At 37.0% G+C, this 72,089-nt stretch overlaps 4 protein-coding genes across 6 annotated transcripts; 1 reads left to right on the top strand and 3 right to left on the bottom strand.

Annotated features, from left to right (window-relative positions):
- Positions 1 to 34,217: 34,217 nt before the first annotated feature.
- LOC110787547 (uncharacterized) lies at positions 34,218 to 39,071 on the bottom strand. Of its 3 annotated transcripts, none has more exons than XM_021992182.2 (8): positions 38,876 to 39,071; positions 37,313 to 37,426; positions 37,035 to 37,235; positions 36,761 to 36,886; positions 36,566 to 36,685; positions 36,295 to 36,397; positions 36,154 to 36,211; positions 34,218 to 36,063 (listed from the first exon to the last, which is right to left on the bottom strand). In XM_021992182.2, the coding sequence occupies exons 3-8, from the start codon at positions 37,192 to 37,194 to the stop codon at positions 34,435 to 34,437; spliced, it is 2,196 nt and encodes a 731-aa protein (XP_021847874.1). In that variant the 5' UTR covers positions 37,195 to 37,235; positions 37,313 to 37,426; positions 38,876 to 39,071; the 3' UTR covers positions 34,218 to 34,434. The 3 variants fall into 3 exon arrangements, with proteins under 3 accessions (XP_021847874.1, XP_021847872.1, XP_056687550.1); XM_021992180.2 differs by having other exon boundaries at positions 37,035 to 37,183; XM_056831572.1 differs by lacking the exon at positions 38,876 to 39,071 and having other exon boundaries at positions 37,035 to 37,178.
- Positions 39,072 to 41,543: 2,472 nt separating this feature from the next.
- Positions 41,544 to 43,195, top strand: LOC110787548 (photosystem I reaction center subunit IV, chloroplastic-like). Its single transcript, NM_001426374.1, has 3 exons — positions 41,544 to 41,880; positions 42,648 to 42,713; positions 42,800 to 43,195. Exons 1-3 carry the CDS (start codon positions 41,674 to 41,676, stop codon positions 42,902 to 42,904), a joined length of 378 nt encoding a protein of 125 aa, NP_001413303.1. The 5' UTR covers positions 41,544 to 41,673; the 3' UTR covers positions 42,905 to 43,195.
- Positions 43,196 to 44,817: 1,622 nt separating this feature from the next.
- Positions 44,818 to 50,636, bottom strand: LOC110787549 (protein LOW PSII ACCUMULATION 1, chloroplastic). Its single transcript, NM_001426373.1, has 4 exons — positions 50,198 to 50,636; positions 47,866 to 48,438; positions 47,721 to 47,771; positions 44,818 to 45,119 (listed from the first exon to the last, which is right to left on the bottom strand). The coding sequence occupies exons 1-4, from the start codon at positions 50,431 to 50,433 to the stop codon at positions 44,981 to 44,983; spliced, it is 999 nt and encodes a 332-aa protein (NP_001413302.1). The 5' UTR covers positions 50,434 to 50,636; the 3' UTR covers positions 44,818 to 44,980.
- A 6,686-nt stretch (positions 50,637 to 57,322) lies between these two features.
- Positions 57,323 to 59,428, bottom strand: LOC130463603 (glycine-rich cell wall structural protein 1-like). Its single transcript, XM_056832784.1, has one exon. It carries the CDS (start codon positions 59,426 to 59,428, stop codon positions 57,323 to 57,325), a length of 2,106 nt encoding a protein of 701 aa, XP_056688762.1.
- Positions 59,429 to 72,089: the final 12,661 nt, after the last annotated feature.

Genomic DNA, 72,089 nt, shown 5'->3' with positions numbered 1-72,089 from the left:
GTGTTATTGGATTGGTATAAGCATGGTGAACCGAACAGACGCCCTAGACCTTTAATTCATTGATAAATTACGCATTTTTATTATTGTTTTAGCTTTAGTAGTTAATACTCAAACTCAACTTTCGTTATTGAAATAGTTCGTATAATTGGGCAAAAACTAATAGAACTTGTCTCCCTGTGGGATCGACCCGTATTTGCTAAGTATCTGCTAACAACAGACACCGTGCACTTGCGGTATCACTTTTTAACTCATCAAGTTTTTGGCGCCGTTGCCGGGGAGACGGCTAGATTCTATTAGTTTTAGTTTGATTATTTGAACTGTTTCCATCGTCTCATTGGAACTTTTAGTTCCAATTGAGGCAAATTTCACTGCGTTTTCTTGTCTGTTGTTTATGCCCAGGTCTGCTAGAACGGGTACCTTAGTTCCACCCGATCCCGATCTTGGTAAGACTCTTCGACAACTCAAAAAGAAACAACAAAACAAGAAGCAGTCAGGGGTTCAAGACTCACAAACTCCACCGAGTCACACGATGTCTAAATCCTTGAAATCATATGGGGTTCCTTCCTCGAGCAGTGTTCCGACTGGGCTCACAATGCCAACTATTGAGGCAATCAACTTTGAGATCAAGCCCGCTCTAATCTCTATGGTCTCACAAAATCAATATGGTGGCCATCCATCTGAGGAACCCACCAACCATCTGCAGAGGTTCAACCAACTATGTGGCACTATCAAGCATCAAGGGGTCACTCAAGACCAATTGAAAGTAATGTTGTTTGGTTTTAGCCTTCGTGACAAGGCACAAATATGGTTGAACGATGTCAAGGAGACAGAGTGGAGTGCTATTTCACAAGCCTTTCTAGAAGAATTCTTTCCACCCACCAAGACTGCTGAAATAAGGCATAAGCTGACTACATTCACTCAAGAACCCGGTGAATCACTTCGAGAAGCCTGGGATAGATTCAAGGCTTTGCAGCGGTCGTGTCCGCATCACAACATTGAAAAATGGTTCTTGGTTCAGATTTTCTACCATGGTTTGCAAGATGAAACAAAGAACACGGTCGATTCTGCTGCTGGGGGTGTTTTTCTTGACAAAGAAGTGGATGCAGGTTATGATTTTCTTGCCAATTTAGCTGCCAACCATTACAGCACCACCAGATCCACATCTAAGAAGGGAAAATTGGATGTCGATGCTTATGCTCTATTGTCCTCACAAGTGGCAGCCTTGAACCTGAAGATCGATTCTTTGAAGGCTCCTCAGTCTAGTACACCCCCAATGAGTATCAATGCTATGTCTAGTGTAGCTCCAGTGACAACTTCTTACTGCGAAGTATGTGGCATCCAAGGTCACTTTGGTCATGAGTGCTCTTATAGTTTACAGGATACTACGCAATTGGAGCAAGTGAATGCTTTTCAACAGAGACAACCCAATGACCCATACTCCAATTCATTTAATCCGGGTTGGAGGAATCATCCAAATTTCTCATATCGGAGCAACAATGTTCAGAATCCTCAACCCCAGCAACAATGGTCGCAACCACAGTTCCATCCACCTCAACCACATGTTTCTAGGCCTCCATTTCAACAAGGAGCCTCACATAATGCTCCCCCGGGGTTTAATAGACCCCCGCACCAAGGCTATCAGCAACAACCTCCGCAGAGCAATGCCACTCCAGAGCCTAACATGAGTGATCTGTATAAACTCATAGCGAATATGCAGAAGACCTCAGAGATTGCTCAAAAGAACCACGATGAGAGCATAAAGGAGTTGAAGAATCAAAATAGAATGTTGGAAAACCAAGTTGCTCAACTCGCTGATACTTTGTCAAAAAGGCAACCGGGAAAACTTCCAGGGCAATCTACTTCATCTCAAGATCACACTAGAGAGAGTGCTTGTGCCATAGTTCTTCGCAGTGGTACTACATATGATGCCCCCTTGGTACCTACTGATTTTATAGATATTGAAAAGGGGAGAGATGAGGCTAGAAGGACTAAGGAAAGAGTCAAGGAGAAGGTTATTGATGATTCTCGCCCTTTTGTTCCTCGATTGCCATTTCCACATCGACAATATAAGTCAAAGGGTGATCATCAGTCTGGTGAAGAGGCATATGTCAAAATTAAGACTGTGGATGTAGGGATTGAAACCCCGGGTGCTGAGAATGAAATAGAAAAGAAGGAAAGCGGCAAGGAGAAGGTTACTGATTCTCCCCCTTTTGCACCTACACTACCATTTCCTCACCGAATGCAGAAAACAAAGGTTGATCAACAGTTCGGTAAGTTCTTGGCTATGGTCAAGAATCTCGAGGTAACGATTCCTTTCACTGATTTAATATCTCAGATTCCTATGTATGCAAAGTATTTAAAGGAATTAATCACTAAGAAAAGGGATTTTGGTGGTGTAGAGAGAGTGGCTTTAACTGAGGAGTGTAGTGCTATGTTACAAAACAAGTCTCCTCCTAAGCTAAAGGACCCCGGTAGTTTCTCCATCCCTTGTCATATAGGTGCTCTATTCATTGATAAGGCCCTATGTGATTTAGGTGCCAGTGTGTCCGTCATTCCCCTCTCTATTTACAAAAAGTTAAATATGGGAGAATTAAAATGTACCACCATTACTCTTCAAATGGCCGACCATTCTATTAAATACCCCTTAGGTGTTTTAGAAGACGTCCCCGTGAGAGTAGGTAAATTCTATATTCCCGTAGACTTTGTTGTGCTTGACATAGCAGAGGACAATCAGATTCCAATAATCTTAGGTAGGCCATTCCTTCATACTGCAGGGGCAGTTATTGATGTTAAGAAAGGGAAGCTAACCTTGACTGTAGGGGATGACAAGGTGACCTTTAGCTTGTCTCATGTGATGAAAAGTCCAATGCAAGAAGTGTCTTGTTCAGTGATTGTCTCTAATTCCAAGTTGCCTCATTCTTATTCTAGAAATTTTTCAAATAATGCACTTGGTTTGAAAAGGTTTGCAGGTGATGATGATCCTGGAGATGCAGTTGATGCTAGTCCAACAGTTGGAGCAAGATGTTCGGTGCCCGATGGCACCAAGTTCAAAGCGAACGACCAACATTTGAAGTTATACACTGAAGGAGCGTTTATCGGAAAATTGGAGACGATCTATCTCTCCGATCCACCCATCAACGCTTGATTTATGAGGTTTGGAGTCAAGCTAATGACTTAAAACGAGCGCTTATCGGGAGGCAACCCGATTTCTAACTCTTTTTCTTTTCAATTTTTTCATTCATTTCTATTTTTAATCTAATTTATTTTATCTATTTGCTTAATTTATTGAAAATATAAAAAAAAGATAAAAAAACAACAAAAGCACAAAAATATTTTCCTTTGAGTTCACTTGAATTCATAATTTTATTTTATTTTTAGATTAGTTTTTCGTTCATCGTATTTATTTTATTTATTTTTGTGCGTTTAGTTTCACTAACGATTCTAACTTTTGAATTTAGTGGTGCTTGAATTATTATTTTTTCAGAATTATAGGGTCAAGATCAAGTTAATTCCGAAAATCCGATGCATCGACAAATTTTTGCAAGCCACAATAATGCAGCGACGAGCTGCACTCGCGCATTCCAGCGCTCACCCAACGAGCTAGCTCGTCGCACTTCGTTGTGCGCACAACCAGCGACTACCCAGCGGCCTCGCTGAACGTTTTTGGCCCAATATCACAACTCTCTGCCTTTCCCGCTGGATTGCCAGCGACCACGCTGGATTTCCGCCCTCCCCTTATTCAAAAAACAAGAAAAACAACTGACATCCCTCACCCACAACACCGCCTACCACCCAGCCCATCCTCCAACCTCTCCCTCGTTACTCGCCGGCATCAACTCCCACCTCACCGGAGTTCGGCGCCCAGCCCACCACCTTCCATCACCCACGAACAGAAGAGGTCCAGCCCTCCTTCGTACCTCCCTCTCCCTCCTTCGAATTCCTCCCTTCGCCATCCACCACCATCGCACCACCTGCACCACCGGCAGCCAATCACCGCCGTTGCACTACCCTTCGACGACGACCACCACCAACCCGCCACCTTCCCCTCTCACCCACGCAACAAACATCACCCCCCCGCGCAACCAATTCGCGAACCACCAGTCGCCCCTCCTCTCACGCAAAACACCCCTACCCTCGCCATCTTTCTCAGCGAACCGCCGCCGTTGCACTACCTTCGACGACGGCCACCACCCACGCGCCATCCCCTCCAACCTCTCTTACCCGCGCAACGACGACCTCAGACCAGCCACCATCCGCCACCATCCGCCACCTTCCCACCCCCTTCTTTACCTCTCAATTCTCCCTCCTTCACCATTATATTGGTTCATGAATTAAAACCCTAACTTCTGAAATCAATTTGGGGGTTTTTATTCTTTGTGGGCATTAACAAATTGTGTAGTATCGTGGCTTGTTTGTGAAATTCACGGGAGTTCGTAACCAAATTCTAGTCTTTGTGGTGCAAAATGGTATTAAAATTTAAATTTTCCTAAACTTTATTCACTTGAATCATATTTTGAAACGAAAAATTGGAATTTGATATTGATATTGGTTGTTGAATTCGAATTGTTTCGTTGTTGGTGAATATTATATGAATTATTTGTTGAGATTGGTTAACGCTCGTTGGTTGTTGAGTTTGAATTATTAGCATTGAGCGAATATTATTATTGATTGGATTGCTCGTTGGGATTGCTCGTTGAATCTTGAAGTATGCACCGTTTTGGTTGATTGGAGTATTTTAAATCGTGGTTGTTGTATCATGAAAGCAACTAAACCAACAAGTTATCACCCAAATCCACCACATTTATGGAGATTGGCTCTTTGCGTCGTCAGTTTGAAGCTTCTGGCCACACCGCTTCTACTGTCGGCAGTCCTACCGAGTCTTACTCGGTCGACGAGGCTCATCACGAGTGAGCACTTTCCATCTCTCTCCCTTGTTTGAGTTATGTTGTTGCTATTTTCACAGTGAGGGCACTGTGTTTTGTTTAGCTTGGGGGAGGGATATCTATCTTTATTGCTTTCTAGTATAGTTTTATTGCTTTTTTAGGTGTTGTACGCTTTGTATCATCCATTAGGGGTGGGAGTTTACGTGCAACGAAAAAAAATGTACTGCTTTCCTAGTGTTATTGTTCAATTTAGTTGCATTTTTTGCATTCATATGTCTTTATACCCTGCATTGTGCAATTGACTTTCAAACTATGTTCGGGCTTTATTTGACTCTCTTGAGCTTCTTTTGAACTTAGTTATGATTCTGAAATTCAGTCGGTCATGCTATACATTGATAACTGCTTGGCATTGTGTGAACCAATTGAATGGTATGCGGTAAGATGTTGGTCTCGTGTCAAGAATAGCTAGCCAATTATCTTGTAGGTCACCTTACTATGTGTTTGTGTGATTGATGTGACTTGTTATCGTATGATTTTGGCTTGAGATTCATTAGTAGTTTAGTTGCAACTCACGCATGCCGCGTATGACAGAGGCCATTCTCTTAGGAAGCCTTCAGACGAACTTAGAAACATCAGTTCCTACCTTTCATACCCATGTTGTAGCCTTGTCCGTTTATTGTTTTAACTCCACAAAATTGAGCCCTATTAGCCCCGTTGGTTACTTGTCCCGAGTCTAGCTTGGGGGAGCTTCGGTGTTCGTAATGGTTTCATTGATGTTGATTGATTGGCACACTAAGCCAATAGTTCGTGGTTCGAGGCTATGTTTGGATTTGTGGTTCGGAAATGGTGTATATTATTGTTGGCACCCAAGCTTGTAACAGTTAGCATTAGATTTATTTATGTACTTTCGATTTCATTATCTAGTTTCATTTTCATTCAATAAAAAAAAAAAAAAAAAAAAAGAAAAAAAAAAAGAAAAAAGAAAAAAAAAATAGAGAAAAATCAAAGAAAAAAAAAAAAAAAATATGTTTTTCGTTCTTGTATGTAATTTGAAAGCAAGGAAAGGGGAATGAAGAAAGATCATTGACATTATATTATGTTTTCCCTTGGTTGTAACTTGGTTGATTGTTAGGGTTTCATGGTTCGATGGAGTTGGATTTGCGGCATTATCACGCCGACGCATATAGTTCACATTTGCTCCCCAAGTTGGACCTTACTCTCACTTTTTCCCAAATTATACCCTACCCTTCCTTTTCACCTAGCCCCATTACAAGCTTATTATAAAGACCTCTTGATCGGCATGTTTGTTTTGTGATTGAATGAAAATCGTTTCTTGCTATTGTCATCTTACCCTATGTTGCATCATATATTTATATTCTACAAGGTATGCGGCGACGACTAGCTTGATTGAGAATAGTTTGTGGCTAAGCTTGGTTGTTTCGATTGTGGATCACGATGCTTTGTGGTTCTATTTGTATCTGAGCTAGATTTCCGTCTCAATAACTCTGTTTGATTGTTTGCTCGAGAGTTAGGTTGGTCTTACCATGGTTTTATGAAAGTCAAGTGCGTCTTGCTTCTCTATCTTTGGTTTAGTGTTGCTTGGGGACAAGCAACAGTCTAGCTTGGGGGAATTTGATGAGTCATATTTGTATAGGGTATTTTAGGCGCATTTAGGTTGCATTATTAGGCATTTATATCATTTTAGTTGCATTTAGGATCACATTTGCATAAGTTATCGTTGTCGTACTCTATTACGCCCCGTTTGTGTTTTCTTAATGTTTCAGGTGATTTTACGGTCATTTGGATGCTTTCGGAGTGTTATGAGTTGATTTGGATGATGAACGGATGGAATGTTGACTCGAGGATCATTGCATATCTCTAGGGATAATTTTGAGTCAATAACGAAGCTAAACGCTATTTTTCTAAGCATCAAAACGGACAAGCGTTCACTCTTTTGATGATATCTCAAGTTCTACATGTCGGAATGAGGCGATTTTTATTGGCCTAGAAAGTAGACTTCAAGAGCTTTCCAACGACAGGTCACACGTCCTTATAGGCATTGTAGAACAAGAGTTATGACATAAACAAGATGGCTCGACTATCCGATTCGCCCGAAGCCCAAAACGATGGCCCAATCTTCCCCTTGGGCGCGAAAACCAGCGACCCACCAGCGGGCCCGCTGGTTTCTCCGCCCAGCTACTTCCATGCGGGTTGGTTGCGTCGTTTCTCGTGATTGTTCAATTAAATGATAACTTATGTAATTATTATTATATTCCTATTTTGTTTAGAATTTAAGAAAGACTAAAATACCTCAAGGGAATTAATGTATTCCCTTATGCTTTTATTTTCTTTTACGTTTGACAATTCCGGTGAACGCTTTTCACGTTATTTTCTATTCTCTCATTTTCCATTGTTGAACCCTAGTTTTTCCATAATTCAATTCATAAATCTAAGGTACTTTTCATAATTTCTTTTGCTTTAATTCTTTCTTATTATTTTCGTTTCTTAGATTAATTCGTCCTTTGATTATGAATCTCGTTTTTATTATTTATTTCATGCTTGTTAATTCAATTATGAGCGAGTAGTTTTATTCTAGGGCTAAGTAAGGGAAGCCATGTTTATACCATGATTGTTATGCATTAAAGTTTGTTAATTTCTAGATTATGCTTGAGTAATTCCAATTGATTTGTTTTAATTATTGATTCATGTTATTGGCCATTTTCATGGATTGAATATCTAGCTAATAGGAATTAGAATCGAAAGATCGTATTTTTAGAGGCCTAGTACAATTGGCAATTCTGATTACGTTAGCGACCGTACTGCATATGTTGGATTGAAAGTGTTAAGACCCGACTGTAGGATTAACATGTACTTTAATTACTCGGCCTAGTTTATTCGTTGTCGAATTGAATTGTGTTATTGGATTGGTATAAGCATGGTGAACCGAACAGACGCCCTAGACCTTTAATTCATTGATAAATTACGCATTTTTATTATTGTTTTAGCTTTAGTAGTTAATACTCAAACTCAACTTTCGTTATTGAAATAGTTCGTATAATTGGGCAAAAACTAATAGAACTTGTCTCCCTGTGGGATCGACCCGTATTTGCTAAGTATCTGCTAACAACAGACACCGTGCACTTGCGGTATCACTTTTTAACTCATCACTAATGAAGTCATCAGTGAAAGTGATAAAGTAGCTGAAACCACCTCTAGCATTTGTACTCATTGGTCCACATACATCTGTATGGATTAAACCCAATAGTTCAGTTGCTCTTTCTCCAACTTTAGAGAAAGGTTGCTTCGTCATTTTGCCAAGTAAACATGATTCGCACTTACCATAATCCTCTAAGTCAAATGGTTCTAGAATTCCTTCCTTTTGAAGTCTTTCCATGCGTTTCAAGTTAATATGGCCTAATCGATAATGCCACGGATAGGTGAGATTTGAATCATCCTTTTTGGCCTTTTTGGTATTTATGTTATAAACTTGTTTGTCGTGATCTAATAAATAAAGTCCATTGACTAATCTAGCAGATCCATAAAACATCTCTTTAAAATAAAACGAACAACTATTATCTTTTATTAAAAAGGAAAATCCCTTAGCATCTAAGAAAGAAACAGAAATGATGTTTTTAGTAAGACTTGGAACATGGAAACACTCTTCCAGTTCCAAAACTAGCCCAGAGGGCAACGACAAATAATAAGTTCCTACAGCTAATGCAGCAATCCGTGCTCCATTTCCCACTCGTAGGTCGACTTCACCCTTGCTTAACTTTTTACTTCTTCTTAGTCCCTGTGGATTGGAACATAAGTGTGAGCCACAACCTGTATCTAATACACAAGAAGTTGAATTAGCAAGTATACATTCTATAACGAAAATACCTGAAGATGGAACGACTGTTCCGTTCTTCTGATCTTCCTTTAGCTTTGGACATTCTCTTTTGTAATGGCCTATTCCATCACAATAAAGACAGCTTGATGTGGACTTGTCCTGCTTTGATTTAGCATTGCCCTTGGACTTTCCACTTTTCTTGAACGGTCTCCCTTTAGCCTTGAGTACATCTGTGGCTTTACAATCCAGTATTATCTCAGCCTTTCTGACAAGGTGAACAAATTCTGCAACTTTTTCTTCTCTTGGTTTACTTAGGTATAGTTTCTTGAAGCGACCAAACCCATTGTGCAGTGAATTGAGCAAGATAGAGACTACCATCCTTTCGCTTATTGGTGTTCCTAGCAGACTTAGGCGATCAAAATATGAAAGCATAAGATCTACATGGAACCTTAGTGGGACGCCTACCCTTTGTTTAGTGCGAAGGAGCTGGACATGTGTTTCTTGGACTTCCATCCTATAACACCTGTTGGGAGAACTAACCTTTAGACCAGACATTGATTCAATAAACTCATGGACGTCCAGGTCCCTGTCCTTCGTGCTTCCACGACAGATATCCCTCAGATTCTTGATGAGCGTAAAAGGTTCATAAGCTACAAACCTTCTAGCCCATTCATCAGGGATATTGTTCAGCATGAGACTCATAACCTTTTTGAGATCCGCATCCCAGGCAGAAAATATTTCAGGGGTCATGTCTCTGGCATAGTAGCTTGGCATGGGATGTAACAGTACATACTCAAGTCCATTGAGTCTGACTATTTCAACTAGCTTAGCTTCCCATTCAAGAAAATTTGTTAGGTTCAGCTTGACCATAAGCTCAGAACCCATGATGATGTTTTGATTGTTGTTTTCCATAGTTAAAACTACAATTGAAAAGAATAAACAAATAAATAACCATTCACAGTTTCTCTTAATAAACTTAAATTCTAGCATACATGCATAATTCAATGTTCATTAAGCATTTTATTCAAGTTATGTGTTCCGGCAGGTGTGAATAAAATGATTCCAAGACCCTAAAACCCATTGAAGAATTAAGCACATTATGTATTTAGACTCAATTCTAAAATCTTTTAGGTAAGCAAAAGCCTTTTGCTAATAGTCTAGAAACTACTCTTGGTTGATAGGTACGTCTAAGAACTTATTAGGTAAACCTATCGATTTTGCCACGACATAAAAGGACTCCTTACTTATATCGTTGAGTTTCACCAAAACTAACATGTACTCACAATTATTTGTGTACCTTACCCCTTTAGGACCAATAAGTAACACCTCGCTGAGCGAAAACTATTACTAGATTGATGTAAAGGATATCCAAGCAAGTGTTTATTTTGGCATGGCACCTTTTAACTCAATTTTTAAGTTTGGAACTTAAGGCTCTTACTATGTTGGTTAGATTTTAAGTGAACTAAAATCCTTAATCATGCAACATAATCAAGCTTTGATCTCATGCATATTTAAGACATATTTAAAAGCAATAAATAACTTAAAACATGCATAAGATAAATGTGATCTAGTATGGCCCGACTTCATCTTGAAGCTTCAACTTCAAAGTCCGTCTCGAAAATGGTAACTTCGTCTTGAATTTCACCGTGGTAGGCGCCATTTTCTTCAAATAGGATAAGCTATAATTAAACTAATTACAACTATTTGATGGTACGTAGACCATATTTGAATTGAAAAACAATTTTGGTACTTTAGACCAATTACATTCAAATTAATGGTGCGCAGACCATATTTTCTATCCTATTTGGGCCATAATAGTCACTTCATAACCTGCAAAACAGTACATATACAATATATACCATTCACCCATTCATTATCATGAATGGCCCACAAAGCTGGTTAGTAAAACACGTTATGCATCACATAAATATTTGCAGCAATTAATTAAGGGCACCAATAATCTACCAATTATTCAGTCCTTATTAATTCGAATCAAGTTGTTTAACCTTAAAGGATTTGTAGACCTAATCAAGAGTTTATGACTAAAAATGCTCCCACTTAAACCAATAAATTCATATGCTTTACTAATTTTAAACATAAAAATGTATTTCTAGTCTAACCGGAAACATACAAATTTAATTAAAATTTAAAGCTCATATAAATTTATAATCGAATCCATTAATTAAACGAATTTATTTCAGTTGAATTAAACGAATTTAAATTAATTCAAGATTTAATTTTAGTAAAATAATTAGTATAAATAAAATTTATAATAATTATAATATTCAAAATTAAAATCCAAGAAAACAATTTAAATTACGAATTTTTAAAATTAATTAAAATCGTTTCCGAACTGAAAATTAAAAATTAAATTCAAAGCGCATCAATCGGGTCAAGACGAGGCCATGGGCTTGCGCCTATGCCCCGTCGTGTCCACGAGGCAGCATCGCCCCTCACGAGTGGTCACACAGCAAGGCACGAGCAGCTGCCACGCGCAAACGCAGCAAGCCGAGCCACGCTTGCGCGCAGCATCGCTCGCTGCTTCGTAGCGCAGCAGTTGCTTGGCGAGGCTGGGCGAGGCAAAGCTCGGGCAGCGAGGGGTGCCATGCTCGCTCGCCTTGCTTCTTCGCCCATCCGCCCATGCATCATCGCAGCACTCGACGCAAGGCAGGGCTGCTGCCTTGTGCTCGCGTGCTACTCGCCTTGCTCGCTGCATTCGTACCGCACGGGCGACGAGCTCCCTTGCTCGTCGTCGCATGCCCGCACTATACAACACCCCTTAAGGGTAACACGTAGCGTCCATTGCTTTGTGCGTGCAAGTTTTATGAGCGAATTTCATAAAATTTAAAACTTTTATTTCCAAAATTAATGACAAATTAATAAATCATATTAATTTCATAATTTTAGGGCGAAAAATCGAAAATTTATTAAATAATTGATTTCCGATTAACATGGATTCAAATCTAGGTCATAAAAATTTAAAATTTAACATAAATTAACAATTTTTATGGTGGTTTTTAATCATTGGTACCTAATTAAATTATTAATTAATTATGAAAATCAAATTAATTCTAAATTATTCGAATTTCAACAAATTAATCATAATTACAAATTAGGTTGTATAATTAACAAGGCTAGGCATTCAAACTTGTTAAACATATACTGTAGGTCAATCAAAAATTCAAGATTTATCAACAAGAATCGCAAATATTTAATTTAACATCTTAAATTTACAAGCTTTTGCGTTCGAAAACCTAAAACCTCCGAAAAGTCATAGTTAGGCTTCAAAATTTTAGAATGCCTTTTACATTCGGAATTGACACAAAAATCACTCGATTTGGATGAGTAACGAAGAAACTGCCAAAAACTGCGTACATATAATTAAATAAACGCAATTTGCAATTAATTAACAATTACGAAAATTAATCACCCCTTTTAATTCCTTGCAAATTTGTAAAATTTAACCATGTTCATGCAATTTAGATTATGAAAATAATAAGAGGCTCGTGATACCACTGTTAGGTTATGATTCATATGACAAAACATAAATCATGCGGAAAAACCATAAAGCCAGGAAAGCATATTATTTACACATAATCATTTAGCATAGTTTAGATGCATACACTTTGTTGCGTGCCCTCCCTAGCTGCGCCCGAACCGAACAAGAACAAGTCTTTAGGACTCCAAGTGTCGTCCCTCCGTAGATAGTCCACAGCACATCCGGATCCGCCTTAAGCTTGACCAACTAGAATCGCCCTTAAGGTTGCTTAGGAATTTCGGCTATTAGGTGCAAGTGTATGGCTGATTTTTCTTCAAAATCTTACCTTTAGAATACTTCAATTGTGTCTATAAATTATGACCCTAGGCACCTATTTATAGAGGTATGGAAAAGGAACTGGAATCCTACTAGGATACGAATTAATTAAACTAGAAAATAGGCTTATAGCAACGGCAATAAACAGTTACCATAGAACAATTAACCGTTGCCATAGGCCTATAGCAACGGTTTAAAAATCGTTACCAATAGGGGGCGTTGCTATAAGTTTATGGCAACAGTTTCCCGAATTTTGGCAACAGTTATAATAAACTGTTGCCATTATTAACTATGACAACGCTTTTTATAGGCAACACTTTTAACCTAAGGCAACAGTTATTCAACAACTTAAGTCAACATTTACACGTTTAAGGCAACATTTTTTGCCAACTTAAGGCAACACTTATTAGTTGGTTGTTGGTTGATGTTTAAAACTAATACAACACTTTCTTACACTTATGGTAACACATCTAATTGTATATATAGCAACATTTTCTATTGCGTTATAGCAACACTTTTAGTTTTAGTTATAGCAACGCTTTCAATCGAATTTATGGTAACGCTTTCAATTGAGCTTATGGAAACACTTTCAATTGAGCTTACGGCAACAGTTTCAATTGATCTTATGGCAACGGTTTCAATTGAGTTTATGACAACGCTTTAAATTGAGTTTATATACGGCAACGCTTTAAATTGAGCTTATGACAATGCTTTCAATTGATCTATAGCTACATTCTCAAATGGATTTAGTTATCCATACACTTGTAATACAAAGCTTTCAATTGATCTATACTCTATAACAAAGCTTTCAATTGATCTATACTCTATAGCTACATTCTCAAATGGATATAGTTATCCATATACTTGTAATACAAAGCTTTCAATTTATCTATACCTATATTCTCAAATGGATTTAGTTATCCATATACCTGTAATAATTATGAACTATAATAAGATTTGTAAATTTGTAAATTCAAAAGAATAATATATATCTATTACAATTGTCTGAAAAGTTCAAAAAAATATTGCTTCTAAAACTACCTCCATTATTAAAAAATCCTGCAATAATCACTATACGATAGCTTTATTTCTTAAAACCTGTCTAATATTTATGTGCCCTATAAATCTCCACATATTTAAAGTAGCTCGTACTTCTTGACTATATGCACCATCCTGCACAACAAACAAATCAAGTATAACATTTTAATAAGAATTCAATATCAATGAATAAAATCCAAATATTTAAGAAAAAAGAAGCTCAACATGAATGACAAAAGATAAACCTTAAAAAAAAGGAAAGAACTTGTTAACCAAATAAGTTTACAATAGCCCTATGATATACAACAAACTAAAATTTTTGCAAAATAAAAGAACAAAGAAGTCAACTTCATGCAGTCCTTAAAACTGGTTCTATATGCCATTTCACAAACACAATAGGCGCCCATATTAAATCACATACAAAAATTGACTTGTCCCGTCTCACACGGAAACATTATCAGTAATCAAATCATGCTCACATTAAAACATTACCAATCAGTCAGGGAATTTCAACAAAGTAAGGTGTTGTATGAACAATGACAAGGGATCGCAAGACACAAAATAAGGTGTTGTCAATCAATTTCAACAAAGTTCCATGAATCATTGATTTGTTAGAATAGAGGAGAAGGTAGAGTTTGAAAACAATAACCTTGTTGTGAGAAATCACTTTCTCCTTGGTTTTCCCTTGGAACAATGGCAGAAAGCGGGCGCCTAGCTGTTTGTCTGGCAGCTTACTAAACCATGGTTACCAGGAGAAAAATTAAAAACAATTGTTTAAAGCACATACAAAGGTATTTACAATCGCCACTTGCATAAACTTGGACAACTCCATCCTCCATTTAGAAAAAATGTTGTAAACAATTGTTATATGTTAACAGAGTAATTGAAGAAAGACAAACCCAATAATATCCTCAACTGATATCATATTCACAATCAAGTTATAGGAATGTGAATGTGAATGTGAATGTGAGTGAGAACTCACTTTGCTTTTTCTCTCAGTGGAAATACAGAATGGATTTGGATTCGTCTTAGGCATACTAGGATCAGATATGATTTCTTTTTTCCATGTAGCAACTGCTTCCCTGAACACATAGCTCTCTCGTAGTTCAAGGCATCCCTGGAGAACCAAATACAATTACACTTTATCAGGTGATAGTGTCTCTGACAGAGATATTAGAGGAAGAGAACAAGTTTAGGAGAAAGTCAACACATGAGTACTGGAGCTTAGATGAAGAACTTGCTTTGCCACTGAACATACAAATCGGACAAGAAGATACGAGTCCTAAGCAGCTAAAACGCTGCATAAGATGATCGTTATATTAATAATCCTATTCTTGTTACACGACATATTGTTTTCTTTTGCACAATGTTTGCTTTTTCCTCTACTGATATTCTTTTGGAGGTGAAGATACTTTGCAAATTCATACTACATGAATTATGAAACGGGAAATGAGAACATGAATATTATCCCTGAATCCCAACAAGCTTTGACAGTCAGTCACGACAATTTGGAGTTTTTTGTATGCTGTAATTGATAGTGGAATGTTGGTGTTTCTCACTCAGAATCTGAGGTAGCTACCTATGGAAGATTTTGTACAAGCCTGGAGTGAACTGGAATGTGATGGTGCTGGCAGTGGAAAATTCTGCTTCGGTTCTAATCTTAAAACATTATAGTGATTAGCTTTGAGCCTTTGACCATTGAAATTTGGTTAATGGTTAGTAGTTTAGTACTATTAAATCAGATCCCTCAAAGCTTCTCTTATGTCCCAGCCAAAAGCCCAAGATAAAAAAAAGGAAAACAATTTAAATATGAAAATGAGAAATAGGAACAAGAAAAAAAGTATACAAGGTCTATTGAATATTAAGATTGTGTAGAAATGTACCACTTGGAGTTATTTTTAGCCGGAAAAATGTTTCTTCCTCTAGCTCCTTCCCCAGAATATCGACAGCTATCGGCTCAGGCTAAACGCCATTCAAGTCACCAGTATGCTGTGAGAGAGAATCATGATCGGAGAAGTTATAGGAACTTGATCTCCATTGTTAGTGTTCCCTGGTAAATTTTTATATTGGCTCGCTAGTTCTGGACCCTGCTTAAGAAGAACAAATTTAGATAAACAGCCGTCCTTGTCTGCACGACCTTCTTTCTCTTCTTTTTCCTTTAATTTCTTATTTAGGCTTTAAAGGAAACAAAGGATGAAAGAAAAAGAGATAAAAGCCAAGTAAGAAAGCATAACTAGATGAACTAATTCATGCTCAAGACAAAAATACACTACCCTCTCCCGTCTCCAAGCACAAATAATTGCCATGTAATAGACCAAGAAGAAACTATTAATAAATATTACAACACATGGAAACAACTTACAAAATTTCCATTAAAGTGAATATATGTGTGATCCAGTTTAGAATTATATGTGAAGGTATCTTCATCATCAGACACTTCTACACTCTCAAACTAAAACCAGGGGAATTTGGAGACATAGGTAATGCAACGTAACATTGCATAAGTAGAGATGATCAAGCCGACAAGTCTTATGTATCAGGTAAAGAATCTAGAAAAGAAAACACCGAGAACTATGGAAAAAAAGAGACAATAATGGGATAATGATATATCTATTGTCAACAAAATAAGAGAAACAACATTTGAATCTTATTGAAAAAAGGAAAAGAAGATAGAAACAACTACCTGGTAGATCCAATCAAGGCCACAGAACTTTTTACGTGACAGTATTAATCGACCGAGGACTAAGTCTATTTTTGCAATACTTCTAAAAACAACATGTTCTACGTAAAATGAAAAATTAAAGATGGGGAACGAGCAACAAGGAAACATACCAAAAGTTACAGGGACTCGTGTATGAAGTATCAGTATCATACACGGGTATCAGGTTTACCAACTCATAAAAATTCAAAATTTAAGAAAGTAGGACTCATGTAAAATAATACGTGACTTTTAAATTTCTCTGGTGCATGCATGTCAATAGTCATAGCTGATTGAACCAATAAACATGCAAGCCAGTCAAGCCACAACTGCTAGCTCAGCTACCATGATCTGCCATGTATAAGATACCAATAAATAAATCATGTAACATAATTAAGAAACCTTAACAGTGCATACACGTAATTTTACCACCCTGACTTGAAGTATCAAATTTAGTGTTTTTCTCATGAACAATTGGTTTTGGATAACTTTATAAATGTTAAGTTCATCAGGCTTACCAACTTTAGCGCATAATATATCTACACATTGTTAAATTCCGTCTAAGTAGAATTTCTACAGCTTCAATTAGCAAAGCTCCTACATTAATAGATAGAATATTTCAAAACAGACCAGCCATATCATTTATGTCTTTTCCTGTTCATGTCTAAGAAAGAAAGACTAAAACAATTGAGGTATTTTACTGTAAGATCTTAAAACATGGTAAAAGGTTGATAGACATAAGCTACAATTGGGGATCTTTGAATGCAACCTCACTGACCCAATGCCACAATTTTTTTTTACTCACAGTAACTTTTAGTTATCAGAATAAAGCCAATTATCCCAATTTCGTAATCACGAAATTGATTACAATTTAAAAAATAGAATCAATCACATATAGAAATTTAATGGCTCAACATCATACATAACTCACATTACTTTGCATGCCCTTGCGAAATGGTATTTCGGGTGTAGCTTGGGCAACCAACATCATGAACTGGTAAATAAAATGTCTACTCAAAAAGCCTAATAGAGAAAATTTAAAGATATATACTTATCATAGAAAAAAAACGACTAACAAGCTAAAATTAAGTTTAAAAATCCTGAATCAAGCAATCAAAAGTAAGTCCTTGTGAAAGTTCATCTTTGTAATCTACCATCACTCCCATGAATCTTTCTAAGCAACCTGAGGACCAAGCTATAAAATAAGCAGGCTTAAGTTGTGTTCTCCATCACAATGATATTGATACATTTCACATCCACGGTAGGTTATATTATCCTATGGGACAAATCCTGACCTAGGAAAAATCATAATGCAACTGAAACTAAATTTATGTTTTGAGTAAGAAATTCCCTTGATAAACAAAACAGTATAAAGGAACAAGCACATGAGATAGCCTAAATCAAAAACTTTTAGGCTACAACCCAATTTCACAAAGAACACAAGAACATGAACATCTTGCCTACAATCCAACTCAAGAATAAAATAAAGGGGATCCGAGACTCGAGAACAGAAAGAAATTGTCATGGAGGTATAAAATTCAGAACTAAGATCACTCAAAATTATCCCATCAGACACTTGATTAATATTGTAGACTCGATACAAAGTAGTTCTCTAATTAAGTCATGCGAAATGAATCACTTAAAGCACTTGATTGACATTGTGGACTAAACATAAAATTCCCTAATTAAATCATACAAAGAAATCATTAGAATCATTCATCAGAATATAGTGTAATTCACATCAACAGGGTAGCAGAATAGCACAGAGTAGAACGAGAAAAAAACCAACAGTATAGCATCATCACCGAGCAACCAACTGATCCAAACTTAATAAATAAGCCAAAATAACCATTGAAATCAACAAATACACCATGAATAAAATCAACCAAATTCCTCAATCATCCAAATTCCCCAATTAACCGAATTCCCTAATTAAGAACCCTAATTTAGAACTCAAAACAACACAAAAAAATTCCATTATAATCGGTTGAAAACTTAAACAACAAAATTATGAAATTTAAGAGCAAATTCGATCAAATTTAATAGCAAATTTAAGAGCAAAATTATGAAAACTAACGTGGTTCTTCGCGCAAATTCAGAACTGGATTCCGTCACTTTCTATATGTTGCTTCAAAGGAACGATGATGGAAGATAAAATCTGTTGCTTCAAGGAACGCAGAGGAGGAAGGCGAAAGAGAACGAGGAAGGCGAAAGAGAACGAGGAAGGCGAAAGAGAACAAGGAACGCAGAGGCCTCTAGTGAAGAAGAACGCAAAGCCCTAAACCGTGAAAAGCAGTGAGAGGAAACCCAAAATAAACGCAATCTGTTGGAAAAAATAACGTACCCTTATGAAATATTTTTAATAAACCTATTTCTTATTTGATTTTATTTTTAATTTTTAACATGTTTTAGATGTTTGACAAAACAACCGTTGCAATATCTCATTAAAATATTAAAAAACTAAAAACTGTTGCAATAAAATAGTCATAATATATAAGTGTTGCAATAGCTTTTCTATAGCAACGTTTTTTCAAAGTCAAAGTCTACTAAAATTAATAATTATTTAACTGTTGCAATAGCTATGATATAGCAACGCCAGGAAAACTGTTATCTAAAAAGGCGTTGCTATAGCCCTATTTTGTAGTAGTGAATCCTAGTAGAACTCTTATTTAATTAATTTATCCTTTTAGGATTATGAATTTAATCATATATCGAATCCTGATAGCTTTAGGATTCGTATATGAACACACACACACACGCACGCACAACATGAAGGAAATAATGCCCTTGGTCCAAGTATGCATTCTATGTTAAGTCTAATAAATGCGGTTCAGTATTAATTAACAAGTTAATAATTCAGTGAGATCAAGTGAGTTGAATGCCTAGCTAGAGGCCGCTTCAGTTCAAGTGGAATTAATGATATTAATCCACAGCTTACTCTTGACTGAACCCGTAGGGTCACACAAATAGTACGTAAACGGATCAAGTATTTAATGGCATTAAATACTCTATCTATGAATATTCGGAACCGACGGATCTTGGTTTCAGTGGGAGCTAAGATCGTCACAGGCAAGAAATGAATACTCCGGAAACGATGATATTGCCGGAAACGGAAATATGGATCGTATCGGAAATATAAATATTATCCAAGTCGTAGATGTTGCCGGAAACGGAAACATGGTACGTATCGGAAAATATTATCGGAAATGGAAATATTGCCAGAATCGGAAATATTGCCGAAAACGGAAATATTGTCAGAATCGGAAATATTACCGGAATCGGAAAATAATTCCGGAAACGAAAATATTAAATATTTGTTCGAAACGGAAATTAATTCCGGAATCGGAAATATTAAATATTGTTCGTATCGGAAATGAATTCCGGAATCGGAAAATTTAATCGGAAGCGCATCGTACGAATAAGCATCGGACGAGGCCTGCCGGACGAGGCCCAGCACGAAGCCAGGCCATCGCCCAGCAAGCCAAGCGCGCCGCACAAACAGCCACGCCAGGCCCAGCGCAAGGCCAGGCCCAGCAGGCTGCGCAGCGCGCACAGCGCGCACAGCACGCGCAGCACGCGCAGCGCGCAGCGCGCGAGGGCGCTGCGTGGGCTGCTGCTCGCGCGCACGCATGGGGGCCCATCGTGGCTGCCGTGCGTGTGTGTGCAAGTGTTTGTGTTCGTGCACGTTTCCTAAAACATGCAGAGTTCGGTTAATGATTAAATTCCTAATTCTATTTGATAAATTAATTAAATTAGAGTTCTTGTAGGATTCTAGGTTTAATTAATTTGTATCTGAATAGGATTTCGATTCCCTTTCCATACCCCTATAAATATGAGGCTAGGGCTCACAATTTATAACGAGTTTCAAAGTATTCAAAAAGTGAGTTTTTGAGAGAAAATTAAAACACACATCTTGCTCATAAAAGTGCCGAAATTTTCTAGTACCTTAAGGGCGATTCTAGTTGGTCAATCTTAAGGCGGATCCGGACGTGCTGTGGACTATCTACGGAGGGACGACACTTGGAGTCCTAAAGACTTGTTCTTGTTCGGTTCGGGCGCAGCTAGGGAGGGCACGCAACAAAGAGTATGCATCTAAATTATGCTATATGATTATGTGTAAATAATATGTTGTCCTGGGTTAATGGTTGTTTCCGCATGATCTATGTAATGTCATATGTATCATAACCTAATAGTGGTATCACGAGCCCCTTATTATTTTCATAATCTAAATTGCATGAACATGGTTAAATATTACAAATTTGCAAGAATTAAAAGGGGTGATTAATTTTCGTAATTGTTAATTAATTGCAAATTGCGTTTATTTAATTATACGTACGCAGTTTTTCGGCAGTTTCTTCGTTACTCATCCGAATTGAGTGATTTTTGTGTCAATTCCGCATGTAAAAGGCATTCTAAAATTTTGACAAAAATAGTACTTTTCTGCCGAACCCAGAATTCTCAAATTCGAAGCCTAACTATGACTTTTCGAAGGTTTTAGTTTTTCGAATGCAAAATTTCGTAAATTTAAGATGTTAAATTAAATATTTGCGATTCTTGTTGATAAATCTTGAATTTTTGATTGACCTACTGCATATGTTTAACAAGTTTGAATGCCTAGTCTTGTTAATTATGCAATCTAATTTGTAATTATGATTAATTTGTTGAAAATTAGAATAATTTAGAATTAATTTGATTTTCATAATTAATTGTAATTTAATTAGAAACCTATGATTAAAAACCACCATAAAAATTGTAAATTTATGATAAATTTTAAATTTTTATGACCTAGACTTGAATCCATAACAATCGGAAATCAATTGGATAATAAATTTTCGATTTTTCGCCCTAAAATTATGAAATTAATATTATTTATTAATTTGTCATTAATTTTAAATATAAATTTTAATTTTTTATGCGATTCGTTCATAAAACTTGCACGCACGAAGCAATGGATGCTTCGTGTTACCCTTAAGGGGTGTTGTATGATGCGGGCATGCGACGACGAGCAAGGGAGCTCGTCGCCCGTGCGGCACGAATGCAATGAGCAAGGGCGTAGTGCACAAGCACAAGGCAGCAGCACTGCCTTGTGTCGTGTGCCACGAGCAATGGATGAATGGGCATGGGCGAAGGGCGAGCCAAGGCAGTCGCGTGTGGGCAGCAAGCGAGCTGCGCCACAACGCGCGCTGCCTCGCACAAGAGCGCGCAGCCTCGCGCGCAGCGAGCGCAAGCTCGCGTGCCACGAGCGCTGCGCCCAGCATTGCTCGCGCGCACAACGAGCGAGGACTCGCGCGCACAGCCAGCATTGCTCGCGCGCACAGCGAGCGATGTCGCCTGCCCAGCGAGCGATGTCGCGCGCCCAGCGAGCGATGGCTCGCGCGCCCAGCGAGCGATGTCGCGCCCGCACTGCGAGCGATAGCTCGCGTGCGATGAGCGCTGGCGCGCGCAGCGAGCACCAATGCGTGCGGAGGCTTGCGATGGGGATGCAGCAGCTATGCGACGAGCGCATGGGCTGCGCGCACATGGCCAGCAATGGCTGTGTGCGTGCGGCCCATGGGCGTGCAACGTGTAGGGTGTTTGCGTTACGATTAAAGATCGTTTTGAATGTTTAATTTGAAAATTTCAGTTCACGTAATTTTAATTAATTTTAAAATTAATAATTTAAATTATTTTCTTGGATTTTAATTTTGAATATTGTAATTATAATAAATTTTATTTATTCTAATTATTTTACTAAAATTAAAATCATGAATTAATTTAAATACGACTGAAATTAAATTAAACTTTTTGGATTCAATTATAAATTTATATGAGCTTTAAATTTTAATTAAATTTGTATGTTTCCGGTTAGACTAGAAATACATTTTTATGTTTAAAATTAGTAAAGCATATAAATTTATTGGTTTAAGTGGGAGCGCTTTTTAGTCATAAACTCTTGATTAGGTCTACAAATCCTTAAGGTTAAAACAACTTGATTAGAATTAATAAGGACTGCATAATTGGTAGATTATTGGTGCCCTTGATTAATTGCTGCAAATGTTTACGTGATGCATAATGTGTTTTACTAACCAGCTATGTGGGCCATTCATGATAATGAATGGGTGAATGGTATATATTGTATATGTACTGTTTTGCAGGTTATGAAGTGACTAGTATGGCCCAAATAGGATAGAAAATATGGTCTGCGTACCATTAATTTGAATGTAATTGGTCTAAAGTACCAAAGTTATTTTTCAATTCAAATATGGTCTGCGAACCATCAAATAGTTGTAATTAGTTATAGCTTATCCTATTTGAAGAAAATGGTGCCTCCCACGGAGATTTTCAAGACGGACTTTGAAGTCAAAGCTTCAAGATGAAGTCGGGCCATACTAGATCACATTTATCTTATGCATGCTTTAAGTTATTTATTGTTTTAAATATGTCTTAAAATGCATGAGATCAAAAGCTTGATTATGTTGCATGATTAAGGATTTTAGTTCACTTAAAATCTAACCAACATAGTAAGAGCCTTAAGTTCCAAACTTAAAAATTGAGTTAAAAGGTGCCATGCCAAAATATACACTTGCTTGGATATCCTTTACATCAATCTAGTAATAGTTTTCGCTCAGCGAGGTGTTACTTATTGGTCCTAAAGGGGCAAGGTACACAAATAATTGTGAGTACATGTTAGTTTTGGTGAAACTCAACGATATAAGTAAGGAGTCCTTTTATGTCGTGGCAAATTCGATAGGTTTACCTAATAAGTTCTTAGACGTACCTATCAACCAAGAATAGTTTCTAGACTATTAGCAAAAGGCTTTTGCTTACCTAAGATGTTCTAGGATTAAGTCGACAAACTGTGCTTAGTTCTTCAATGATTTTAGGATCTTGGAATCATTTTATTCACACCTGCCGGAACACATAATTTGAATAAAATGCTTAATAAACATTGAATTATGCATGTATGCTAGAATTTAAGTTTATTAAGAGAAACTGTGAATGGTTATTTATTTGTTTATTCTTTTCAATTGTAGTTTTTAATATGGCAAACAACAATTCATTCAACATTCGATCAATTCTCGAAAAGGAGAAGTTGAACGGGAAAAACTTCCTTGACTGGCAAAGGAACTTGCAAATAGTTCTTATGCAGGAAGAAAAGGAGTATGTCCTGGATGAGGCGATGCCCGAATCTGCAGGCGACGGGGTCACTCAGGCAGCCCTCAATCGTTGGATTGATGCCAACAAGGATGTGAAATGTCTAATGCTCGCCACCATGAGTGCGGATCTGCAGAAAACGTTCATCAACTCAGATGCTTTCACAATCATCAGTGAGTTGAAGAACATGTTCCAAGATCTGGCTCGAGTCGAAAGATTCGAGACTCATAGGCAAATTCTTGAGACCAAGCTTAAGAAAGGCGAGCCCGTAAGTCCACATGTTCTCAAAATGATTGGACTCATTGAGAATATGAGTCGGCTGGATCAGCAATTTTCTCAGGAAATGGCTATAGACACCATCCTCCATTCTCTTCATAGCGGGTATGATCAGTTCAAACTGAACTACAGTATGAATAGTCTGGACAAAACGCTCACTGAGCTTCACGGTATGCTGAAGACCGCTGAAAAGACGCTCAAAAGTGATAAGCAGGATGTGCTTATGGTGCGTGGGGGCAAGTTCAAGAAATCTGGAAAGAAGAGGAATGCTAAGAAAGGTGGCAACAAGGCCAGCCCAACTAAGAAAACTGGCGCCAAATCTGCAAAGAGGAAGGTCAGTCAACCCACTTCTGAATCCGAATGCTTCTACTGCAAGAAGAAGGGGCATTGGAAGAGAGATTGCTTGAAGCTAAAGGAAGATCAGAAGAACGGAACAGTCGTTCCATCTTCAGGTATTTTCGTTATAGACTGTATACTTGCTAATTCAACTTCTTGGGTATTAGATACAGGTTGTGGCTCACACTTATGTTCCAATCCACAGGGACTAAGAAGAAGTAGAAAGTTAAGCAAGGGTGAAGTCGACCTACGAGTGGGAAATGGAGCACGGATTGCTGCATTAGCCGTAGGAAATTACTATTTGTCGTTGCCCTCCGGGCTAGTTTTGGAACTGGAAGAATGTTTCCATGTTCCAAGTCTTACTAAAAACATCATTTCAGTTTCTTGCTTAGATGCTAAGGGATTTTCCTTTTTAATAAAAGACAATAGTTGTTCGTTTTATTTTAAAGAGATGTTTTATGGATCTGCTAGATTAGTCAATGGACTTTATTTATTAGATCACGACAAACAAGTATATAACATAAATACCAAAAAGGCCAAAAAGGATGATTCAGATCTCACCTATCTGTGGCATTGTCGATTAGGCCATATAAACTTGAAACGCTTAGAAAGACTTCAAAAGGAAGGAATTCTAGAACCATTTGACTTAGAGGATTATGGTAAATGCGAATCATGTTTACTTGGCAAAATGACAAAGCAACCTTTCTCTAAAGTTGGAGAAAGAGCAAATGAACTATTGGGTTTAATCCATACAGATGTATGTGGACCAATGAGTACAAATGCTAGAGGTGGTTTCAGCTACTTTATCACTTTCACTAATGACTTCAGTAGGTATGGTTATGTCTACCTAATGAAGCATAAGTCTGAATCCTTTGACAAATTCAAGGAATTTCAGAGTGAAGTAGAGAATCAATTAGGCAAGAAGATTAAGGCACTGCGGTCTGATAGAGGCGGTGAATATCTGAGCTATGAATTTGATGACCATCTGAAAGAATGTGGAATTCTATCAGAATTGACTCCTCCTGGAACACCACAATGGAACGGTGTGTCAGAACGGAGGAACAGAACCTTGCTAGACATGGTCAGGTCAATGATGGGTCAGGCCGAACTTCCATTAGAATTTTGGGGACATGCACTAAATACAGCTGCACTCACTATAAATAGAGCTCCGTCTAAAGCTGTCGAAAAGACTCCATACGAATTATGGTTTGGAAAGCCTCCAAATGTGTCTTTTCTTAAGATTTGGGGATGTGAAGTATACGTCAAACGATTAATTTCAGACAAACTTCATCCAAAATCTGACAAATGTATCCTTGTGGGCTATCCAAAGGAAACAAAGGGGTATTACTTCTACAATACATTTGAGAACAAAGTGTTTGTTGCTCGAGATGGTGTCTTTTTGGAGAAGGATCACATTTCCAAAATGACAAGTGGGAGAAAAGTAGACCTCGAAGAAATTCGAGTCGAACAACAAACTCTAGAGAATGCTCAAGATGACATTCAGGATGAAACTCAGAGATATTTAGAAGAATCTGGTGAGAATCATGGTCAATCTAGAAATGTTACCCCGCGTAGATCGCAAAGATATAGATCTCAACCGGAAAGGTACTTAGGTATTTTGACGAACGAGAGCTATGACGTTCTATTACTTGAAAGTGATGAACCTGCGACTTACAAGCAAGCTATGACGAGCCCTAGCTCCAAGCAGTGGCAAGAAGCCATGCAATCTGAATTAGACTCCATGTCTGAAAACCAAGTATGGGATTTGGTCGATTTTCCAGATGGCTACCAAGCCATTGGAAGCAAATGGGTTTTCAAACTGAAAAAGGACAAGGATGGGAAACTTGAAGTTTTCAAAGCTAGATTGGTCGCAAAAGGTTACAGGCAAGTCCACGGTGTGGATTACGATGAAACCTTTTCACCAGTTGCAATGCTAAAGTCTATTCGGATAATGTTAGCAATCGCTGCATATTACCATTATGAAATATGGCAGATGGATGTCAAAACTGCTTTCTTAAATGGCGTTTTAACAGAAACTGTGTTTATGACACAGCCTGAAGGTTTTGAGGATCCAAAGAATGCTAAAAAGGTATGCAAGCTAAAGAAGTCAATCTACGGATTGAAGCAGGCATCCAGGAGCTGGAATATACGTTTTGATGAAGCAGTCAGTGACTTTGGTTTCATCAAGAACGCAGACGAATCTTGTGTATACAAGAAGGTCAGTGGGAGCAAAATTGCTTTCCTAGTATTATATGTCGACGACATATTGCTTATCGGAAATGACATTCCTATGTTGAACTCTGTCAAGATTTGGCTTGGGAAATGTTTTTCGATGAAGGATCTAGGAGAAGCACAGTACATATTGGGCATCAAGATTTACAGAGATAGATCTAAAAAGATGATTGGACTTAGTCAAAGCACTTATATCAATAAGGTGCTTGATAGGTTCAAGATGGCGGACTCCAAGCGAGGCTACCTACCCATGTCTCATGGAATGACTCTAAGCAAGACTCAGTGCCCAAAACACTTGATGAGCGTAGACGAATGAATGGGATTCCATATGCATCATTGATTGGTTCAATAATGTATGCTATGATATGTACACGCCCGGATGTTGCGTACGCACTCAGTGCTACGAGCAGATACCAGTCAGACCCAGGAGAGGCACATTGGACTGCTGCCAAGAATATTCTAAAGTACCTGAAAAGGCACAAAGATGACTTCCTGGTCTATGGTGGAGATGATGAATTAATTGTTAAAGGCTATACGGACGCAAGTTTCCAAACCGACAAAGATGATTTTAGATCACAGTCTGGGTTTGTCTTCTGCCTCAACGGAGGAGCAGTAAGCTGGAAAAGTGCTAAGCAAAGCACCATTGCGGATTCTACAACTGAAGCGGAGTACATTGCTGCACATGAAGCAGCAAAGGAAGCTATATGGCTAAGGAAGTTCATAGGAGAACTTGGTGTAGTCCCCTCCATGAAAGGACCAATAGCCCTGTATTGTGATAATAACGGAGCTATTGCACAGGCAAAAGAGCCTAGACACCACCAGAGAGTCAAGCATGTACTTCGTAGATTTCACCTTCTACGAGAGTTCGTTGAAAGAAAAGAAGTCGAGATAAGCAAAATTGGAACTGATGACAACATATCAGATCCATTAACTAAACCTCTGCCGCAGGCGAAGCGCAACTCGCACACTGCAGCTATGGGAATCAAGCATATTGGAGAATGGCTTTGATGTCTCTGTTTAATGTTTTAAAGTTTTAGAGTTTAAATCTTTGTAAAACATTATTGGTTAATCATTCACAATAAATGAAAAGAATTCATTTTTCCATTTAATTTGTGGTTTATTAAATGATGAGTCCCTTCAATTTGACGATATATTCAAGATAGACTGTCAGGACCAGTCCTGTGACTAAGAAATGTCTATCAAGTGAACTTGAATGTCAAAGGTTGAAAATGGTCCCTAATCGAAGTTTTTTATAAAATTGGACGCATAGAAAACGTTAAACGATTAGAATGCAAGATGACTAGTAGTTCTGTTTCTTGAACTATGTGGACATGGCAATGTCATAATCATTTGCATAGATACTTACTTTGGGAAGACTAGTATCGGACAAGACCTATGAAACTTTACTGTAAGAGATGAAAATCTGTCATGAGTAAATTTCATTAAATTATTAGACACTAAATCCTCAATACCTGAGTGATTTGAGATTACTTGTTTGAGAACTGGTTGCTTTGACGTTGACCAACCGTCGCACCGTAAAAGGAGGCTATAAAGGCAACGCTCAGGTAATCACCTATCAAACGAAGTCTAATCTCAAGATCGCAAGATTGGGATTGTCCTCCCATAAATCGGGATGAGATGCTTAAAAGTTGTACAAGGCCACTCGGAGAGCTAGAAACTGTGAAATGCATGGCCGTGCTCGGATGAATCATAGGCTATGATTATCTGTTTATTTGATCAGTTGAACTCTGAAACCGAGGAACACCTCTGGACGTAATAAGGATGACAACTCTTACCTTATGTTCAAGAGCAAGCATCGAGCGACAAAGGAATTAGGAAATGCACACTTGTCCCTAAGGACAAGTGGGAGACTGAAGGAAATAATGCCCTTGGTCCAAGTATGCATTCTATGTTAAGTCTAATAAATGCGGTTCAGTATTAATTAACAAGTTAATAATTCAGTGAGATCAAGTGAGTTGAATGCCTAGCTAGAGGCCGCTTCAGTTCAAGTGGAATTAATGATATTAATCCACAGCTTACTCTTGACTGAACCCGTAGGGTCACACAAATAGTACGTAAACGGATCAAGTATTTAATGGCATTAAATACTCTATCTATGAATATTCGGAACCGACGGATCTTGGTTTCAGTGGGAGCTAAGATCGTCACAGGCAAGAAATGAATACTCTGGAAACGATGATATTGTCGGAAACGGAAATATGGATCGTATCGGAAATATAAATATTATCCAAGTCGTAGATGTTGCCGGAAACGGAAACATGGTACGTATCGGAAAATATTATCGGAAATGGAAATATTGCCAGAATCGGAAATATTGCCGGAAACGGAAATATTGTCAGAATCGGAAATATTACCGGAATCGGAAAATAATTCCGGAAACGGAAATATTAAATATTTGTTCGAAACGGAAATTAATTCCGGAATCGGAAATATTAAATATTGTTCGTATCGGAAATGAATTCCGGAATCGGAAAATTTAATCGGAAGCGCATCGTACGAATAAGCATCGGAGGAGGCCTGCCGGACGAGGCCCAGCACGAAGCCAGGCCATCGCCCAGCAAGCCAAGCGCGCCGCACAAACAGCCACGCCAGGCCCAGCGCAAGGCCAGGCCCAGCAGGCTGCGCAGCGCGCAGCGCGCGCGGGCGCTGCGTGGGCTGCTGCTCACGCGCACGCGTGGGGGCCCATCGTGGCTGTCGTGCGTGTGTGTGCAAGTGTTTGTGTTCGTGCACGTTTCCTAAAACATGCAGAGTTCGGTTAATGATTAAATTCCTAATTCTATTTGATAAATTAATTAAATTAGAGTTCTTGTAGGATTCTAGGTTTAATTAATTTGTATCTGAATAGGATTTCGATTCCCTTTCCATACCCCTATAAATATGAGGCTAGGGCTCACAATTTATAACGAGTTTCAAAGTATTCAAAAAGTGAGTTTTTGAGAGAAAATTAAAACACACATCTTGCTCATAAAAGTGCCGAAATTTTCTAGTACCTTAAGGGCGATTCTAGTTGGTCAATCTTAAGGCGGATCCGGACGTGCTGTGGACTATCTACGGAGGGACGACACTTGGAGTCCTAAAGACTTGTTCTTGTTCGGTTCGGGCGCAGCTAGGGAGGGCACGCAACAAAGAGTATGCATCTAAATTATGCTATATGATTATGTGTAAATAATATGTTGTCCTGGGTTAATGGTTGTTTCCGCATGATCTATGTAATGTCATATGTATCATAACCTAATACAACAGCCCACGAGGGGCGCCATGCGTGCGCACGCAGCCCGCGAGCACTCGCAGCCCATTGCCACGAGGCCCACACGCTGCCGCAGCCTTAGCGCGCGCTGGGCCTGCCTTGCGGTGGGCCTGGTCGCAGCCTTGGCTGGTGCGTTGTGGCGCGCTGGCTTGCTGGGCGATGGCCCGGCTTCGTGCTGGGCCTTCGTCTGGCAGGCCTCGTCCGATGCTAATTCGTACGATACGCTTCCGATTAATTTCCCGATTCCGGAATTCATTTCCGATACGAACAATATTTAATATTTCCGATTTCGAAATTAATTTCCGTTTCGAACAAATATTTAATATTTCCGTTTTCGGAATTATTTTCCGATTCCGATAATATTTTCGATTCAGACAATATTTCCGTTTCCGGCAATATTTCCATTTCCATTAATATTTTCCGATACGTACCATGTTTCCGTTTCCGGCAACATCTACGACTTGGATAATATTTATATTTCCGATACGATCCATATTTCCGTTTCCGGTAATATCATCGTTTCCGGAGTATTCATTTCTTGCTTGTGACGATCTCAGCTCCCACTGAAACCAAGATCCGTCGATTCCGAATATCCATAGATGGAGTATTTAATGCCATTAAATACTTGATCCGTTTACGTACTATTTGTGTGACCCTACGGGTTCAGTCAAGAGTAAGCTGTGGATTAATATCATTAATTCCACTTGAACTGAAGCGGCCTCTAGCTAGGCATTCAGCTCACTTGATCTCACTGAATTATTAACTTGTTAATTAATACTGAACCCCATTTATTAGAATTAATATTATATGCATACTTGGACCAAGTGCATTATTTCCTTCAAACGGCCCTCTATCTCTTTGAGCGAGCGACATTAACTCTCCCTACGATTTCTTTCTCTTCTGTTTGCTCACAAATCGTGACAAAAACGCCGCCTGTAGCTGTCTAAAGCTGTAAATGGAATGAACCTCTATGCCCTTATACCAGCTTGCTGCAACTCCTAAGAGTGTGGATGGGAACACCTTGCACCACATGGCGTCAGAATCTGTGTACAGCATCATGTGTTGTTCGAATGTGGGGCAGTGATCCTCCGGATCCGTTGTCCCATCGTATCTTCCTGTCGGGATTTTTATCTTTTCCATCCTTTCCTCTAGGATTTCTCGGCACAGGGGAGAGTCTTTTGGCTGGATTGTCTGCCGTCTAGCTACCTGTAGAACCGACGCTCTTCGCTGATATTCTATGGTGTGATGTTGCTCTGTTTCATGCCACTCTATTTCCGGTGGATCTGAGCGCTTTCTTTTTGCCGTGGTGTTTTCTTGATTCAGGGCTGTTAAGAGATCCTTAACGGGCACCCCATTCGCCGACTTGTTCTTTCTTAAACTGCCGACTGAACCGGGCTGTTGGGCGGCCGGTAACTCTGATAAAGCGGTCATGACCGCCGACAGTGTTTTCAAATGCTCTCCAGTGAATACTTCCGATAGGGGAGACAGGCGCTCCTGCAGCGTCTGTTCTAAGGGTGTTTTTGGTTGTTCTCTGACAGGGCTTTCCATTTCTAACTCATCATCATCTTCTACTGTGAACTCTTTTTGTGCCGGTATCGGGGTGCTTTTTGTCACTGGGCTTAGAATTGGTTGCGCTTGTAATGGATGGGCTGGGTTTACAAGCGAGGGTTGGAATTTGGAGGTTCCCGTTGATTGCGGAGTTGCTATTTTTTCCTGGCTTTTCTTTGATTTTTTACCGTCTTTCAGTGAGAGATCCATACTGACTGTTCTACCGTTACAAGGGATGAGGTCCCCTCCTTCTAGCGCAAATTGTTCCGGGTGTGGAATGAGAACAGCTGACTGTGGGATACTTGATTCCTGTTGAGAGTGCTGGTTGATATCTGCACAACAGAATGGATTAACTAGCCTCGGGGGTGGTTCGAGGATCCCCCCTCCGATGCTTAAGTAAGATTACTGAGGGATTAAGAGGTGATTAAGAGATAATCAGAGAGTAACAAAGAAGTGTGTTTAAGTGTTTGTGTACCTCATAGCAATAAATGAGGTGCTCCTTATATAGACCAATCCAAGGGTACGATCAGGTGGGTCCCTTGTAGTTGGATAGCGACCTGTTGATAGTGACCCTTGGTTGGTTGTCCTCTGTGATAACGCCGGTAAGGATCCTCAAATATTGCCGGTAGGTGCTGTTTATCTAAGATGACCAGATTACCTGCAGGTTGAAGTTTACCTACGGGGAGTTCTGTCGGTACCCAGTGGTGCCGGTAAGACACCCCGTACAATTTCACCTCGTTCACAGCCTCACATGTCCCGACATTCCTCACAACCGCAACGTCCCATTATCTCCCAATTATCTCAATAATCATCTCCACAACCAAGCTACGCAGTCCCATAGATGTGTTCGGTACTTTGGTATGTGTATCATAAACATCATAAGCATTTTGCCAATTATAACTTGGTATAAAAAAAATGTCAATTATATCCTAGTGGCAAAAATTGCAACTTTGCTCCGGATGTCTTTGCTAATTATAACCTAGTATTTTCTCAGTCGCAATTTATTCTTTACGCTTTCCGTTTCTAGTGTCCCATTTTAATCTTTACGCTTAGAATCTTTCCTTTTATATTTTGTCAAAAATCTTGTCAAACGATTATTTCAACCAATCAAATTCTCTTATATTATGTCAAATATCGTGTCAAATGATTATTACAACCAATCTAATTTATTGGGCCATTTTAACCATTAAATCTCTCATACTTTCTCATTGGAACATTAAGTATTTCTCATTTTTTCAGTGTCAATTTTTTTTTGATAAAAGTAAAAATATTACTAATAAATGTAATTTGAATTGTTTAAGTTAAACAAAAAGAGAATATTTATACACATTAATTATTTGTTAAACTACGTGAATGATACCAAACGTAAAAAAAATTAAAAAAGGCGTTCTTATGTGAAAATGGCATTTGTTTTTTATACGGAGTAATGGCGTTTGTTTTTGAAAAAATGGCGTTTGTTTTTAATGCTTGTCTTTTCCCTATTTTGTCGTTTCGTTGGCTGATATGTATTTTGTAACACATATCTGATATTAAAATTTACTTCCTCGGATCAGGCTGACCCGACCTGGAACGAAAAAAAAGCACGGTCCGACACGAGCACGAAGTCGTGGGCTGTTGGCCGCATTTTTTGGGAAAACACGACAAGGCACATAACTCGACAAAGCACACTAAATTTAGTAAAATTAGGTTTAGGCGCGATAACCCGTGGGCCTGACCTCTATTCTGAACTTCTCAACCCAACCCAACCCGACATGACATGATGTAGGGTGAGTCTGGCTTGGGCTCGGCCCACGGCCATTTTAAAGTGAAAATAAGATACTAAAGTTTCATGTCCAAAACTAAAATAAAACACAATGTAAAGAACGTTACGAAACGAACTAAAATGAAAAGCGAAAGATCATTTTGGTACAGAGATAATATTCGTTTATGTGAGGTCACATAAATAGAGTAGATGTGTAGGTTTTTCGCACACTTTCTACTGCATGGGCTGACCAATTCACCCCACCCCAAACAGAAAATAGGTCGGAAAAGAAGAAACAAACTGGGGATGTTATCGCAAAAGTCAACTACTTTATTTATAAGCCGGAAGTTAGCTGAATTCAAGTAATATAAATACTTCGTATATAATCTCAAGGAGTCAAGGTTGAGAACTCAATGCCAGGAAAATATTATAAAAATAAAATTTGACTTCAATGAAAAATACGGAGTACATTTTAGTAGAAATCAGCTTTGAAGCTTCAATTTTTATGAAAAGAAAGATCGAAAGAAAAAGGTAAGGCAAGTACTAGCTAGCGTAAAATGTGGCATTTGTTTACGGCAAAACCGTCAAAAAGTAAATTTTTTTTTACCTCATTTTGTGAACTAGTACATTATTTGTTCAATTTTGTCAAATAGTATCTTGAATTAAAAAGTTGTATTAAAAATAGCACCTTAGGGAAGCAATCCGGCCAAATTGTCAACTTTTCGGCCATTTACTCCGTTTGTTGGCACAATTTGAGTAGAAAAAATACGCGTGTGAACACTCTCTCAACATTCAACTTCCTTAGCGATTCCTTTATTGATCCCACAATCTGCATGAATATTGCCATAGCTTCTTCCATGAGGACATTTTCCGTGGCAGTTCAATTCAGCACCATAAACATTTAATTTTTCATCGATTTGCTTGACAATGTTAGGCAAAGTCTTGGAGATGATGTTAGCTTGTATCTGAACCAACTTCTGGGCCAACATTGGTACTCCCACAATTGACTTATCAATCCTTGACAGTAAAGGGATCTTGAAACCAGATGATTTCCCATCAAAAAACCAGTTTATTTCCCCCAAATAACTTGAGTTGGATCTGAGATTGTTGGTTGGTAGTGTTGTTCTTATAAGAGTTAGAGAGGCGCGTGATTTTTTTGTTTGTTTGTTTCACACGCACAATGTTTTGGAGGGAAGCATGAGTCAATGGCCGGAAATTTGACAATTTGGCCGGATTGTTGATCTAAGGTGTCATTTCTAATACAACTTTTTAATTCAGGTACTACTTGACAAAACTGAACAAATAAGGTACTAGTTCACAAAGTGGGGTAAAAAGAAGATACTTTTTGACAATTTTGCCCTTGTTTACGGATAAAAGTCAATAGTTTTCCACCCTTGAGAAACCAAACAACGAAAAATGTAAGAAACAAAATTCTTGCACTAACCCAACGAAGCATGATAATACAAGTATACAACGGTAATGAAGTGGGAATTTGAATTGATAAACCGGAATTTACAAGAATTTAAGATGAAAACGAGCATTTGAGAGGCTTGTTCTCTTTCAACTAAAACGGATGACTACGCATTTTAATTTCAGAAACGAAACCTAAAGAGATTAGTTGAGGAGTAGAGAAATCACCAGGAGAATTCATCACAAGGAGTTACCCTGACCACATGATCAGTCTCAACTTCTGTATCCTTCCATCCTATTGTATGAAGCTGCAAAGGAAATGAATCCTCCTGTTCAATAGGATTTTCCATACTAGTCAAGGACCAATGTTCTGTCTGTGATGTCCCCAGACTGTTCTCATCAGAAATGAGAAACTGTGAGCTTAGATTTCCCCGTCCAAAAAGCTCAACAACATTATCAGTACACTCATATTCTGAGTTAAATTCCAACCCAGAATTAGATTCAAAGTCTTTGGAGTTAACAAAAGCTTCTACTGCATGATAGTTCCTTTCAGGCATCATGGTGCGATCACCCTTTTGGGGGATAAAGAAGAAACTGCTACCATTGGAGAGACTCTTAAGAAGAACCGAATCTTCTGTACCCCATTGTTCTTGACCATATGATAGCCTAAATGGAACATTTGGTGATCTTGGAACTAAATCTTTTTGCGGAAAATGGTGTCCTTGAAAATCATGATCATGGCCAGTGTAGGGGGACAAATGCAACATTGCACTCTTTTTTAGTATATCCCAATGATCTATACTCCATGAAGGTGGGGGACAATATATTTCAAGCTCCGAGCTATCCTCATGAGCTTCACTGCATGTAGATGGCGGAGGACGATATATATCAAGCTCCAGATGACTACTGTGGGTTGAATCCTGCATATCCGATTCATTAGAATTCCAACCAAGTAAAAGAGGGCGGGTTTCTCTTCTATTCTCAAAGTCATTCAGATAGTCAGGTTCCGTGCAACTGAGATTACTTGATGCACAAGGTCTGGATCTTTCAAATGCTACACGAGAACAAGAATCATACCAGCTAATTGGACTGCTTAACTGTGCTCCTCTATCCATATTAAAGTCATGTATCTCATTTTTGTATATAAGACCACCATCCTTAGCAGCTGCAAAGGAGACGTAGCTTCCATTAACAACCTTATATGAACAATTCTGGTCTATAAATCTGCATGACTGACTATTGTCATATGCATCATATGAGAATGGCTCATAGGCTTCATTCTTGAGGATTTTGTGGTTAGTGTTGTCTGATGTAGAATAATCACCAATCTTAGCAGTTGCAAAGAAGTTGTCACTTCCACTAAGAACCTCATATGAAAAATTCTGGTCCCTAAATCTGCATGACTGACTATTGTCATATGCATCACATGAGAATTGATCGTATGCTTCATTCTTGAGGATTCTGTGGCTAGTGTTGTCTGATGTAGAGTAATCATATAGATCATTATCCCATGTCAAAAGGTTTCTATCTTCAACTCTGTTCGACCAACACCCAGAAGCAATACCATTTAGAGAGCTTCGCTGCTCATTTCCTTCTTCGTGCCCAAGAAGCATCCTGAAAGAATTTCTAGCTGCAGAAGCATCTAGATCTTCAACTGCTTGACCAGAAGGAAGTGTTCCCCGGAATATGTGGGACTGAGAAGCAGAGATAGGGCTATCTAAGAACTGATACTTGCTGGCCTTCAGAAGCTTCCTTGAAGTATTTGAAGCCTCACCGAGTTGAATATTTGAGTCAAGATGCAACTGAGATATCTCTTCTGTTCTTGGTTGCCTGAATTGTGGATTTTGTGACAGCTGCTAGGTAAAGATTAGCCTTAGCATAATAAACAAGATAGGGTCTATGGTATGATTTAGAGACGAATGAGTAGAGGTCAGGGAAGGTACAGTTTCTCGAGAACTCTCGGGGAGCAGCCGGCTTAGAAGCAGAGAAACCAAATCACACCTAAGACCCGACAAAGTATCTGGGTGAACGTCCGTAAAAGAAAAGGGCGAAAATATATTAAGAATACTGAACATACACTTAACTCCTTTGGGACTTCATCAGTCTCAGGAAACAAGGTCTTGGCAATTTGCTGCTGCAACTTCAGCCTCTTGGATAAAAAGATATCGCCATCATCCTGTTGGCTATCTGGGCATAAGAAATTAGCAACCAATATATGATTGAGATCTATTTATACTATCTCAATATTCAAAATTAACGTGAACCACCAACCCCCAATATTTTAGTACAACACTACTTTTCTGAACAGATCCTCCAATATTTTCAATTCCAAAGAGTTGAATACCAATCTCTTACCTGGTTTCACAGATGCATTTGCAGTTGCGGAGAGGAAGGAATCCATACTAATACTAGCAGGTGTTTTGATAAAAGACGAGCACTTGAATTTCTCATTATCTTGTTCCTTCCTGGGCGTAGCTGTCAAAATCATACCACTAAGTAGCTAAGAGCACAAAATGTGGTACAAAAATCATACAATTCAATGCCACACACCTGAACTCTCTAAAGAATTATCCAAAGCCGTGTCTCTATGAGTGAGGAAAGAACCGATTTCACCACTTGTAGGCTTCTTAATGTACCGTGAAGACTGTACATCCTTAAGGTTCAATTTACCAGATTCTGCACAGGCAGCACAGCGTATCAAGTTTTAAATCAAACTTAGAGATATCAAAACTATAAATGCTAATTAAGATTCCACTGCATGGTCACTCTTTTGACCTTCTTAGTTACTTTTAAGAAGACATTAGTGAGCTACAATGCTACATACCTCTAGCATGGTTGCTTGATCGAGAATTCCTCATGGGGATACTCTCTCTTATCTGGGGATTTCGACAGGAAGTGTTGGCAACATTTTGCTTTAATCTCTTAAAAAACGCGAACTCCGAGGTTTTTGGTTCATTTGAAGCTGTAACTGGTCTAATCATCATATGAAGAGCAAGTTAAAGGTGCAACACATACCTCAATACATCTACAAAAGCAAGAGAATACAACTTTAAACACTCAGAAATTAAGAGCAATGAAGCAACTTCTTTCTGGAGACCATACCCTGGCAGATGTTCTGTGGCTTCATATGGCGCAGAACTAGCATCAAATTTACAGCTTGCAGAATGATTTGGTTCAGCTTCCAAGTCCTTGAACCTCACTCTTTTCCCCCTCATTCTATAGAAAAAATTATATTAGCAAATAGTCATCTAATCTCAATATGCAGAATGACACATTTGTGATAGTCCTCGGTGATATTAGCAGATACTCCGTAATGTGCTGAAGTTCTTAAATCAGGGAGCATTTTCCGCAGAATCCTATGATCCTATCAATGTATTAGCATGTGGCTTTGAAAAATGAATGAAGAAAACTGTTAAGTAATAGTGATAAATTATATGAGAAACTTCTACTAAATTACATGCATAGTACTTTCTCCTTTTTTTAAAAAAATTGCACCATTTGGTGTTTCACCTTTGTCAATGCAGAACTTTGTCCATTAATATATTTTAAATACATTTGATATTTGTAAAGGAGGATACTATAAATGAGACAAATCTAATAGTCTCACATGACTATATTTTCGTACTTATAAAATGCAAATATGGTCAAAGAATAATGTGTGAATAGTGAAAAAGTCCAGAAGAGGCAATTAAAAATTAATGGAGGAAGTATTTCATACAATCAGGTATTTCATGCAAAACTTACACACAGACTTCAAAACCATTCTCTTGATTTTTTTATCAACTATCAAATTGGTTACTAAAGTTTTCCTTCTGCTCGTTCTAAATTGATTTACCACCTCATAGAACTTATCATCAACTCATATAAATAAAATCTTTGCCATCCCATCCTTCAATACCATTATTCTTTTCAATACATTATATTTTCTTTCAGGGAGAACGTGAAACAATTTGTTAAAAAATGTAATATTGAAACAGATTCCACAGCAAAATATGGAAACCTTTCAAATAAATCCTGCAAGGGGGATCAAAACTCTTAAAAATGAGGGTTATGGTAAAGAACTAAACATAACACATACATATAACATTGTTTAGGCAAAGACAAAGTTCTATTCAATAACAAAGTTGTCTTGGATTGGGTTGCTTTGCCTTCAAATTGAATTCCTGCGAGTTAGGTGCATCATTCATCAATTTCCAAATAAATTGATGATCAATGCATCAAATATTCTCAAAATTACACAAGTTTGTTTACTTTCATACAATCGGAAAAATCTACAAGAACACAATCCTAATAAAACTACCACAAAACCAATTCCACAAGACTGCAATGGCCTCGCCACACGAACAATCATAACTCCAATTCCACAAGACTGCAATTATAATAACAAATCCACAACTTTCCACAGTAATGACATTACCAAGCTACTATGAAAAACAACACAAAATCCACCAATTGAGTGATAATCAGCCTACTAAATCAATCAATTATTCATCCGAGCAAACTTATACTACTAAATCAATAACAAAATTATACGAATAAACTGACAAAGTTCTCAAAACCTAAAACAAGGTGAAAGATTAAACGCATTGTAATGTTTATAAAGAATTGCAGAGGCATTTAAGGAAATATGGGGGAGAAAATCACAAGCGAAAGGTGAATACTAACAGGAAAATGGCGGAAGTGGAGGTGTTTTCCGGTGGGTTAGATCGCCGATGTCAGCCGGAGAATTGGCATGTTGCGAGGTGGCACCCTTGCTCTGAGTTCAGTTTGCTGCCTATGCCTTCTCTTGATACGGTGGCCTTTTTGAAGTTTGAAGGGAATGAGTGTGACACCGCCGTTTAGTTCTCTTGGAAAGTTTCTACTGTATTTATATTTTATAGGTATGACCGTATGTCCGTATAAGGGACGAAGCCAGAAATTTAGTTCTACAGGGGCTGGATTTCGCAATTTAGAAGGTCGACTATGGTGCACATAAAACATGGTGCACCTTAAGAACACTAGTATATAATTGAAAGAACATCCGGTTACGAGAAAAGAACATGAGTATTTTTTTATTTAAATTTTTAATAAATAGTAAAATAATATATTATTTTTATAATAAAAAAGTGAAATATTATATCGCATGTTCTTTTGTCGTAGTGTCATGTTCTTTTGCTTATGCACATATGTTTTTTTGGTGCACCTAGACCACGGTCCATAGTCCATGGATTGGCCGGATTTTACTAAGTCGTGTTTTACGTAATGTTTTTAAGTATTATTAAAATTTAAAATTATTTTCCATAATGTCAATATTAAAAAGAGTTCTGTGGGAAAAAATACCAAAGATCTCTAACCTTGAACCCCTGGGTACTCTTTTATATATTAACTAGATTAGATCTCGTGTACGCACGGATATTTGAAAATTATTATTTAACCATTTTTTTATGAAATATTTATTCCTTAAATCTATTGCGTAATTAATAAATCTCGAAACTACTCATTTTATCATTTTATCATTTTATCATATAATATACAATGCCTGTCCTACTAAATATTATATATTTTAAACGGATTTTTCATGAAATGACCCCGAGGTTTGCGTTAATGCACCAAATACCCCTAATGTATCCCGAATGCACCAAATACCCCCGACCTTTTAAAAAATAACACAAATGTGAAAAAATGATATAAAATATGCATTGTCAAACGTGAAAAATAAAAACTGGAACATTAGTATGGAACAGAGGGAGTATTAGTTATTATTTATTACTAGCTTCCTCTGTTTTTTTACTTACACCATTTGGTTTAGGCACAAAGATTAAGGCTCTGTTCTGTTCGACTTATTTTGACTTATTTTAGATAAAATAAGTTCAGATAAGTTCAGATAAGTCCAGTTAAGTCCAGTTAAGTTTGGACAAGTTCATAGAAGTTTAGATAAGTTCAGGTAAAATAAGTTCAGAAAAAATAAGTTTTTTTCAAACATTTTCACACACAAATAAGTATTTTTCAGATAAAATAAATTCAGTCAAAATAAGTACGTTCAGTTAAGTTCAGATAAGTTCAGTTAAGTTCAGATAATATAAGTTCAGTCAAAATAAGTCGAATAGAACGGAGCCTAAGATAAAAAAAACGTAAATAGCATCAAAATTGCCCATATGATACCAAACAAAAGAGAGAGAAATATTAGGTGACAATGGTAAATGTGAAATATATGCCAGTAAAGGTAAAATGTGTATTTAGTGCATACACAAAAAATCATGTGAAAACATACCATAAAAAGAAATGGTGCAACTAATATGCAACTTCTATAAAAGGAAAATGGTGCAAGTTAAAGAAAATGGAGGGAAAATGGTGCAAGTTAAAGAAAATGGAGGAAGTGTTTATTACTATTTGTTAAGTTCAGTTCAACCCAGTTTAGTTCAACCAAACAATGCTCAGAAGAATAGGGCCTAAGTTTTAGTTAAGTACATTAAGATTATTTTCTCTAATTAAATTTCTTTAATCAGACCACTAAGTTACAATCAGGTCTATTTTAGTCCAACAAGTTCAAATATGTTCAGTTGAACGTGTGAGGTATAACACTAAGGTTGTATTCTTTAGAGTTACATTTCTGTTCCATTCAATACAGTTCAAAAGAACGTGGTTGTGTTTATCTTTGTTTTAAATAATCTTATTTTACTACTCCGTATTTTGTTTATTATTATTATTATGTTAATATTAATCACTATGTAGTAGTTTATTATCACAACTATAGTAATAAATAATAATAATAATAATAATAATAATAATAATAATATTATTATTATTATTCTAATATCACTATTCTTCATATTATTACGAGTATTATTATCATTATTAATATATATTCTTATTATTTATTACTTCATCCGTTATTTCTAACTGCATCACTCGTCTTTTATGGCTCTTTTTTTTTTCCAAAATTCATCATTTCTACATTTGGTAAGTTTATACTCCATCTGTTCCAATATAATCGTCACAATAGATTTTTTACGGAGTTTTACACAATAAGTTATTGTAAACTTTTTTATTACTTAGGCACGGTGAGCGATAATTTTATGCTTCGCAGTGGACTTTTCACAGAGTTTTTGCGTTCAGTTCCTTTCAATTCAGTTCAACCAAATAAAACTGAAAAAACAAAAATGACATCCAAAAAAAAAAAATCTAATACTAAAAAAGAAAAAAGAAAAACAATAAGCTCCGTGGCCATGCTGAAAGCTACGAAAAAGATAACACCAATAACAGAAACCACATAAATGAGATATGGGAAGACAGGTGGCAAAGTACTAATGGTTGAAATAATATTTCCTCCCTCATCTTTTCAACGAAAATCCAAAATCCAAAAATGATTCTGATCATGAAAAACACAAAGCTACTAGTTCAAAGGGACTCCCTCCTTTTCACTACTTGCAAAATTTATTTCTTGTAAGAAGAAAAAACAGAGAGAGAGAGGGAGAAAATTAATAATGGCTAGCATTGCATCATCAGTAGCTGTTAGGCTTGGGCTAACACAAGTGTTGCCCAACAAAAACTTCTCATCTCCAAGGAGCACTAGGCTTGTTGTCCGGGCTGCTGAAGAGGCTGCTGCTGCACCCGCTGCCGCATCGCCCGAAGGTGAAGCACCCAAAGCTGCTGCTAAGCCACCACCAATTGGCCCCAAGAGGGGTTCTAAGGTATTACTTTTTAAAGAGTTTAAGGTGTAGTTTTGTTACTTGCATCCATGTTACATATCTTTTGTTATTATAGATAAAAGATAAACATATACTATGGTTAGATACTATATATAGAGAGATTAATACTTCTGGATATTGTAACTTTGTTTATCAGTATAATACAAACTACTTATGAGTGTTTTTGAGTGTTATTGATGTTGAGGTGTTGGTTCGATGTTTTAGGTTAAGTTTACCAGGTTGTATTAGAATTTAGAAACTAAACTCGCTATTAGTGTAGCAGGGTTTATGAATAATCTTGACAGAAACCTAAATTTAGACCTTTATTAGGATAGCGCATACTAAGACTGTTGCACAGAAGTCTGTAGACCATGATTGTTCCTGTACTGGAAGCCTGAGGAACGGTAACTTGCCTGCAAAATGTTTAGGAGACAATAAGTCAATATGATAGGAATATGATAACAAGAAACCAAAAGTTAAAGGGGCATAAAAAAGCTTTACCATATGCAGTACTCGAAATATAATTAATGTGTACTGCTATATGATGCTTGGACTCTGCTAGAGTGTCGGACATTGGCACGTGTTCAAGTGCTATACATGGCCGTCTCATGGAGGTTTTTGCATCATTTTCATCCATGTGAAGCTTGTACCAATGTTCCAGTGTCGATTATCAAACACGAATACTTGAGTAAAAGAGAGTTGGAGTAACATAAGACTGTGAATATGAAGCAATAATTAAGGAGTAATAAAATAAAATTGGTACCTTGCAGGTGAGAATCATGAGAAAGGAATCATACTGGTACAAGGGTGTTGGCTCAGTGGTTGCTGTTGATCAGGTCATCAATCTTTCCCCTCAAATTTTCATTTACTGCTAGTTAATTTTCGAAAACCACTGACGTAACTGAGAAAATGTCTTATGCAGGATCCAAAAACAAGATATCCAGTTGTGGTGAGATTCAACAAGGTGAATTACGCGAATGTATCAACCAACAACTACGCACTGGATGAGATTCAAGAAGTTGCATGATCAACTCTGTTATAAGTTTGCGAAATTTCCAAACATTTAGATGAATTAGGAGCTATTTCTGCTGTGTGTATCCAATGTAAATCTACTTCTTTTGAGTATCAACTTCTTTGCCCATGAAACTTGTCAGATATGCTCCTCATCATCCTAAGTATTCACCATATTCTTTCCTTATTTATAGAATACTTGACCCATCAGTAACCGTGCTTCTTCTGTTTGGTCGTTACGTAACAGAAGTTTACTTAGCAGAGTAAATAGCAGTACTGAAATACTAACAAGATTATGCAACCCAGGAAATGAGAAACAATTCTGACAAACCTAGTAGTATGTCACAAACTTACAATTCACACTAACTTGTGATTCTAACTTCCTTCTGCAACTCCTAAATTTCACTCTTTCGGACTAATTTAACAATGTACAATACACTGATATAGTCATGATACTGCCATCTCAAGTATGGGAAAAATCACCCATTCTCGAAGGTTTTTCTTTCCGAAACCTCGAAATACCCTTTGTATTTTAAAGTAACTCTAAGAAATATCCACAGCAAGTAATACAAAGTAAGTAATATACTGGTAGAGATTTTTTAGGTACAACTCCAACGACTTTCAGCACAAAAATTGGTGCATTCTTCAAGCAATTGCAGAGAGAGGCAGAAGTTCATGGCACTTGCTTTTCGTTGACACAGAAATCAAATCAGCCAACATGCAATGTGCACAAGAATCAAGCTCACTAACGGTCTCACCTCTCAAACTAGTGTCGGTTGATATTCCCTAGTGACTCCATTACTCCAAGCCTTCATTAACCTTTTAATCTGTAACCTGAACATAGCTGGTTTCTCGGTTATAAGCATGATGTTGTCTGTGTTGCCCAATGTTCAAAATTTATACTATTGTAATCAATTTCGTTCATATTAAAACTAAAAGGGCTTCAGAACAGGAAACCTGAAGAAATACCTCCCTCAGTTCTGTAACTTTGCTCTTGCTATTGTATACAACGTCGTAGCAATGATTTTAACCCTGATATGATGTATCAAGCCTGCAAATATATGTCTCCAACCGGTTTTTAATCTGTCTAGGCCACAGATGACATGGCGGATCACCGTATAATTTAATGGACGACTTCCCTTCTGTTGATATAGTTTAATTTCCTATGTTACCTTTGTTTCAGGACATTCAGCTGAAACCCATTCACTTATCTCACCAAAGTACAGTGTAAGAATCAGACTTTGACAGCACTGGAAACGAAATTGGATAACTATGTCTTCTAGAGTTGTTCCCAAGCTTCCTTAATAAAGTCAAGGTTAAACCTAGGCTCTGGTTTGCTGTAAATGTTTCTCGTGAAAAATGATTTCCATGGAAAATATTTTACAAGGGAAAAAACAATTACAAACTAATTTTCCTTTGTTTGGTTCCTTAAAGGAAAATTAATTGAAAAAGCAAGTGGGAGAAAATGGGTATAGATTGAGGGAAGAAGGAAGAAGAGGTAAGGAGGAAAGGTGGAAAAGTGGTTTCCCTTCCTTTCAAATGGTAAAGGTTTTTTCACATTTGAAGGAGTTATGAAAAATTGTTTTTTATCCATTGTCAAACCCAACAATGTAAAATGATTAAAAAGGGGAAAATCGTTTTCCATAAAAACGTTTTACACCAAACCAAACAGAGCCCAAATGCTCCATCTTTGCTCTAAATCTTCGAATAACCTAGAACAAAGAAATCATATGGGAGGCTATGAGCACAAGAACTTGCCATCTAGCTATGACCAAATTTACTTGGAATCACAAAATTGTCGGCTCCTCATACATTTGAGCTTATCAATTCAACTGGTCTATTTTGAAGATTACTACAATGATAACCAAGATCAAACAAAATTATTGAAAGTATATGAGCAATAAGATCAGTTGGAAGGTCAGAAGAGTTGACCATATTTCATTTTGTGTGTAAGGGAATAATATTTATGTCGTAAATACATTCTCCTAATCCAAGTTTTGTGCACTTGAGATATACAAATGGTTGTTGCCAATGGGTACAAATAAAAAGTAAAATCTAACCTTGCCAACAAACAATATGAACGAATACTCTATCAAACTCGCCCATCCATACCATCAAGAAGGCCCGACCACAAACCCTTTACCTGCGGTAGCTGTGCCACAAAAGCACCCCATGGCGGGTAACCAACTCCACTTCCACGAACACGGCCATCCATGCGTAGGGACATATACCTGTACATGGTACATGATGCATATAAGCAAGCCATTCCGAAAATGCTGAGATATTAGGAATAGAGAACCTTCAATAGCCTCATAGGCCGTTTAAACACGCACACTGCATAAAAGATAGAATGGTTGCCTAGTTCAGTAGTTCTGATACTTTACAGGTTGGTCAATTCCTGTGCCAAACAAACCATAGAGCACACCCCACAAAATACATTTTGATGATAATTTCTTTTCACTGTGTTAAATACGGGCTTGGGTCGCACCCGTCACCAAGAGAGAGAGTCCACTTAACAAGACAGTAGGAGGTTTCACCTTAAAACCATATGGCAATAAGGGGAGTAGCCCCTTTGCCTTATTAAGTGATTAAATCTCTCATGTTCTGTCAATGTGGGACTCTCACACGTGTTGTTTTATGGGTTAGATCTTAACACTTCCCCTTACGTGTGAGGTCCCTCTTTTTTAATATGGGTCACATGTGATGTTTTCATGGGTCAGAGTGTCTTTTATCGCTCCCCCTCACTTGTATCCCGTTTAGTTGGCCCAGAATACACTACAGTAAGGTCCCAGTTGTGGGTCTAGCTCTGATACCATGTAAAAATTTGTGAAGGCTCAAAGCTTTAACATATTATTATTCTCAAAGAGTATTTACACAAGAAATATCCTAGGCAACCAAGAACTAACTTATGCATCACATTGATTTAGGAAATGAATGTTAAGTTCCTAATACCTCATCAATACTTCAACATCCTATCATCAATACTTCAACAGTTACGGCAATACCTCAACATTCCTAATTACTATCATGAATTACTATCATGAATACTTTGACCGTTACAGGAATACTTCAACTTTCCTAATTACTATCTTAACATGGTATCAGAGCAGGTTAGATTTTGGAATCGATTTATAAACATTCCCCTGCCGGTGGGTTTAGAAAATTAAACTCACCGGTGGGATTCATAAACAATACCCAAAATTATAGATTTTCTTTTTCCCGATTATTATACTTCCGTTGTGTTTATTTACGTTTCATTATAAAGTTTGATTTCTATTTTTCCATTTAAAGAAAGGGGGATTTCTATTGGTTCGTGTATTGGGGTAATTTTAGGAAAGTATTTTTTTTTTTTTTGGCAATTAAAGAATTTTATTACCAAAAGGGGAAGAAAGAAGGCAACAACCCAAATACAAGCACAAGGCCACAAAGTCTAGACAGCCAAGAAAACCAAAGCTAACAGCAGCTTACAAGTTCAAATCTAACAGAAAATCACTTTGATGTGTTAAAGGTTTGCGGATTTGTGCGATGTTCATGGTTATGTGGTTGAATTCGATATTCAAGAAATTTAGAGTATTTGTTTGGGTTCTTGTTATGTTTTGATATTGGAGTACTATTAAAACTTCACTAAAGTTGTCATGATTTTTACGGTTTTCCATGTGTCGTAAGACATGGAAGGTTTTCCGTGTGTCGTAAGACATGGACGGTTTTCCGTGTGTCGTAAGACATGGACGGTTCTCCTTGTGTCGTAAGACATGGACGGTTCTCCTAGTGCCGTGAGATAGAGTTTGGTTCTCCTTGTGCCGTGAGACAGGGTTAATTTGGTTCTCCTTGTACCGTGAGACAAGGTTCATACCGTTCATATTAGTGTTTTTTTCCTCTTGTACGAAATGACATGATTTCTTGAAACGCCAGGACTCCTTGACACGACAAGACAGGCGTATGAAGTTTTCTTTTTTATATCTCCAATCGCAACGATCGTGGAACTGCCGTTCTGATTGCGAGAGGGTATTGACTGATAGAATATCGTGGGTTTGTTGTGAGCTGAAATGGCTCAAGGGTTTGTGAAGTCACTCCGCTCTTCACTTGGCTAAAACTCCAGTTCGTGGAGTTGTCATTTTGTACGAGATGCTATAACAGAAGGTTTGGTTGCATTGTCCTATGTTCCAACATTGACACAGTTGTCGGGGGGGGGGGGGGGGGGTGTTGAGATAGTACTTAGGGAAGTTGAAGTATTCCTGTAACGGTCAAAGTATTCATGATAGTGATTAGGAATGTTGAGGTATTGCCGTAACTGTTGAAGTATTGATGATAGGATGTTGAAGTATTGATGAGGTATTAGGAACTTAACATTTATTTCCTAAATCAATGTGATGCATAAGTTAGTTCTTGGTTGCCTAAGATATTTCTTGTATAAATACTCTTTGAGATTAATAATATGTTAAAGCTTTGAGCCTTCACAAATCTTTACACACTGATTTTTTTTTATAGAAAAAACTGGCTGGTCAGCTGGTGTAGGGTGGTTTAACAAGACACACTCCAATAAGGTGTACAGTAAATTAATAATGTTCCTAATGAGAGTATCTTGAAAGAAAATTTAACGCAGCATAGGACTTTCAGTATGATAGCAGGATTTTATGTGCATTTTTGGTAGTAATTTTCTGTCAGTGTTCACCAAGGTAAAATGATGATGATTTTTGGAGAAATTTATCAACTTAAGGAATTTTCGGTTAGCAAAAGCACTGAGATTTCCTACAACAATAGAAAAGAATTATATGTTCCGATAATGGGAAAATAATAAGCAAGCTATAGAATATTAAAAACAATGGACTTACACTGGAGAATCAGAAGAGACATTTGCTAACTCCTTCTGTGCATCTATCCATCTGTATTGAATAAGAACAAACATTTTGAGAAAAAGGAAGAGAAGAACACAAGAAATATGAAAGCAATGAACTTCATATATAGCTAGACCCTTACTTGGACCATTGAGAAATATCAAAAGGAAGCAACTGCCAAAGCTTCTTCCTTTTACTTGTCATCTCCTTCATTTCTTCACTCTCATCAAATTCAAACGTAGGTAGCTCTGCATCAGTTGTAAGCGGAACCACAAGTACCCCTCTTTCCAAAAGATCCGCAGTGAAAGGTTCACTAAGCTTAAAGGACTCGGCAATAAAGGAGCTAGGACCAGCAAGAATAACAAGGCGAGCAATACCTCTTAATGAGCTAATTGGAATGGTCTTCCGATTAACAATACGGACCTTAAGATTAGCAAGGTTCTCTTCTCTTGAAAGTCTGGCTATCTGTGCATTCTTTGCCTTGTTCTCTCTACTATATAGAAAGGCAAAGATAGAAACTGCGGCTACATCTATGCCAAGACCCTTGAGAATTTCAGGTACTTCAGCTGATCTGAATGGATTTGCTAGAGCGCCAATCAGTTGTGATACAGCTATTAATGAACCCAAGCCAGCACTTGCAATGAAAGCAAGATAAAAGAACATTCGAACAGAGCGGAAAGGAGTAAGAACTTCACTCCTTATCTTGGCTGTAGAACTGAATAACAAATAAAATCATGAATACAGGGAAGAAGCCATACTTGGAAATCACAACCTGATAAGACAAGTATTAATCAAGTTAGACAAAAGGATAACCTGATATACACTATTAGCAAGACATGTATATCAACTTAATGCGAATTCCAAATTTTTACAGTACAACACAATTTATTTATTTTTTGAATAAAATGGTTTATAGGTGATATTAACAAGTTGTAGTATATCAAGAAGGATATCAAGGGAAAAAGTAGAAAGACAGAAGAAAGCTAGTTAGAGTAAGTACCATGGTGTAAAAACTAGCCCGAGTTAACTCGTATCGCCCGAGTTAACAAGGTTTTGGAGGCTGGCGATACGAGATATCCCGAGTTGTAAAGGTGTTTTTAAAAACGGCGAGATCTCGGCCGGTTCAACCGATCCCAACGAATTTTGTCCGCATTGAACGTTATAAACCTCACATCTACTCGGTTTTCAGTCGAATTCCCATGTTTTCGGCAAAAGGGAAAAATGAAAGAAATGGAGAAACTCCATTGAAATAGAGTAGAGAACTCCATTTTCAAATAAAAAACAAGAGAGGAGAGAAGGTAGAGAAAGGAATTCATTTTAATTATGTCGCGTGTACGGTTTAGGGGAGGGGGACTAGGGTAGGTAGTGAATGGGGCTGACATGGGGATTCTTTTTAAATTTCAAATTCCTACGCGACAACCGCGACACAGTCCGCGACTAACGCATCAGTTCCGTTACCGAGACTCCGCGACCGATCCCGCGACGGTGACCGATACCGCATTTTTTATCTATGGTAAGTACACAGATGAACATGTTTTTATCAAGTCTCTCTACCAGTCATAAGTCTCGTAAGTCGTAACACATCCAGGAAATATAAACAGGACAAAGACAGAAGCGACTAAAAGTACTTCTTCCGTCCCAAATAAATAAGCTACTCCGTATGTTTCTACTAAAGGCTGTCCCAATACAACAGACCACCTTTCTCATATGACCCTTAATGATGCCCTTAACTGAGATTTTTCCAAAAAAAATACATTAGCATGTTAGACATGCAAAACTGAAACCACAATTCCTCAAAAAAGACCCATCATCAAATGTGGCCTATATCTTAGGGACAGAGAAATTAAAATATCATCACATCTTAATTTAATTTCAAAATACATTGCCTTTTATAGAGCCCATTCAAGCTCTGATTACCTTTCAAACATGTATTGTAAGTTTCAGTTGCACATTTTAATACTATCATTAGTAGTTGAGCAAAGAAAAATGAGCATTTCAGAAACAATCATCTCTACACTTCCCAAATATACATGTTTAGGATGTTGTCAAAATTAAATCCTAACTTATTAAAGCAAGGAACTTATATACAGGAATGAGGAATACTTTCTCAAGAGTGAGTTTTAGCCTTTTAGGTGAGGCAAACCTACACTAACTTATCACCTGTATAAGTTATTATAAGTCCGTCTTATACAAGATCATGCTGTCTTTGAAAGTTTTTAATTCACCCTCAACCATTCCAGATTCTCATGTATTAACAATACACAAACTCAAACGAAGACACATGCTTCATCTAGAATTTTCACTTTAATTTTATCATTTAAATGAATCTCAAATTCCATCCACTCTAAACATTAAACGACATTAAAAAATAAAAACTTTTTAAGCATGATACAGAGAAATTAAATACAACGTCAAATTAATGCAATCATCATAAATCACAAGAAAAAAAAGCGAAAGAAATTACAAAATCAAACCTGATTTCATCTGAAGAAGTAGAGGGTTTATTCGAAGCAGAGCAAGTAAAAACAGCGGAAGAATAACTTCTTTTTCTTCTACCGTTACAGCCATAACCATAAATAGAGAGAGAAACCTTCCCAAACCACAGATTTTGGTGAGAAAATGTGGAGCAGTTTTTAGTCCTACTATTTTGGAGAGAGAAATTGCGGGGTTCCCATCTCAGAAAATGGGCAACTTGGGCCACAGCAGCCATAATTTGGAGGACAATTTGAAGGTGAAGAACATCAGCAATTAAAGGTTATCAATGGCGAAAGTTGGTGTTAAAATTTTTGATTAAGGATACCCCGATTTTTAATTTTTTGTGGGTTTTTTTGGGGTGGTAGGATAGATTGAGGCTGAAATTATGCGTCCGTTTGATGACTAGAATTGTGCCACGCACCAAGGTACGCATGTTCCTTGTTCGAGTTTAATTATTTTACGGGGCTGATTGTGTTTCGGTAAGAGTAGGGATGTCAGTGGGGCGGGTTTTGTGGGAGACCCGCCCCGCATCCGTTCCAAGTAGGCGGGGATGGAGGTAGGTTTGGCGGGTGATGGGGCGGGGATGGATATAAAAATCGTACCCGCCATGGGTGATGGGGCGGGTGTGGATTTATGTTGAACCCGCCCCATCCCCACCCGCCCCTGCCCCATCCCCACTCGCCCCGCCCCATCCCCACTCGTCCCGCTTCATACCCGCCATGGGTGATGGGTGAATTTGGATTTATTTGCATCTTTATGTGATAATATAAATTTAGGTGAGATTTTTATGTTTTTTGTTTGGATTTTTTTTGTTATGACGAGTATTTTTTTCGATTATATAATTTACTTTAGTCATAAGGTATTTTTTTCTATAGTTAACTTTAATTACTCCGTATATATGGCAAATGTTTGCTAAATAAGAAAAATTAGGCGGGTATTAGCGCGGGTATGAAGCGGGGATAAGACGGGGATGGATACCCAGTTGGGTGGCGGGGCGGGGATGGATTTTAGCTTACACCCGTTGGGGCGGGGATGGGGATGAATTTTGTACCCGCCATGGGTGATGGGGCGGGGATGGGGATGAAAATTCTAGGTGGGGATGGGGATGGAGGGACCTACATCCGCATCCGCCCCGCCCCATTGACATCCTTAGGTAAGAGCAACCCCAATGGTTGTATTTAGGGACTTGCTTGTAATTTTCAAAATTTTCTAGCAAGTAGCTAAAATATTGGAGCAATTTTGTTAAATTAGTTAGACAAAGCAAATTAGCTCTACCAAGCTAATTAGCTTGGGAAAAAACAACTTTTTTTCCCCTAATTATTAGAAATGTAAACGTAAGAATAAAATAAGAAAAATTAAAAAAGAAAGTTAAACAAAAATCAAGCTACTTGCTAACCATTGGAGCATGTTGTAGCTAGAAAATGTTGTTGCTTGAAAAATTAATGTGGCATACCAAGCTACAATGATATTAGCTAACCATTAAAGACAAGGCTGCTTTTTATTCACCTGATTTTCACTTATTTTTCCTAAACTTATCTTTTCCGAACTTATCTGAACTTATTAGAACTTATCAAAACTTATTTTAGTTATAAATTGTACTTGGTCAACCCTTATTTTTCCTGAACTAATCTTATCTGAACTTATTTTTCCTGAAATAAATGGAAATAAGGTGAACAAAACAGAGCCTAAGTTTTTTGTTTCAAACGGGAATATATATCATTCAAAATCAGCAAACGGTCTGTATAATGATAAAATAGATTTGAATATCACATATTTACAGAAAATACATAACTATTATGATTACATTAGTTACTATTATATCTCCTAAAGCACAATGCGCTTTTACTCCACTACTAACTTGACGCGAACACTGATTTCGATTTTTTTGCATCTTTACGAGTAGAGCCCATTGAAATTTGCGCACGAATTGTTCTGATCGACGAGTGATGATAAACCTTAAATCCTTATAAATTCATATTACCTTCCCAATTATTGAAAACCCGAAAATAAAATTCCCATCCATATATGAGAATTGAGAACCTGGAAAAATCTAAGAAAAACCCAAGAATAAATTGGGAACAACCCAAACATAAATTAGGAACAAACCAACGAAGAAGAAACAAAAATAAGACATAACATCAACAGAAAACAATGGAAAAACAAGAATAAGGGTCGGAAATATTTCTGAAGAACATAGACTATTTCAGGCCTGAACGACCATGCAAACTGAAAGTTTGAAACCCTAGATGAGGAGAAGAGAGATAAAGAAGAGAGTGAGAAAGGAGTGTGGTAACGTACATGCATGCACGGATGTTTTAAACTATTTGACCAATTTTTTAATATTTTGTATATGTGATTGAAACATTTCTCTGCCTAAAACTAAATTATTGTATAATTCATGAATCTTGAACATACTTATTTAATAATGATACGAAGTATTAAATTTTCGTCCTACTACGTAGTATTGCATATTTTATATGCTTGATATACTAATTCGACCAAAACATTCGATATACTAATATGCTAATTTGACCAAAATAATGTTTAAATATATTTTTCATTATTAATATAAAGATTTGAATAAAATATTACCAAAAAATCATTTTTATCAAATTATGTGGCATATATTATTTTCATATATAATCTATAAATATTTTTATTTTACATACGTAAAACGTTAATAAAAAAAGGATAGAAATAACTAAAATAACTAATAACAAAGATTTTTTAGGAAAAAGTTTTTGGCGGAAAAAAGTTACACCAGGAAATGACACGTGTCACTCCTATTCTTATTTGCACGCGATGCATGCGAAGATATATAAAAAAGACAAATTATATATGTTGTGTAAAAAAATTATTCCCAAAGTTTCTCAGAAGAAAAAAATATAAATCAAAATAATTGAAGGATTAATTTTTATGATGTTTGTTTGATGAATTTTGTTTAAAAACTTTAAATTTAAATATGATTTATTTGTGATCGGAGATATTAATTTTTTTTTCATGTGGTGTATGTTTGATTGTGATTAAGAATTTAATTGTCGTTCTCCTTTTTTATTTTTGACATTTTTTTGGCTGTGATTAAATTTGATTAACTGATTTCGCTATATATCTTTTTATTTTATTGTAAAATTAATGTTAATATAGTTTGTAAGTGGTGGGGCATTTTAGACTATTCTATAGGAAACATCAAAATGTTATTTTACTATAGTAACCTTAGGAGTTCTCTTATATAATAGATATGTAATAGACTCGTGAATAAGAAATACGGAGTAGTTATACCCCGTACTTTATAATTAGAAAGTTATCAATATTACTTTTAAATAATAGTGCTTTGTCTTTTTTATAAAAAATAATAGTTTCTCTTAAGAGGACATGTGTCCTTTACTATCCAGAAAGACACATGGCCTCTGCCACATGTCTTCTGAATCCATAATTCCATGATCAACCTTTCTACACTGGGTTGAATGATAAGCAGTACTCTCTTTTCTCTGTCTGGCCCAAGGCCCAAGAAAGAAATACTACACATCACACCAAAGGACACATGTCCTCTTAAGAGCAACTAGCCAATCACAGTATCCCTCTTTAGGGTTTCCCCTAAAGGACAAACAGTATAAATACCCCCGTTTCCCAAGGAAAGGGGGTACATTTTTCGATTCATTGAATACATCACTATTCATGACATTGATTGTTCTCCCTTCTCTCTAAAACTATCATTACTTTCTCTCTCTTAAAACTCCTAATCTTACTTAAGCATCGGAGGGAATATTCCTACGAGAATATTCTTGTTTTGTAGGTGACGTAACCGGCCGTGTATTAACCAAGCTCTATCTGGAAACGAATACCTCATCGTCGTCAACATCTGGAAAAACTCCCACAACATTTGGCGCCGTCTGTGGGGAGGTGGGTATCATGGCAGACAATTTCATTGTTGTTAGAATCGCGATCCGGATCGTAGGATCGTATGATCCTACGATCCATATTTTGCAAAACGATCCAGATCGCAAGCAGAATCGCAGGGATGGTGGGATCGTAGCTGGATCGTTCAGGATCGTAGCAGGATCGGTAGGATCGTATATGATCGGTGGGATCGTAATAGGATCGTAAGATCCTACTTTTTTCACTTAGATTGGTGCAGGATCGGTCAGGATAGGAGCAGCATCTTAATACGTCGTTTTCAATCAGATTAGGGTCAGAAAAATAAAATTTCGGCGCCTGTTTTTGAGATTCTGTTCTCATGAGTTGATCTTAATATGCCGTTTTCAATCAGATTAGGGTCAGAAAAATCAAATTTCCGACATTTTACGAATTCAGAATACTTTCTACGACTTATCCAATAATCCAGAAAATTTCGAAAAATTCACGAAAATTTTTAGAAAAATTCGACAATTATCACAAACATAATAACATGCCAATCAAAACTTTAAATACATGTTTCTCATGATACCACTGTAGGGGTTTACGGTTAAATACATTAAATAATAGCGGAACAACCCCAAAGCCAGGAATCATGTATAAAGTACAGATCAAGCAATACTTACGTTTGTAGCGTGTTTTCCCTAGATTCAACGTATCACGAACACGAACAAGAACTCAAGTGTCGTTCCTCTACTTGGTTCACCGACACGTTCAGATCCGTCTTGAGATCGATGGCTTAGAAGTCACTCAATATATTTTCTTTTGGGAAGAACAGTTTGTAACGGAGGCACAAAAAGACTTTAGGTTTTCTCTCTTGTTTAGGTTAAAACTGATTAGGCAAAAGTGTGTGGAAAAATATAAGGGTGGATTGGTGTTATAACCCTAAGGTTATAACACCAACCAGCCAAGCCACAAAGGCAAGAACCGGCCAGCGTTTACTCGCACAAGCCCACGAGCACACAACCACACGAGCTGGGCCGCGGGCCTTGCCGTGTGCACTGTTGATGCTGCTTGTCCCCGCGTGCGACCATCCGAGTGCATGGGCCTTGCTTGGCGCTGACACGCTGCTGCGCCTCGACGGGCCTTGCGTGCTTGCGCGCTTGGCTCGTTGGGCCGGCAGTGTTTCCTTCTCGTATTTGCGTTTAATGCCTTCCGGCGATTATTTATCGTATAGTGCTTTAAAGATCCAATGGCGTGCATATAAGATTATTCATTTTTCCTAGCTTATGAATATACGCAATACGATATACGATTCCGATCCAACGTCATATCGTATATTTTTTTTCCGAACTAATTCCCGAAAAGGTATTAAATGAATTTCCGATTCATTTAATCCGTTGATCTGTTACATGCCAATGGTGTGACCTTATAGGTTCAGTCAAGAGTAAGCTGTGATCCTAATATAGATTAGAACTCACTGATCGGAAGCATTGCTCCAGCCAGCTGTTCCGATCACTTGATCTCACTGAATCAATTGTTCGTAATTAATCTGAACTTTGGTATTAGACTAATGCACCTTGGGTGAAGGACATATTTCCTTCAGAATTTAATATCAAGCATGTTGTTCACGTATTATTATGCATGTATGGTTGTTTTACATGCAAGGGATTATTGTTATGCTATTGTACTTAATGTCTAGCATATTTTGAGCCAAGTATTCGTGCCTCGTTGCACTATTTATTCTACCCCATTTGTAGGGTATGTTTGGGAAGTTTATGTGAATTGGACTAAGGATTTTTCGTGCCTAGTGCACACCCCGCATGTTAATGGACATGTCGGGTTATCTCAATAGTATATTGAGAAGGAACCATGGGAGTAATGTCACTTGAGTCTTGTATGTTTGATCACAAGTCCTAAAGGATTAAAAAGGGCGTGTTGTTTGGTTGCTTATTGTTATATGTCTTGTGTCGTGTCTTGAATTTACTTAGTTAAAAAATATTAATAAACGTAAAGTGCAACCAGAACAAGCTTCAAAACTCTTGGAAAGTATATACCTCGAGTGGTGAGTCTTGCCGGAAAACTTGTACTCCTATTAATGATACAAGACTTTGTTTCATTTTCTTTATGCCCTGGAATTCCGTCGGTATGGTCCGACAAGTTACTTTATTTTTATATATCGGTGTTTGGTGGGCTCTCAACACCCTTCCTTTTATGGATATTTCTTTTGGGCCCGTTCGAAACTTATTCTTAATTAATCTAAGTCGTGTCAAGGGTCGAGTCTTGTGTCCTTGATTAATTGTTTATTTATATGAGTTTAATTGTTTATTTACATGGCTTTTGCATGTGAATTAATTATTGTGAGTGAAGCATGTTAGACTAGGATTTCATTCTAGCTTGTTCGTACTCAGCTTTCGCTGACTTCGTGCTTCATGTCTTTTGGTCATGACCTTTGCCTTAATGACCCTATGATGATCCACCATTGCATTTGCGTTGTTGGGGAGTAGATTTTGAATAACAGGTTTGTGGAGATAACTTGCTGGAGAAGTTATCTATCATGGGGATGTTGAATGAGAGTTGTTTTTCACCTGCATCGTTAAACTCTATTATTTTATTAGTCTAGACTACTTAAAATATTTAAACTGCTAGTTAATGGATTTTGGTTACTTAAACGTTTTGGTTTTGGGCCGTTATGGTTCGAACTTGTATGGAGGCCATTAACTACTATTTAATGTTTTGAAAGTTGATTATTCCGCTCCGTCATTATCACGGTGGCAGTAATACTTTGATAATTCCTTTATTTTAAGTTGGAAAATAGTTTTATAAAGACAATGAATTATTAGGGTGTTACAGATGGTCATTAGGGAAAATAATTAATATTAAATATACGTTAGATAATTATTTTTCCTGTAGGCAAACAACCCAAAAAAGAGGGTAAAATCAAGTAAACGGTCTAGATTAATTAGATTGAAATTACGGTCTATATTTAATTTAAGGGGTAAGTCGTCGAAGGTCGACGACCATCACAGAAGCGTCGTAACTTAAAAATATTTTTCCACATACATATAACTTATTTTTATGAGTACATTTTTCTTGTAGCTATTTTATATGAGTACATAAGATAAGGTAAATGATCCAAGTTAATCAGAAAACAACGGAATGGATGTTCGAACCTATGACAACGTTGCTAATAGTAACTCAACATATAGGCTCATGACGACACTTATGGATCAAAGTAACTTTTCAACATTTTTGTGGCCAAATGTTATTAATTAAACTCCTCCTCCAAGACCACCATCACCACCACCACCTATCCCAACACCTCCACCTACACCACCCCCAGCCCCGACACCACCTCTACCACCTACACTACCACCAGTTCCAACTCCGCCACCTAATGAACCACCGCCTCCAACCCCAGCTCCACCACCACCACCACCTCCAGCTCCAACACCTCCACCAACAACACCACCACCTCCAACCCCAACTCCACCACCACCACCTCCAACACCTCCACCTCCAGCACCAACACCTCCTCCACCACCTTCACCACCAACACCACCTCCAGCACCAACACTTCCTCCAACTCCTCCACCACCACGTCCAACGCCGACACCTCCACCTACTTCACCACCACCTCCAACACCGACCCCTCCGCTAGCTCCACCTCCTACGCCAACACCGCCTCTTCCACCACCCCTAGCTCCAATACCTCCGCTAGATCCACCTCCTATACCAGCACCGCCTCCAACCCCACCACCAAGTCCACCTCCTGCACCACCAGAACTTCCACCGGCACCAATGGAGCCGCCACCTCTTCCGCCAACACCACCGCTTCCCCCAACATGTCCACTAGATCCACCGCCAATACCACCAGCTCCAGCACCAACACCTCCCCCAATTCCACCACCAACCCCGCCTCCGCCTCTAGCACCAATACCCCCAGCACCACCACCTCTCCCACCTCCTCGTCCCCCAACTCCAACACCCCCGCTGGCTCCACCTCCTACAACTCCACCCACTCCGCCACTTCCCCCAGCTCCGCCACTGCTACCAACTCCACCTCCTATACTTCTACCTACTCCGCCTCCCGCTCCACCTCCTACAACTCCTCCTCCAGCTCCACCTCCTACAACTCCACCTACTCCGCTACCGACTCCTCCGCTTACACCACCACCCCCACTTACTCCACCTCCAGCTCCAGCTCCAACACTTCCTCCTCCCCCAATTGCACCACCGGTACCTCCTCTTCCCCCAGCTCTACCACCTACTCCAACACCTCCCCCAGCTCCACCTCCTATAACTCCACCTACTCCGCCACTTCCACCCTCTCCGCCTACTCCGCCTCTCGCTCCACCTCCAACATCCCCACCTACTGCGCCACTAGTTCCTCCTCCTACACCACCACCCCCGCTTACTCCACCTCCAACTCCAATAACTCCTCCTCCCCCAATTGCACCACCAATACCCCCTCTACCACCACCACCTACACTTCCCCTACCTCTACCACCTACTCCCACATCTCCACCAGTTCCTCCTCCAACACCACCACCTACTCCACCACCAACCCTGCCCCCACCTCCGCCTCCACCGCCAAATCTTCCTCCACCTCCAAAACCACCACCAACTCCACCTCCAGTACCACCCCCACCACCACCTCCACCGCCAACACCTCCACTAGCTCCACCACCAACTCCCCCGCTACCACCGCCAAATCTTCCTCCACCTCCAAAACCACCACCAACTCCACCTCCAGTACCACCCCCACCACCACCTCCACCGCCAACACCTCCACTAGCTCCACCACCAACTCCCCCGCTACCACCGCCATGTCTACCTCTTCCACCACTTTGGGAACCACCACCAACTCCAACTCCAACTCCACCTCCAACACCTCCTCCGACTTCCCCACCAACTCCCCCTCTACCACCACTATGTCTACCTCTTCCACCACCTTGGGAACCACCACCAACTCCACCTCCAGCTCCAACACTTCCTCCGACTTCACCACCAAGTCCCCCTCTACCGCCGCCATGTCTACCTCTTCCACCACCTTGGGAACCACCACCAACCCCCCCTCCAATATCACCACCAACTCCAACACCTCCACCGACTCCACCACCAACACCTCCACCTCCACCAGCTCTTCCTCTGCTACTACCATGTCTACCATGTCCACCTTCGTCACCTCTGCAACCACATCCATCTTTTATTCCATCACTACCAATACAAACTTCAACAATCTCTCCATTTCTATTGTATTCTTTTCTTAAAATGATATCTTCCTTCAGCGATGTCCCTTGTACTATTCCAATAAACAAAAATTGCATTGACAATAGTACAAGTAACATTACGAGACACAACGAAGCTTTCCCCATTGCACTTCGAAGCAACGAAGTGTTATAGTTTAAGTACAACAATTTGATGTATAAGCTATAAATAACACTTGATTGTTTTGACTAGCAGCACGATGAAAAAGCTTAATGTAACACTTGATAGTTGCGAGAGCTACCTATTTATAGCAAGAAAAAGATAAGGAAAGAGTATGGACATGCATGAGTAGTAACTAGTACGTGTTAAACTAGGGCCATTTCAACCATTTGTAGTGCGTATTCGTTAAAATAATCCCGGCCTGACCCGACCCGACCCATGTTATTGACACTAAGATAACAAGTGGTAAATTAAATGTTGTGGGTGGAAGTTTCAGGGTTATACCATATGTGTGCATTACGATGAATGTAGGTAGTGCTAGGTTTCCCAGAAAACCAAAATACTAGAAATGGCAACTTTGTCAAACATTTTAATGATGATGGCCTGGTCATGGCACTTTCTATAGTGGTAGGAAAATCTTAAGGTGATTGTAGAAACTGCCTGTTGTTGCTCGATTCTATAATCTCTCTATCTGATTATATGCCGACATCGATCTCTATTTTGATAATCTCATAAACTAGGATCTTTTACCAAATTGGCTAGTTTGACATATTTATTTACCAAAATGACTACTTTTACATTTTAATTCCTAAACTAGCTAAATTTTATTTACCAAAATAACTATTTTGTCTTTGAGCCAAAAATTACTGAACCAGTATGGTTTTCTTTTTTAATAAATAGTTAATCAGTTTTATTTGGATTTTTATTTATTTTTTGGAATTTGTACTTAATACGGAGTATATTTTTTGGGTCTAAATATTAGGTATTTACAAATAATGCTACATAAGCAATAAGAGGTTTTAAAATAAAGTGAAACACTTACCAACATTATTCATTTTACAGAGAAGCGTGACCATGCATAGGCTGGTGGTGAGCGCAAAGAATGTAGGCTATTTAACCTATGTACTAATGGATTACTGTTTTTATAATTAAAGACCAAAAATTCCACAAGATTTTCAATAACAGTTAATATTACGTATTTATCAATTTTGAGAACGTACTTCATAAAATCGAGTATAATTCAAAAAAAGAGAATCTAATTAGATATGCTTTCTCTTGTTTGCTTCTAGTATCATATCAAAACTTGAAAGTTTAGAACTCTCTAATCACTCCAATTAAATAATTGAATGTAATTAAGCATGAAAAAAAACTTTAAACAAAGAGAAAGAAAATTACATACTTATCAACTTTATTCTTAGAATCTCCATTAGGATAACATAAATAAAGTCGGATATAGGGATGTTGATTACTCCCCGTCAATTGAGTTGGAAATCTTTATAGTAGCGGTATTGATCGACTTCCCGTTCAAGATATAGAATATGGTAGGTATTAAGAAAAATAAAAACCCAAAAAAATTGAAAAGCCCCCCCCCCCCCTCCCACAAAAAAAAAAGCAGTTGGTTCACTATTTAAAAAAAAAAACAAACAAACTAAACCGGTTCGTTGATTTTTGCTTAAAAATTTAAACTTTTAGCTAATTTGGGAATTAGAATTTAAAATTAGCCGTTTTGGTAAATAAATTTGTAAAAGTAGCTATTTTGGTAAAAGATCCCATAAACTACCTCTGATCATATGCCGACATTGTTCCCTATTACTTTTTACTAAGCTCATCGTAGTTTAATACTTCATCTGTCCCGAAGTTAATACCTAGTATTTGAATTTTTATTGTTAAATTAAGGTGTTAAATTTTGACAAATATTTTACTCCTTTCGTCCCGGAATACTTGCACCGCTTTCCTTATAAAACCGTCCCACATTACTTGCATCGTTTCTATAAATGGTAAACTTTTATAAATAATATACGGAGTATCAATTACCCCCTTTACATGTCATTTTGTGGTCCCATGCACCCTCCCCTCAACCTCCTTATCTCTTTAAAAAGTTGACACATATCCTTATATCTATTAAAAAAAAATGTCCCACTATCAACTACTCCTCCGTTCCATAATGTTCCTCACTTTTTCATTATGCGCGGTCTCCAATGCACTACTTTGACCGTTAATAATTTTAATTTCGTATTAGTAAAAATTATAAAAAATTGATATTTAAAAAAAAATTATTGAAACGAATCCAATGATATCCCACAAGTTAACATTTATACTCTTAATCATACTATTAATTACGGTCAAAGTTTTTAAACTTTGACCATATGAATAGTAAACATGAGGAACATTATGGAACAGATGGAGTACCATCTAATTAAATAAAAAGTCAATTACTTTGTATTAAATTATGTGCCGATCAAACCAGTTCAAATATTCCGGAACAGATGGAGTACTTTTATAGCAATATAATCTGCTATATATTATACGTAGTAACAGTTTACTTTATAAAGTACCTGCATTATGGTCTACTAGTCTTATATGCACGCGATGCGTGCAGGATTATAAAAAAATAAAAAAATGTGTTGTTCCAGCTAATCACCACAAATAATAGGCAAGCAAAATTATTGTTTCAAAGTTGATCTAATGAGAATTTAGACATCATTTCTACTTTAAAAAAAAAAATCTAAATATTCAAACAATATAATACTCATTCCCGTACACTTTGAAAAAGCTTAATTGTAATACCGAAATAAATAAATTAATTAAAACATACATAGAATAAAATAGTGTGTTTCATTTTTTGTTCTCACATTGTACTTGCCTAACACTCCTCCGCCCAATCAATTTGCATCACATAACTACCGTTAATTATAAGAATGTCCTAGATTAAAATCTTCAATTAGTGGAGGTAGCCCACGAAAAAGTTTTGAAGTTTGAGAATACTTTTTCCATGACTCGACCTATTATGTCCATTAAGCTGCATAAACGTTAATCATAGTCATAGTAGATTGAACTCTAATGAAATAACAATTTTATTTTAGTAGCTAAGCAGTCTAAAATGTATTGTGTAAGGTAAGTATTATTACTTTTCAAATTATCACTTTTACCATATAGGATAAGTCAGAAATTATAATTAATCTATTATCAGATAAAACTTATCCTTCAAAAAATCAAATATTAATCTATGATAAAGTTATCATGTGTTCAAGAATAAAGAACTTTTCTAGATAAGTTTATTTTTTTTCTCAAAAAAAAAAAGAATAAAGAACTTTTCTTTTAAAGAATTATATACTCCGTACTCCACTTACTCCAAATTGGTGGTGGTGGTGTTCTCACCAAATTACTCCAACCAAACTTTTCTTAATAAAAACAATAAACCCTACTCCAAACTTATCTCTTTCTCTCGCCTCTTTTCATCAAAACATCATATCAGGAAATTATCAATTCATCTAATCTCTTCCTCTCGCCTGTTTTTATCAGAAAATCATCAATTTGTCTGATCTTTCTTCGTCGCTCTCTCTTCTTTGGTGACAACACCAGCAGCATCAACATTAATAAAGAAGGAGATCTGCCCAATTGCCCAAAGACGCCGACAATATTCCTCACCAACCGCTTCTCATTTTTCTTATTTAGGCTAACTATTATTGGGGTTTCCGGTATCGCTCCGCCGCAATGGTGGTGGTGATGTCTAATTTGATTTATCTGTTAAATTTGAGAATTGTATTTCATCACGATCTTCTTTTGATTTGTAATGCTGGAAATTTATAAAGAAATAGTTGTTTCCGGGAAGAAAATGAGAGAGAATGCCGACGTGATTTACAACATTAACTAGTATGTAGCCCGGGCGATGCCCCGGTTGCTACATTCAATACTTAAAATTTTAGATTTTTCTTGAGCTCAATATTTGACCAAAATACATGTATTTCATAAAGTTAAAACATCCATGAAGTTCGTCAATTACAAAGACACACTACGTCATTTATCATGCTAAGTAATTTTTCAATTAAATCATTTTACCATTTGTATAATTTGTTTTCTAGTGAAACTAAGTTCTTCAAATTATTAAACACCAAATTATATATATATATATATATATATATATATATATATATATATATATATATATATAAAAATTTACGTCAACATGTTTTTCTTGTTTTAATGCTATAATTATTATTACTTTTTTCAAAATAGTCCAAAGAAAATAAAATGTCATGTAAAAATTTAGTTGTGTTTAGACTTATGTTAACATTTATTAATAAATTAATGTGAATAAATAAACAACAATTAGTGGTTGGTTAAGATGGTAATGAAACTTATCATCTACACATTAGGTCTTGTGTTCGAATCTCATTGCATTAGTTTTGGTTGTCTATGACATGGCATAACACTCGGTGAGTGAATGATGTGGCGTAAAGGGGAGAGTACTACGTGTCACATATACATTTTTCACAACGCCTTTTAATATATTATATAGATTGAGTGATTAATGTGTTATTTACTTTGTAATTTGCCTTCTTGTAGCTGTATTCATTAATTGTTGTTGACTTATTTGCTACGGAGTATAAATTTTGACAATTCTATACGTTAGAATTTCGTGATTGAGGATTAGTATTAAACAGTCAGTTTTATAAATTAATTCAATTTGATTAAAAAAATCAGTTAGCTATATGGATTAATTTTTGTTGACTTCTTTGCAATAAATTTTCCCAATTGATTGATTATGTACGTTAAAATTTTGTGATTGATGATTAACAGTAAGTAGTTTTCTAAATTAATTTAATTTGGCTAAAAAAATCAGTTATTAATCTGTATCTTGGACACAAAAATTTGGGTTGTGGGTAACTGGTTATTGGTTAACGGGAGAGGGTATAATTGAGTTTTGGCAAGTGGACACGAAAAGTTAATTTACTACAATACCCTCAGGAGCTGGCTTATAGAATAGAGATTAAAAGTAAAATTAAAATTTTAATATACGTACGAAAATTATTATTAGGCGAAGTTCAAAACCGTACCTTAGTACCTTACTAAGTCGAATACCCAAGTCGAATGTAGTGGTCAGTTAAGGAAATGGATTTAATTATCAATCACATACATTAAGATATGATGTAAATTCAAGCTTTGATTAGCTTTCAAACATGTATTGGAAACAAAAAGTATTACTCGTATCTATTTACACCCAAAAAAAGAAGTGTTAATCGTATCTCTTATTTTTTTTTATTTTTTTTTATAAGATAAGAAGAAATACTTAGGAGCCTCTCCGCACGAGGGTAACTCCTAAGTGATCATCATTTACAATGGACTCTAACTGCGGACTGTTACTAAAATCAACATACATAGAATCGTATCTCTTATATAACATCTCTATTCTATAAGGGAACTTTAATTTTGAAGTCATTTTAGTAATGACCTTTTTATTGTCTCTCTAATCCCCTATAGAATAGTTTATAGTACCCTCATTTACAATTTGAATTAATCAAATTGTATTAAATATATAATTAATGCCAAGATTTATGGAAAGTTTAATGAAAATTTGCAACCTATGCGCTTTTCTTTGGGGAAACAATCTGAATGAAACAAAAAAGGTAAAATAAGATTATTTAGGAACAACAATTGTTCGGTGAAATATGCAAATAATAATGTAATATTCACTTTTCAAATCAGAGTAAATACAAAGTACTAAAATGCATCAAACTATACACTAAAATTAAACGTAATATTCACTTTTCAAAATTAGTAGCAAACAATATGAGTATTAATTATACACAAGAGATGTAGGGGTAATAAATACGATTTACTCGGTAAAATATTAATGTTCAAAAAAATACTAAAAAGCATACAATCATGCTCCGTATCTCTATTATATAAGTGAAGAGGTGAGGGACATTTCGGTAATCCCACTTTTAATGCCCCATGTAATTAAAATACTAAAATACCCTTCTCACTTTTACATTTTAATCAGATACAAACCTGATTGGCAACAGAATACCAAGAAAACGCCCAATATCTACTTTATGAGCCCATAAAGACAAATTTGATTGAGAATCATTAATTTGATTGAAATCAATTGTACAGCTGATTGAGAGTGGTTAAATCAGGAAAGAAAATGGACTTTATTACAATTACCAAAATCAAGAAAGAATAAACTTCATTTTGATTGAGAGTGATTAAATCGGGAAAAGAAATGAAAATTAGGAAAAGATAATACTTTTTTTTGACTAGGGGAATGATAATAATAACTAAGTCAATTAATGCGAAAAAAAAAAAACAATAATATGACAAATTATTACAATTGCCATTTTAAACCAAATTCACATTCAAAACTCTGCAAAACAAAATCATGTCAAAACATTCTCAGAAGAAAAAAAAAACTCCAGAAACCACTCTATACCAGTTCGTCCAAAAAACTCCATCGTCGTTCTTCTTGAAGTCGCTCCTATACACGTAAGTATATTTTTCTCACGAATCCTTGCAAGAAAATAAAAACAAAATTTAAATAATTTTTTTATTAATAATAATTCATAATTTTTTATGTATAAACCATTATTCTTGCTATGTAATTGAATCTGTCTAACTAACACACTTGCTTTTATTTATTTTTGCATATTTCAAAATATAAGGTATGTAATATGCATGCTTTTATGGATTTGAATTAATTATTTCAAATTTTAATTCATGGTTTTAAAATCTCTTATTTGATTTTAATCTCTAATTGAAAATTTCAAAATGTAAGGTATGTATAGAGGGTTTTGGGAGAGTGCAATAGCTTCTGAAAAACATAACATAAATTTGGGTTATTGGAATTATGAATTGAAAATTTTATTAACTTGCATTGATATTTATTGCAAATTTTAAGTTGGGTTTGAAGTTCAAACAAGATACAATAACCAGCGACATACAGTATGTGCCCCATCAATCTCTTAAATAATTAAAAATAGTAATATGCATGCTTTTATTTATTTTAAATAATTATTACAGATTTTAGTTCATGCTTTTAATTAAATAAATAAATAAATATTTGATTAAAAGCATGAATTATGTATTGACAGTAGAGATTAAAATAAATCTGAAAAAATCTACGAAATAATCCACTCCTAAGTAAATCTAAAATCATGAAAATCTGAAATAAATAATGGTTTTTGCAGATTTTAATTTATGTCTTAAGTTGGATTCAAAGTTGGGTGTTAAGTTTGTCAAAGCATACAATAACCAATGACATAAGGTATGAGCCCCATCAATCTCTTAAACAAAAAAAAATAGTAATATGCATATGCTTTTATTTGTTTTAATTAATTATTACAGATTTTAGTTCATGCTTTTAATTAAATAAATTATAATATGATTTTAATTTCTAATTTCATATTTTATTAGGTTATAGGAATGCAATACACTAAAAAAATACAATCTAGTAAGTATGGCACACAAAATACGGATCTTTTTGACGTTAATAGAGAGGAGGGGAGACTAATTTGTTCAGCTAATAGATGATGGAATAGTTTCGTTTTATTGTACCTACATAAAACATTAAAAAAATCATTGAATTTATGCTTTTCTAAGAAAGATGTATAATCAAACCAGTAAACAAATACATGCCAACAACTCTAAGAAAGTATTTCACAAACACACACTACTGCAAAAAAAAAAGAAAAACCGTAATATGGATGTTTCTGTTGAACAATATTGAACTTGGTAGACGATAATTTGTGGATTCGGCAAATGCTAGACCAAAAAAACAAAATCACCAATTAACTTATGAAATTTTATACAAAATCACCATAATTTACTGAAAATATGTTGGGAGTCATTTATAAGGCTAATTTTTCTGATAACTAACTGAATTATAAGGCTAACCCTAATTATTCCCATACATTTTTTATCTTATAACTAACTGTTAAATCACCTTCTAAACTGAAATTATCTGAACTGGAAAAAAATCATTTTTTTCTCAGATAACTCATATAAGGTGACTTATAAGGCTAAATTTCTGATAACTAACTGAACAAATTTTCAGTTCTTATGAAAAAATAACTGCGGAAGACCCCACTTTTGGATAATGACAAGGTAATCCGAGAAAGTTTCTTATGAAAAAATATTTCAGCCTTATATGATCTAACCCCTAATTATTCCCATACAAATCATAATAACTGAAACATAATGACATTGATTTTCACTAAAATACTGAAGTTCCGCATCAACGCAAAAAAATGAGGATATTTCTACCTACAAACAACACCAATTAAACACTAATATAATCAACAAAATATCACTGTTACAACATAAATTGACTAATATAACTATTGCAGAGCGCTAGGTGATATCACTACAAGAAATTGTACTATTGACGACGGGAAATCCCGTCGCGAAAGGCCAATAATCGTTGATTAACGACGGGATTTCCTGTCGCGAACCCGTCATAAAAGGGGGCCGTCGTTAATAGAAATCTCGTCGTAAATCCGTCGTAAACTCGTCGTAAAAGATATTTGCGACGGTTATTCCCGTCATTGTTTGGTTGTTTTCCCCGTCGCAAAAGGCTTTTGCGACGGGATTTTTGACCCGTCGTAATTAGGTTGTCGTTAAAGATACAAATTCTTGTAGTGTATTACCGATATGTTGGTATTTAGTTATTGCTCAATCGGTCTTAGAGCAAGATTAGCGCTAGTCTGAGTTAAGACTTCTACATCATATTTTTATTAATTTTTAATTTCTCAGATCCCTTTCAGACTTACTTAATTTTTTCACTTTACCCCTCATACTCATTCAAGATTTCTCAAACTTGTAAAAAAATAAAATAACAATAATAATTAAGACATAAATTACTGTTTCAGCGTCTTAAGTAGAGTCTTGATATTCCAAGACTCTTACTCATACCTTTTTCATACTCTCCCACTTAAATGGGAGGTCTTAGATTAATACTCAATAAGACTATTACTCATACTATTGCTCAGACTAGGGCTAATCTTGCTCTTACACCCTACTTCACAAATATGATATTATTAGGATATTATTATTTTGTTAATATTAATTTCTCTTTAGAATTATCCGCTCTGCAAAATACTCCATAACTACTACTCACAATCTTTATATTCTATCAACATACCTTATATGTGGCTCATCAAATTCTTAATATCCTAAATACAATAAAGAAAACTTAAAATAATAATAAAAAAAAATTAAGTTTTGACAAAATTTCATTAATTATCCATTTCCAATTTACATCATCGGTTGTCTTTAAATTTATGAGTTTGTTACTGATTTTTTTTAAAAAGATATCCAAAGGTGAAAACTTAGGGCATCAAAATAAATTATTTAATTTAGTTTAAATAACAACTTTCGTTTTAAGCGGAAAAGAAAAAAAAGGCATTAAAATAAATATTTATTTTATTTTAAATTAAAAGTTAGAGTCACATTATATATTGGAAAAGATCTAAATTTATTTTATTTATTTCGTTTTATAGGTTATTGTTTCGACTTACCATATTTGATAAAGTGGTAATTTGAAAGTAACAATATTACATGACCTTGCACAACATCTTTTAGGTTGCTTAACTACTGAAATAAAGTCACTATTTCAACAGGTTTGAATCTAATACTCTGACTACATAAATTTCTGAATTAATTAGCTCATGTTGTGTTTTACATCTGAATAAATTTTTTAACGTTCGGGTCATGAAAAAAGTATTCTCATGCTTCAGAAACAAAGCTTTTTCATGGGGGTTACCTCCACCAACTGGAGATTTTAATCCGGAACATTCTTATACTGTTGGTTATGTGTTGCACATCGATTAGGCGGAGGAGTGCATGTGGTTAAACAAGTACATTGCGAGCAAAAGAAAAAAGTGATATCCACTATTTAATATATTTAATAACTTTACTTCAGTACTGAGATTTTGATTTTCGGTGGGATATGTTTGTTGTAACAAAATAATTTTAAGTTCTTTAATACTTTCGCAAAATGATTGAGGGGTTTAAAAAGTTTACTTGAGAGTAAACAAGTAGGATTTTGAAATATTTATAAGGGTATAAATGGGATAAATGTTGGACAAATAAGGAAATATTTCAAAAGGGACTAATAAGAAAGAACAACTCAATTAAGAAAGGAGACTAACATTCAGGAACAGATTGAGTATTTTGTTTTATAGGTTATTACTTCGACCTTGCACAACACATTTTAGGTTGCTTAGCTACTGAAATAATAAGCACTTCAACAGGTTTCAACCTACTATATCTAAATACTCTTATGCTTTTAATTAGCTCTGAAAAGTTAGAGAGAGAAGCTTGAGAGAAAAGAAGCAAAAGTTAACTTGTTAACCTTCTCAAAACCCTAGATCAACATGGAAGAGGAGACACCGTCTCCTAATCCTATTGATCAAATTTCTAATCAAGACCAACATACGAAAATCTTAATGGATGGAAGATGCAAGGATCGAAGGGGATGCGCGGATTAACGAACATCAGCTCAAGAATCAATCAATCAACAAAGGTAAGTCTCCACAACTCACAAGACCCATAGTTTCTTTTAGAGAAGCCGTCCAACAATCAACCCAATGGTTTGATGAGGCAAAAAATATAGTGATGCACTCAAAGGAATGGAATCAGGACAACGAGGATATAGTTCCAGAAGGTAAGTTGGTAGTTCAATTTGATAAAGAAACCTTATCTAGGCTAAGACATCCATGGAAATATACTTTAATGGGTAAGTGTTTAGGTTTAAATGTTAGGCTATCTTTTATGGAAACTAGGGTTAGAGCCATGTGGAGAATTAAAGGTTCATTGGAAGTAATTGATGTAGGAAAATGAGTTTATTTTTACAGATTTTCAACTGAGGAGGATTACGAAAAAGCTTTATTTGGTGGACCTTGGTTCATATTAGACCACTATCTAATGTTAACTACTTGGAAACCAAATTTCAGACCTTCGATTAATGATTTTGATAAAATCACGGTATGGGCAAGATTTGCGGAATTGCCAATTGAGTATTATGATAAGGAAGCACTCTTTTGCATTGCTAAGTTAGTAGGAAACCCTATCCGGGTAGATTATGCAACTGATAAATTAACCCGAGCTAGGTATGCCAGAGTGTGCATTGAAGTTAATTTGGACAAACCACTAATTACTAAGGTTTGGGTGGGAGGAAATTGGCAAATGATCGTCTACGAAAATATAGACACCTTATGTTTTGAATGCGGCAGGATAGGTCATATTAAGCAAAATTGTTTAAATAATAAGCATTTGAGTGGTATAGAACAAAACGATGGTATCAACGTTCAGAATTTAGAAAACATCCCTCATACTCAACAAATTCCAAATACGGAAATAAAATCAACCAATAATACAAATAAAGAAGGCAATTTAGAAGATAAGGAAGAACATAGTTATGGTCCTTGGACCTTGGTAACCAATAGAAGAACTACAAAGCAAAGGGCAGATAATTCTAATGGAAAATTTATTGGAGTTACCTCGAATAACTCAAGAATAAATGATTATGGGAAGAAAACCAATTCTACGGCAAATAAATCTAGACCAAATACTATTCTAACTCATAAAACTGATATAAACCTTTCTTCTTCTCCAATTGCCCAATCAAAATCCCCCCGCATTCGACCAATAACAACTTCGCTGCCTTGAATACTGAAGAAAATTTATTGTCCACTTTAACAAGAAATAAAAATGAAGAGAACAATAGTGCCCAACACGTGGTTCGCGGCTCGAAACAGTTGGATACACCACAATTGGTTAACTCACCTTTAGACCCTTCACCTTCCCTTTCTAAAAACTCTTTAAGTATCCAAAAGGATTCAGAACATAACTCTCACTCCACTTCTTCTTCTGTTTTTTCTCTCTCCTCTTTCAAAAATCATTCTTCATCTTCTTTTCTTCTTCCTTCCAATGAATTCCAATGACTATTCAGGAGACATTACCAGAGGATCCATGGGAATTGAGACCTCCCAGAACACTGAATTTGTTTCCAACTTCACCGACGTTGACATGCATGACAAAGAGAATTCCACCAGCAACAATGGGGGAACTTCGAAGCGGCCTGAGAACTCTCAACTCTCTCAATTACAGAGGACCACCTTACACAGCTCCAAATATAGCCCGGAATCGAAGTTGGGAGAAGAGCCCAAATTCGCCGATAGCGGTAGGACCAAGGCAGAGCTCGAGCAACAGAAACTGGGTATTCGGACCACCAACTCGAGCACCTGTGACGAGTCGACAACCCCTCCCTCCATTTCCAAGAGGAGTTCCAATCATTCCTTTGCGGTTCGAAACTCAAGGTCAAGATATGGGTCACACAGAACGCCTTACAGCTATGTACATCACCAGGGAGGAGGTGGTGGGGGTGCAAATTCAGGCGAAATACTGGAATCCGGTGCTCAGCCAGCGACAGATCTTCACTTATCTCACGCCGATCAAGGTGGAGGACATTCCATTGACATGCAAACCCCAGTTTTGGAAGGATTGAGAGAACTATTGGGTCCATTGTCCTCTAGACCCAATTAATCCCTTTCAAAAGAATCTCTTACTTCAGCGTCCTGATTTAAAAATGAAAATCTGTATGTGGAATGTTCGAGGAGCTTGTCGCGATCTTTTTAAGTCGCATGCAAAGGAAATTGTTGCATCTCAGCATCCTGACATTTTTATTTTTCTGGAAACAAAATCAGACGCTTCAAGGGGAAGGGAAGTGATGAACTATCTCAATTATGATGCATGCAGAACCATTCGTCCAGTAGACAAGAGGGGTGGAATTTAGGTGTTTTGGAAAAAGACTGTAGATTTAATTGAGTT

The sequence above is a fragment of the Spinacia oleracea genome, chromosome 6 (assembly GCF_020520425.1).
Source record: "Spinacia oleracea cultivar Varoflay chromosome 6, BTI_SOV_V1, whole genome shotgun sequence".
Classification (NCBI taxonomy): domain Eukaryota; kingdom Viridiplantae; phylum Streptophyta; class Magnoliopsida; order Caryophyllales; family Amaranthaceae; genus Spinacia; species Spinacia oleracea.
The sequence above is the reverse complement of the archived record's forward strand: the minus strand, read 5'-3'. Positions and strand labels throughout refer to the sequence as shown.

Bases quoted from the DNA above. Each gene is read 5' to 3' on its own strand.
- LOC110787547 (XM_021992180.2), bottom strand. From the start codon at position 37,425: ATGAGGGGGAAAAGAGTGAGGTTCAAGGACTTGGAAGCTGAACCAAAT. The intron at 37,184-37,312 runs GTATGGTCTCCA...TATGATGATTAG, and splicing joins GCCACAGAACATCTGCCAGG to ACCAGTTACAGCTTCAAATG. The intron at 36,064-36,153 runs GTACCTTCCCTG...TTTACCTAGCAG, and splicing joins CCGAGAGTTCTCGAGAAACT to CTGTCACAAAATCCACAATT.
- LOC110787548 (NM_001426374.1), top strand. From the start codon at position 41,674: ATGGCTAGCATTGCATCATCAGTAGCTGTTAGGCTTGGGCTAACACAA. The intron at 41,881-42,647 runs GTATTACTTTTT...GGTACCTTGCAG, and splicing joins GCCCCAAGAGGGGTTCTAAG to GTGAGAATCATGAGAAAGGA. The intron at 42,714-42,799 runs GTCATCAATCTT...TGTCTTATGCAG, and splicing joins CAGTGGTTGCTGTTGATCAG to GATCCAAAAACAAGATATCC.
- LOC110787549 (NM_001426373.1), bottom strand. From the start codon at position 50,433: ATGGCTGCTGTGGCCCAAGTTGCCCATTTTCTGAGATGGGAACCCCGC. The intron at 47,772-47,865 runs GTAAGGGTCTAG...TATTCAATACAG, and splicing joins GATATTTCTCAATGGTCCAA to ATGGATAGATGCACAGAAGG. The intron at 45,120-47,720 runs GTAAGTCCATTG...TACCATGTACAG, and splicing joins GTCTCTTCTGATTCTCCAGT to GTATATGTCCCTACGCATGG.
- LOC130463603 (XM_056832784.1), bottom strand. From the start codon at position 59,428: ATGGGGAAAGCTTCGTTGTGTCTCGTAATGTTACTTGTACTATTGTCA.